Here is a 72,089-nt window from a genome sequence, read left to right as displayed (position 1 = left end):
AGAGACTGACACTCTAACTCTCTTTGATTAGAACCTCTCCTGTCGGTCCAGTTTTAGATTCCGATGCTTCTCGTCAGGTTTACTGTACTCCTTGGACCATCTTATTGACGATGAAACACAGAAATTGCATCCGAATTTAATACAAAAGCAAAATGCCGACTGAAGTACAAGAGGACTGACATTCTCACTATCTATGATTTGAACCTCTCCTGTGGGTCCGGGTTTAGATTACGATGCTTCACTTCAGGTTTACTGTACCTCTTGGACATTCTTATTGACGATGAAACACAGATATTGCATCCGAATGTAATACAAAAGCCACAATGCCGACATTAGGACAAGAGGACTGACACTCTAACTTTGTATGATTTGAACCTCTCCTGTGAGTCCAGTTTTAGATTCCGATGATTCACTTCAGGCTTACTGTATCCCTTGGACCTTCTATTTGACGATGAAACACAGAAACTGCATCTGAATTTAATACAAAAGGCACAATGGCGACTTAAGTACAAGAGACTGACACTCTAACTCTCTTTGATTTGAACCTCTACTGTGAGTCCAGTTTTAGATTCCAATGCATCACTTCAGGTTTACTGAATCCCTTGGACCTTCTTATTGGCGATGAAACACAGAAATTCCATCCAAATTTACTACAAAAGTCACAATGCCGACTTAAGTACAAGAGGACTGACACTTTAACTTTCTATGTTTTGAACCTCTCCTGTGAGTCCAGTTTTAGGTTCCGATGCTTCACATCAGGATTACTGTATAACTTGGACCTTCTTATTGGCGATGAAGCACAGAAATTGCATCCGAATTTAATACAAAAGGCACAATGCCGACTTAAGTACAAGAGGACTGACATTCTCACTACCTATGATTTGAACCTCTCCTGTGGGTCGGGTTTTAGATTCCGATGCTTCACTTCAGGTTTATTGTACCCCTTGGACCTTCTTATTGACGATGAAACACAGATATTGCATCCGAAAGTAATACAAAAGCCACAATGCCGACTTAAGTACAAGAGGACTGACACTCTAAGTTTGTATGATTTGAACCTCTTCTGTGAGTCCAGTTTTAGATTCCGATGCTTCACTTCAGGCTTACTGTATCCCTTGGACCTTCTTATTGACGATGAAACACAGAAATTGCATCCGAATTTAATACAAAAAGCACAATGCCGACTTAAGTACAAGAGGACTGACACTCTAACTTTCGATGATTTGAACCTCTCCTGTGAGTCCGGCTTTAGATTCCGATGCTTCACTTCAGGTTTACTGTATCCCTTGGACCTTCTTATTGACGAAGAAACACAGAAATTGCATCTGAATTTAATACAAAAGGCACAATGGCGACTTAAGTACAAGAGACTGACACTCTAACTCTCTTTGATTAGAACCTATCCTGTGGGTCCAGTTTTAGATTCCGATGCTTCTCGTCAGGTTTACTGTACTCCTTGGACCATCTTATTGACGATGAAACACAGAAATTGCATCCGAATTTAATACAAACGTCACAATGCCGACTTACGTACAAGAGGACTGACACTCTAACTTTCTATGATTTGAACCTCTCCTGTGAGTCCAGTTTTAGATTCCGATGCTTTACTTCAGGATTACTGTATAACTTGGACCTTCTTATTGGCGATGAAGCACAGAAATTGCATCCGAATTTAATACAAAAGGCACAATGCCGACTTAAGTACAAGAGGACTGACACTCTAACTTTCTATGATTTGAACCTCTCCTGTGAGTCCAGTTTTAGATTCCAATGCTTCACTTCAGGTTTACCGTGTCCCTTGGACCTCCTTGTTGACAATGAAACACAGAAATTGCATCCGAATTGAATACAAAGGCACAATGCCGACATAAGTACAAGAGGACTGACACCCTAACTTTCTATGATCTGAACCTCTCCTGTGAGTCCAGTTTTAGATTCCGATGCTTCACTTCAGGTTTACTGTATACCTTGGACCTTCCTATTGACGATGAAACACAGAAATTGCATCCGAATTTAATACAAAAGCCACAATGCCGACTTAAGTACAAGAGGACTGACACCCTAACTTTCTATGATTTAAGCCTCTCCTGTGAGTCCAGTTTTATAATCCGATGCTTCACTTCAGTTTTACTTTATACCTTGAACCTTCGTATTGGCGATGAAGCACAGAAATTGCATCCGAGTTTAATACAAAATGCACAATGCCGACTTAAGTACAAGAGGACTGACACTCTAACTTTCTATGGTTTGAACCTCTCCTGAGAGTCCAGTTTTTGATTCCGATGCTTCACTTTAGGTTTACTGTATCCCTTGGACATTCTTATTGACGATGAAACGCAGAAATCGCATCGGAATAAAATTAAAGGCACATTGCCGACTTAAGTACAAGAGGACTGACACTCTAACTTTCTATGATTTGAACCTCTCCTGTGAGTCCAGTTTTAGATTCCGATGCTTCACTTCAGGTTTACTGTATCCCTTGGACCTTCTTATTGACGATGAAACACAGAAATTGCATCCGAATTTAATACCAAAGGCACAACGCCGACGTAAGTACAAGAGGACTGACACTCTAACTTTCATGATTTGAACCTCTCCTGTGAGTCATGTTTTAGATTCCGATGCTTCACTTCAGGTTTACTGTATACCTTGGACCTTCTTATTGATGATGAAATACAGAAGTTGCATCGGAATTTAATACAAAAGGCACAATGCCGACTTAAGTACAAGAGGACTGACACTCTAAATTTCTATGATTTGAACATCTCCTGTGAGTCCAGTTTTACATTCCGATGATTCACTACAGGTTTACTGTATCCCTTGGTCCTTGTTATTGACGATAAAACACAGAAATTGCATCCGAATTAAATACAAAAGTCATAATGCCGACTTAAGTACAAAGGACTGACACTCAAACTTTCTATGTTTTGAACCTCTCCTGTGAGACCAGTTTTAGATTCCGATGCTTCACTTCAGGATTACTGTATGACTTGGACCTTCTTATCGACGATGAAGCGCAGAAATTGCATCCGAATTTAATACAAAAGGCACAATGCCGACTTAAGTACAAGAGGACTGACTCTTCAACTTTCTATGATTTGAACCGCTCCTGTGTGTCCAGTTTTAGATTCCAATGCTTCACTTCAGGTTTACTGTATCCCTTGGACCTCCATATTGACAATGAAACACAGAAATTGCATCCGAATTAAATACAAGAGGCACAATGCCGACATTAGTACAAGAGGACTGACACTCTAACATTCTATGATTTGAACCTCTCCTGTGATTCCAGTCTTAGATTCCGATGCTTCACTTCAGGTTTACTGTATTCTTTGGACCTTCCTATTGACGATGAAACATAGATATTGCATCCGAATGTAATACAAAAGCCACAATGCCGACATTAGGACAAGAGGACTGACACTCTAACTTTGTATGATTTGAACCTCTCCTGTGAGTCCAGTTTTAGATTCCGATGATTCACTTCAGGCTTACTGTATCCCTTGGACCTTCTATTTGACGATGAAACACAGAAATTGCATCTGAATTTAATACAAAAGGCACAATGGCGACTTAAGTACAAGAGACTGACACTCTAACTCTCTTTGATTTGAACCTCTACTGTGAGTCCAGTTTTAGATTCCAATGCATCACTTCAGGTTTACTGAATCCCTTGGACCTTCTTATTGACGATGAAACACCGAAATTCCATTCGAATTTAATACAAAAGTCACAATGCCGACTTAAGTACAAGAGGACTGACACCTTCACTTTCTATGTTTTGAACCTCTCCTGTGAGTCCAGTTTTAGGTTCCGATGCTTCACATCAGGATTACTGTATAACTGGGACCTTCTTATTGGCGATGAAGCACAGAAATTGCATCCGAACTTAATACAAAAGGCACAATGCCGACTTTAGTACAAGAGGACTGACACTCTAACTTTCTATGAATTGAACCTCTTCTGTGACTCCAGTTTTAGATTCCAATGCTTCACTTCAGGTTTACCGTATCCCTTGGACCTCCTTATTGACAATGAAACAGAGAAATTGCATCCGAATTGAATACAAAAGGCACAATGCCGACATAAGTACCAGAGGACTGAAACTCTAACTTTCTATGATTTGAACCTCTCCTTTGAGTCCAGTTTTAGATTCCGATGCTTCACTTCAGGTTTACTGTATACCTTGGACCTTCCTGTTGACGATGAAACACAGAAATAGCATCCGAATTTAATACAAAAGGCAAAATGCCGACTTAAGTACAAGAGACTGACACTCTAACTCTATTTGCTTTGAACCTCTACTGTGAGTCCAGTTTTAGATTCCGATTCTTCACTTCAGGATTACTGTATAACTTGGACCTTCTTATTGGCGATGAAGCACAGAAATTGCATCCGAATTTAATACAAAAGGCACAATGCCGACTTAAGTACAAGAGGACTGACATTCTCACTATCTATGACTTGAACCTCTCCTGTGGGTCCGGTTTTAGATTCCGATGCTTCACTTCAGGTTTACTGTACCCCTTGGACCTTCTTATTGACGATGAAACACAGATATTGCATCCGAATGTAATACAAAAGCCACAATGCCGACTTAAGTACAAGAGGACTGACACTCTAAGTTTGTATGATTTGACCTCTTCTGTGAGTCCAGTTTTAGATTCCGATGCTTCACTTCAGGCTTACTGTATCCCTTGGACCTTCATATTGACGATGAAACACAGATTTATTGCATCCGAGTTCAATTCAAAAGGCACAATGCCGCCTTAAGTACAAGAGGAATGACACTCTAACTTTCTATGTTTTGAACCTCTCCAGTGAGTCCAGTTATAGATTCCGATGCTTCACTTCAGGTTTACTGTATACCGTGGACCTTCTTATTGACGATTAAACACAGAAATTGCATCTGAATTTAATACAAAATGCACAATGCCGACTTAAGTACAAGAGGACTGACACACTAACTTTCTATGATTTGAACCTCTCCTGTGAGTCCAGTTTTAGATTCCGATGCTTCACTTCAGGATTACTGTATAACTTGGACCTTCTTATTGGCGATGAAGCACAGAAATTGCATCCGAATTTAATACAAAAGGCACAATGCCGACTTAAGTACAAGAGGACTGACATTCTCACTATCTATGATTTGAACCTCTCCTGTGGGTCCGGTTTTAGATTCCGATGCTTCACTTCAGGTTTATTGTACCCCTTGGACCTTCTTATTGACGATGAAACACAGATATTGCATCCGAAAGTAATACAAAAGCCACAATGCCGACTTAAGTACAAGAGGACTGACACTCTAAGTTTGTATGATTTGAACCTCTTCTGTGAGTCCAGTTTTAGATTCCGATGCTTCACTTCAGGCTTACTGTATCCCTTGGACCTTCTTATTGACGATGAAACACAGAAATTGCATCCGAATTTAATACAAAAAGCACAATGCCGACTTAAGTACAAGAGGACTGACACTCTAACTTTCTATGATTTGAACCACTCCTGTGAGTCCGGCTTTAGATTCCGATGCTTCACTTCAGGTTTACTGTATCCCATGGACCTTCTTATTGACGAAGAAACACAGAAATTGCATCTGAATTTAATACAAAAGGCACAATGGCGACTTAAGTACAAGAGACTGACACTCTAACTCTCTTTCATTAGAACCTCTAGTGTGGGTCCAGTTTTAGATTCCGATGCTTCTCGTCAGGTTTACTGTACTCCTTGGACCATCTTATTGACGATGAAACACAGAAATTGCATCCGAATTTAATACAAACGTCACAATGCCGACTTACGTACAAGAGGACTGACACTCTAACTTTCTATGATTTGAACCTCTCCTGTGAGTCCAGTTTTAGATTCCAATGCATCACTTCAGGTTTACTGAATCCCTTAGACCTTCTTATTGAAGATGAAACTCAGAAATTCCATCCGAATTTCATACAAAAGTCACAATGCCGACTGAAATACAAGAGGACTGACGCTCTAACTTTCTATCTTTTGAACATCTCCTGTGAGTCCAGTTTTAGATTCCGATGCTTCACTTCAGGATTACTGTATAACTTGGACCTTCTTATTGGCGATGAAGCACAGAAATTGCATCCGAATTTAATACAAAAGGCACAATGCCGACTTAAGTACAAGAGGACTGACACTCTAACTTTCTATGATTTGAACCTCTCCTGTGAGTCCAGTTTTAGATTCCAATGCTTCACTTCAGGTTTACCGTGTCCCTTGGACCTCCTTGTTGACAATGAAACACAGAAATTGCATCCGAATTGAATACAAAGGCACAATGCCGACATAAGTACAAGAGGACTGACACCCTAACTTTCTATGATCTGAACCTCTCCTGTGAGTCCAGTTTTAGATTCCGATGCTTCACTTCAGGTTTACTGTATACCTTGGACCTTCCTATTGACGATGAAACACAGAAATTGCATCCGAATTTAATACAAAAGCCACAATGCCGACTTAAGTACAAGAGGACTGACACCCTAACTTTCTATGATTTAAGCCTCTCCTGTGAGTCCTGTTTTATAATCCGATGCTTCACTTCAGTTTTACTTTATACCTTGAACCTTCGTATTGGCGATGAAGCACAGAAATTGCATCCGAGTTTAATACAAAATGCACAATGCCGACTTAAGTACAAGAGGACTGACACTCTACATTTCTATGGTTTGAACCTCTCCTGAGAGTCCAGTTTTTGATTCCGATGCTTCACTTTAGGTTTACTGTATCCCTTGGACATTCTTATTGACGATGAAACGCAGAAATTGCATCGGAATAAAATTCAAAAGGCACATTGCCGACTTAAGTACAAGAGGACTGACACTCTAACTTTCTATGATTTGAACCTCTCCTGTGAGTCCAGTTTTAGATTCCGATGCTTCACTTCAGGTTTACTGTATCCCTTGGACCTTCTTATTGACGATGAAACACAGAAATTGCATCCGAATTTAATACAAAAGGCACAACGCCGACGTAAGTACAAGAGGACTGACACTCTAACTTTCATGATTTGAACCTCTCCTGTGAGTCATGTTTTAGATTCCGATGCTTCACTTCAGGTTTACTGTATACCTTGGACCTTCTTATTGATGATGAAATACAGAAGTTGCATCGGAATTTAATACAAAAGGCACAATGCCGACTTAAGTACAAGAGGACGGACACTCTAAATTTCTATGATTTGAACATCTCCTGTGAGTCCAGTTTTACATTCCGATGCTTCACTACAGGTTTACTGTATCCCTTGGTCCTTGTTATTGACGATAAAACACAGAAATTGCATCCGAATTAAATACAAAAGTCATAATGCCGACTTAAGTACAAAGGACTGACACTCAAACTTCCTTTGTTTTGAACCTCTCCTGTGAGACCAGTTTTAGATTCCGATGCTTCACTTCAGGATTACTGTATAACTTGGACCTTCTTATCGACGATGAAGCGCAGAAATTGCATCCGAATTTAATACAAAAGGCACAATGCCGACTTAAGTACAAGAGGACTGACTCTCCAACTTTCTATGATTTGAACCGCTCCTGTGTGTCCAGTTTTAGATTCCAATGCTTCACTTCAGGTTTACTGTATCCCTTGGACCTCCTTATTGACAATGAAACACAGAAATTGCATCCGAATTAAATACAAGAGGCACAATGCCGACATTAGTACAAGAGGACTGACACTCTAACATTCTATGATTTGAACCTCTCCTGTGAGTCCAGTCTTAGATTCCGATGCTTCACTTCAGGTTTACTGTATTCTTTGGACCTTCCTATTGACGATGAAACACAGAAATTGCATCCGAATTTAATACAAATTGCACAATGCCGACTGAAGTACAAGATTACTGACGTTCTAACTTTCTATGATTTGAACCTCTCCTGTGAGTCCGGTTTTAGATCCCTATGCTTCACTTCAGGTTTACTGAATCCCTTGGACCTTCTTATTGACGATGAAACACAGAAATTCCATCCGAATTTAATACAAAAGTCACAATGCCGACTTAAGTACAAGAGGACTGACACTTTAACTTTCTATGTTTTCAACCTCTCCTGTGAGTCCAGTTTTAGATTCCGATGCTTCACTTCAGGATTACTGTATAACTTGGACCTTCTTAATGGCGATGAAGCACAGAGACTGCATCCGAATTTAATACAAAAGGCACAATGCCGACTTAAGTACAAGAGGACTGACACTCTAACTTTCTATGATTTGAACCTCTCCTGTGACTCCAGTTTTAGATTCCAATGCTTCACTTCAGGTTTACCGTATCCCTTGGACCTCCTTATTGACAATGAAACAGAGAAATTGCATCCGAATTGAATACAAAAGGCACAATGCCGACATAAGTACAAGAGGACTGACACTCTAACTTTCTATGATTTGAACCCCTCCTGTGAGTCCAGATTTAGATTCCAATGCTTCACTTCAGGTTTACTGTATACCTTGGACCTTCCTATTGACGATGAAACACAGAAATAGCATCCGAATTTAATACAAAAGGCAAAATGCCGACTGAAGTACAAGAGGACTGACATTCTCACTATCTATGATTTGAACCTCTCCTGTGGGTCCGGTTTTAGATTACGATGCTTCACTTCAGGTTTACTGTACCCCTTGGACCTTCTTATTGACGATGAAACATAGATATTGCATCAGAATGTAATACAAAAGCCACAATGCCGACATTAGGACAAGAGGACTGACACTCTAACTTTGTATGATTTGATCCTCTCCTGTAAGTCCAGTTTTAGATTCCGATGATTCACTTCAGGCTTACTGTATCCCTAGGACCTTCTATTTGACGATGAAACACAGAAATTGCATCTGAATTTAATACAAAAGGCACAGTGGCGACTTAAGTACAAGAGACTGACACTCTAACTCTCTTTGATTTGAACCTCTACTGTGAGTCCAGTTTTAGATTCCAATGCATCACTTCAGGTTTACTGAATCCCTTGGACCTTCTTATTGACGATGAAACACCGAAATTCCATTCGAATTTAATACAAAAGTCACAATGCCGACTTAAGTACAAGAGGACTGACACCTTAACTTTCTATGTTTTGAACCTCTCCTGTGAGTCCAGTTTTAGGTTCCGATGCTTCACATCAGGATTACTGTATAACTTGGACCTTCTTATTGGCGATGAAGCACAGAAATTGCATCCGAATTTAATACAAAAGGCACAATGCCGACTTAAGTACAAGAGGACTGACACTCTAACTTTCTATGATTTGAACCTCTTCTGTGACTCCAGTTTTAGATTCCAATGCTTCACTTCAGGTTTACCGTATCCCTTGGACCTCCTTATTGACAATGAAACAGAGAAATTGCATCCGAATTGAATACAAAAGGCACAATGCCGACATAAGTACAAGAGGACTGAAACTCTAACTTTCTATGATTTGAACCTCTCCTTTGAGTCCAGTTTTAGATTCCGATGCTTCACTTCAGGTTTACTGTATACCTTGGACCTTCCTGTTGACGATGAAACACAGAAATAGCATCCGAATTTAATACAAAAGGCAAAATGCCGACTTAAGTACAAGAGACTGACACTCTAACTCTCTTTGATTTGAACCTCTACTGTGAGTCCAGTTTTAGATTCCGATTCTTCACTTCAGGATTACTGTATAACTTGGACCTTCTTATTGGCGATGAAGCACAGAAATTGCATCCGAATTTAATACAAAAGGCACAATGCTGACTTAAGTACAAGAGGACTGACATTCTCACTATCTATGACTTGAACCTCTCCTGTGGGTCCGGTTTTAGATTCCGATGCTTCACTTCAGGTTTACTGTACCCCTTGGACCTTCTTATTGACGATGAAACACAGATATTGCATCCGAATGTAATACAAAAGCCACAATGCCGACTTAAGTACAAGAGGACTGACACTCTAAGTTTGTATGATTTGACCTCTTCTGTGAGTCCAGTTTTAGATTCCGATGCTTCACTTCAGGCTTACTGTATCCCTTGGACCTTCTTATTGACGATGAATCACAGATCTATTGCATCCGAGTTTAATTCAAAAGGCACAATGCCGCCTTAAGTACAAGAGGAATGACACTCTAACTTTCTATGATTTGAACCTCTCCAGTGAGTCCAGTTTTAGATTCCGATGCTTCACTTCAGGTTTACTGTATACCGTGGACCTTCTTATTGACGATTAAACACAGAAATTGCATCTGAATTTAATACAAAATGCACAATGCCGACTTAAGTACAAGAGGACTGACACACTAACTCTCTATGATTTGAACCTCTCCTGTGAGTCCAGTTTTAGATTCCGATGCTTCACTTCAGGTTTAGTGTATCCCTTGGACCTTCTTATTGACGATGAAACACAGATATTGCATCCGAATTTAATACAAAAGGCGCACTGCCGACTTAAGTACAAGAGACTGAGACTCTAACTTTCTTTGATTTCAACCTCTCCTGTGGGTCCAGTTTTAGATTCCGATGCTTCTCGTCAGGTTTACTGTACCCCTTGGACCATCTTATTGACGATGAAACACAGAAATTGCATTCGAATTTAATACAAATGGCACAATGCCGACTTAAGTACAAGAGGACTGACATTCTAACTTTCTAAGATTTGAACCTCTCCTGTGATTCCAATTTTAGATTCCGATGCTTCACTTGAGGGTAACTGTATCCCTTGGACCTTCTTACTGACGATGAAACACAGAAATAGCATCCGAATTTAATACAAAAGGCACAACGCCGACATAAGAGCAAGAGGATTGAGACGCTAACTTTCTATGATTTGAACCTCACCTGTGAGTCCAGTTTTAGATTCCGATACTTCACTACAGGTTTACTGTATGCCTTGGACCTTCTCATTGACGATGAAACACAGAAATTGCATCCGAATTTAATACAAAAGGCACAATACCGACTTAAGTACAAGAGGACTGACACTCTAACTTTCTATGATTTGAACCTCTCCTGTGAGTCCAGTTTTAGATTCCGATGTTTCACTTCAGGTTTACTGCATCCCTTGGACCTTCTTATTGACGATGAAACACAGAAATTGGATCCCAATTTAATACAAAAGGCACAATGCCGACTTAAGTACAAGAGGAATGACACTCTAACTTTCCATGATTTGAACCTCTCCTGTGATTCCAGTTTTAGATTCCGATGCTTCACTTCAGGCTTACTGTATCCCTTGGACCTTCTTATTGACGATGAAACACCGATTTATTGCATCCGAATTTAATACAAAAGGCACAATGCCGACTTAAGTACAAGATAATTGACACTCTAACTATCTATGATTTGAACCTCTCCTGTCAGTCCAGTTTTAGATTCCGATGCTTCACTTCAGGTTTACTGTATCCCTTGGACCTACTTATTGACGATGAAACACAGAAATTCCATCTGAATTTTATACAAAAGGCACAATGCCGACTTAAGTACAAGAGGACTGACACACTAACTTTCTATGATTTGAACCTCTCCTGTGGGTCCAGTTTTAGATTCCGATGCTTCACTTCAGGTTTACTGTACCCCTTGGACCATCTAATTGACGATGAAACACAGAAATTGCATCCAAATTTAATACAAAACGCACAATGCCGACTTAAGTACAAGAGGACTGACATTCTAACTTTCTAAGATTTGAACCTCTCCTGTGACTCCAGTTTTAGATTCCGATGCTTCACTTCAGGTTTACTGTATCCCTTGGACCTTCTTATTGACGATGAAACACAGAAATTGCATCTGAATTTAATAGAAAAGGCACAATGCCGACTTAAGTACAAGAGGACTGACATTCTAACTTTCTAAGATTTGAACCTCTCCTGTGAGTCCAGTTTTAGATTCCGATACTTCACTTCAGGTTTACTGTATGCCTTGGACCTTCCTATTGACGATGAAACACGGAAATTGCACCCGAATTTAATACAAAAGGCACAATGCCGACTTAAGTACAAGAGGACTGACACTCTAACTTTCTCTGATTTGAACCTCTCCTTTGAGTCCAGTTTTAGATTGCGATGTTTCACAACAGGTTTACTGTTTCCCTGGGACCTTCTTATTGACGATGAAACACAGAAATTTCATCCGAATGCAATACAAAAGGCACAATGCCGACTTAAGTACAAGAGGACTGACACTTTAACTTTGTATGTTTTGAACCTTTCCTGTGAGTCCAGTTTTAGATTCCGACGCTTCACTTCAGGTTTACTGTATCCCTTGGACATTCTTATTGACGATGAAATACAGAAATTGCATCCGAATTTACTACAAAAGGCACAATGCCGACCTAAGTACAAGTGGACTAACACTGTAACTTTCTATGATTTAAACCTCTCCTGTGAGTCCAGTTATAGATTCCGATGCTTCACTTCCGGTTTACTGTACCCCTTGAACCTTCTTATTGACGGTGAAACACAGAAATTGCATACGAATTTAATACGAAAGGCAGAATGCCGACTTAAGTACATGAGAACTGATACTCTAACTTTCGATGATTTGAACCTCTCCTGTGAGTCCTGATTCAGATTCCGATGCTTCACTTCAGGTTTACTGTATCCCTTGGACCTTCTCATTGGTGATGAAGCACAGAAATTGAATCCGAATTTAATACAAAAGGCACAATGCCGATTTAAGTACAAGAGGAATGACACTCTCACTTTCTAGTATTTGAACCTCTCCAGTGAGTCTAGTTTTAGATCAGATGCTTCACTTCAGGTTTAATGTATACCTTGGACCTTCTTATTGACGATGAAACACAGAATTTGCATCGGAACTAAATCCAAAACGCACAAAGCCGACTTAAGTACAAGAGGACTGACACTCTAACTTTCCATGATTAGAACCTCTCCTGTGAGTCCCGTTTTAGATTCCGATGCTTCACTTCAGGTTTACTGTATCCCTTGGACATTCTTATTGACGATGAAACACAGAAATTGCATCCGAATTTGATACTAAAGGCACAATGCCAACTTACGTACAAGAGGACTGACAATCTAACTTTCTATGATTTGAACCTCTCCTGTGGGTCCAGTTTTAGATTCCGATGCTTCACTTCAGGTTTACTGTATCTTTTGGACCTTCTTATAGATGATGAAACACAGAAATTGCATCCGGATTTAATACAAAAGGCACAATGCCGACTTAAGTACAAGAGGACTTACACTCTAACTTTCAATGATTTGAACCTCTCCTGTGTGTCCAGTTTTAGATTCCGATGCTTCACGTCAGGTTTACTGTATCCCTTGGGCCTTCTTATTGACGATGAAACACAGAAACTCCATCCGAATTTAATACAAAAGGTACAATGCCGCCTTAAATACAAGAGGCCTGACACTCTAACTTTCTATGCTTCGAACCTGTCCTGTGAGTCCAGTTTTAGATTCCGATACCTCACTTCAGGTTTACTGTATACCTTGGACCTTCCTATTGACGATGAAGCACAGAAATTGCATCCGAATTTAATACAAAAGGCTCAATGCCGACTTAAGTACAAGAATACTTACACTCTAACTTTCTATGATTTGAACCTCTCCTGTGAGTCCAGTTTTTGATTCCGATGCTTCACTTCAGGTTTACTGTATCCCTTGGACCTTCTTATTGACGATGAAACACAGAAATTGCATCCGAATGTAATACAAAAGGCACAATGCCGACTTAAGTACAAGAGGACTGACACACTAACGTTCTATGATTTGAACCTCTCCTGTGAGTCCAGTATTAGATTTCGATTCTTCACTTAAGGTTTACTGTATCCGTTGGACCTTCCTATTGACGATGAAACACAGAAACTGCATCCGCATTTAATACAAAAGGCACAATACCGACTTAAGTACAAGAGGACTGACACTTTAACTTTCTATGTTTTGAACCTTTCCTGTGAGTCCAATTTTAGATTCCGATGCTTCACTTCAGGTTTACTGTATCCCTTGGACCTACTTATTGACGATGAAACACAGAAATTCCATCTGAAATTAATACAAAAGGCACAATGCCGACTTAAGTACAAGAGGACTGACACACTAACGTTCTATGATTTGAACCTCTCCTCTGAGTCCAGTATTAGATTTCGATGCTTCACTTAAGGTTTACTGTATCTGTTGGACCTTCTTATTGACGATGAAACACAGAAATTGCATCCGCATTTAATACAAAAGGCACAATACCGACTTAAGTACAAGAGGACTGACACTCTAACTTTCTTTGATTTGAACCTCTCCTGTGGGTCCAGTTTTATACTCCGATGCTTCACTTCAGGTTTACTGTATCCCTTGGACCTTCATATTGACGATAAAACAAAGAAATTGCGTCCGAATTTAATACAAAAAGCACAACGCCGACTTAAGTACAAGAGGACTGACACTCTAAATTTCTATGATTTGTTCCTCTCCTGTGAGTCCAGTTTTTCATTTAGATGCTTCACTTCAGGTTTACTGTACCCCTTGGACCATCTAATTGACGATGAAACACAGAAATTGCATCCGAATTTAATACAAAACGCACAATGCCGACTTAAGTACAAGAGGACTGACATTCTAACTTTCTAAGGTTTGAACCTCTCCTGTGAGTCCAATTTTAGATTCCGATGCTTCACTTGAGGGTTACTGTATCATTTGGACCTTCTTACTGACGATGAAACACAGAAATTGCATCCCAATTTAATACAAAAGGCACAACGTCGACATAAGAGCAAGAGGATTGACACGCTAACTTTCTATGATTTGAACCTCTCCTGTGAGTCCAGTTTTAGATTCCGATGCTTCACTTCAGGTTTACTGTATCCCTTGGACCTTCTTATTGACGATGAAACAAAGAAATTACGTCCGAATTTAATACAAAAAGCACAATGCCGACTTAAGTACAACAGGACTGACACACTAAATTTCTATGATTTGAACCTCTCCTGTGAGTCCAGTTTTAGATTTAGATGCTTCACTTCAGGTTTACTGTACCCCTTGGACCATCTAATTGACGATGAAACACAGAAATTGCATCCGAATTTAATACAAAAGGCACAATGCCGACTTAAGTACAAGAGGACTGACACTCTAACTTTCTTTGATTTGAACTTCTCCTGTGGGTCCAGTTTTAGATTCCGATGCTTCAGTTCAGGTTTACTGTATACCTTGGACCTTCTTATTGACGATGAAGCACTGAAATTGCATCCGAATTTTTTACAAAAGGCACAATGCCGACTTAATAACAAGTGGACTGACACTCTAACTTCTTATGATTTAAACCTCTCCTGTGAGTCCAAATTTAGATTCCGATAGGTCACTTCCGGTTTACTGTATCCCTTGGACCTTCTTATTGATGATGAAACACAGAAATTCCATCCGAATTTAATACATTAGGCACAATGCCGACTTATATACAAGAGGACTGACACTGTAACTTTCTATGTTTTAAACCTCTCCTGTGAGTCCAGTTTTAGATTCCGTTACTTCACTTCAGGTTTACTGTATCCCTTGCACCTTCTTATTGACGATGAAACACAGAAATTGCATCCGAATTTAATACAAAAGGCACAATGCCGACTTATGTACAAGAGGACTGACACTTTAACTTTCTACGTTTTGAACCTTTCCTGTGAGTCCAGTTTTAGATTCCGATGCTTCACTTCAGGTTTACTGTATCACTTGGACCTTCTCATTGGTGATGAAGCACAGAAATTGCATCCCAATTTAATACATAAGGCACAATGCCGATTTAAGTACAAGAGGACTGACACTCTAACTTTCTATGATTTGAACCTCTCCTGTGAGTCCAATTTTAGATTACGATGCTTCACTACAGGTTTACTGTATCCCTTGGACCTTCTTATTGACTATGAAACACAGAAATTGCATCGGAATTAAATTCAAAACGTACAAAGCCGACATAAGTACAAGATGACTGACACTCTAACATTCTATGATTTAAACCTCTCCTGTGAGTCCAGTTTTAGATTCCGATGCTTCACTTCAGGTTTACTGTATCCCTTGGACATTCTTATTGACGATGAAATACAGAAATTGCATCCGAATTTAATACAAATGGCACAATGCCGACTTAAGTACAAGAGGACTGACACTATAACATTCTATGATTTGAACCTCTCCTGTGAGTCCAGTTTTGGAATCTGATGCTTCACTTCAGGTTTACTGTATCCCTTGTACCTTCTTATTGACGATGAAACACAGATATTGCATCCGAATTTAATACAAAAGGCGCACTGCCGACTTAAGTACAAGAGACTGAGACTCTAACTTTCTTTGATTTCAACCTCTCCTGTGGGTCCAGTTTTAGATTCCGATGCTTCTCGTCAGGTTTACTGTATCCCTTGGACCTACTTATTGACGATGAAACACAGAAATTCCATCTGAAATTAATACAAAAGGCACAATGCCGACTTAAGTACAAGAGGACTGACACACTAACGTTCTATGATTTGAACCTCTCCTCTGAGTCCAGTATTAGATTTCGATGCTTCACTTAAGGTTTACTGTATCTGTTGGACCTTCTTATTGACGATGAAACACAGAAATTGCATCCGCATTTAATACAAAAGGCACAATACCGACTTAAGTACAAGAGGACTGACACTCTAACTTTCTTTGATTTGAACCTCTCCTGTGGGTCCAGTTTTATACTCCGATGCTTCACTTCAGGTTTACTGTATCCCTTGGACCTTCATATTGACGATAAAACAAAGAAATTGCGTCCGAATTTAATACAAAAAGCACAACGCCGACTTAAGTACAAGAGGACTGACACTCTAAATTTCTATGATTTGTTCCTCTCCTGTGAGTCCAGTTTTTCATTTAGATGCTTCACTTCAGGTTTACTGTACCCCTTGGACCATCTAATTGACGATGAAACACAGAAATTGCATCCGAATTTAATACAAAACGCACAATGCCGACTTAAGTACAAGAGGACTGACATTCTAACTTTCTAAGGTTTGAACCTCTCCTGTGAGTCCAATTTTAGATTCCGATGCTTCACTTGAGGGTTACTGTATCATTTGGACCTTCTTACTGACGATGAAACACAGAAATTGCATCCCAATTTAATACAAAAGGCACAACGTCGACATAAGAGCAAGAGGATTGACACGCTAACTATCTATGATTTGAACCTCTCCTGTAAGTCCAGTTTTAGATTCCGATGCTTCACTTCAGGTTTACTGTATCCCTTGGACCTACTTATTGACGATGAAACACAGAAATTCCATCTGAATTTTATACAAAAGGCACAATGCCGACTTAAGTACAAGAGGACTGACACACTAACTTTCTATGATTTGAACCTCTCCTGTGGGTCCAGTTTTAGATTCCGATGCTTCACTTCAGGTTTACTGTACCCCTTGGACCATCTAATTGACGATGAAACACAGAAATTGCATCCAAATTTAATACAAAACGCACAATGCCGACTTAAGTACAAGAGGACTGACATTCTAACTTTCTAAGATTTGAACCTCTCCTGTGAGTCCAGTTTTAGATTCCGATGCTTCACTTCAGGTTTACTGTATCCCTTGGACCTTCTTATTGACGATGAAACACAGAAATTGCATCTGAATTTAATAGAAAAGGCACAATGCCGACTTAAGTACAAGAGGACTGACATTCTAACTTTCTAAGATTTGAACCTCTCCTGTGAGTCCAGTTTTAGATTCCGATACTTCACTTCAGGTTTACTGTATGCCTTGGACCTTCCTATTGACGATGAAACACGGAAATTGCACCCGAATTTAATACAAAAGGCACAATGCCGACTTAAGTACAAGAGGACTGACACTCTAACTTTCTATGATTTGAACCTCTCCTTTGAGTCCAGTTTTAGATTGCGATGTATCACAACAGGTTTACTGTTTCCCTTGGATCTTCTTATTCACGATGAAACACAGAAATTGCATCCGAATATAATACAAAAGGCACAATGCCGACTTAAGTACATGAGAAATGACACTCTAACTTTCCATGATTTGAACCTCTCCTGTGAGTCCTGTTTTAGATTCTGATGCTTCACTTCAGGCATACTGTATCCTTTGGACCTTCTTATTGACGATGAAACACAGATTTATTGCATCCAAACTTAATACAAAAGGCACAATGCCGACTTAAGTACAAGAGGATTGACACTCTAACTTTCTATGATTTGAAACACTCCTGTGAGTACAGTTTTAGATTACGATGCTTCACTACAGGTTTACTGTATCCCTTGGACCTTCTTATTGACTATGAAACACAGAAATTGCGTCGGAATTAAACTCAAAACGCACAAAGCCGACTTAAGTACAAGATGACTGACACTCTAACATTCTATGATTTGAACCTCTCCTGTGAGTCCAGTTTTAGATTCCGATGCTTCACTTCAGGTTTACTGTATCCCTTGGACATTCTTATTGACGATGAAATACAGAAATTGCATCCGAATTTAATACAAATGGCACAATGCCGACTTAAGTACAAGAGGACTGACACTATAACTTTCAATGATATGAACCTCTCCTGTGAGTCCAGTTTCGGATTCCGATGCTTCACTTCAGGTTTACTGTATCCCTTGGACCTTCTTATGGACGATGAAACACAGAAATTTCATCCGAATGCAATACAAAAGGCACAATGCCGACTTAAGTACAAGAGGACTGACACTTTAACTTTCTATGTTTTGAACCTTTCCTGTGAGTCCAGTTTTAGATTCCGACGCTTCACTTCAGGTTTACTGTATCCCTTGGACATTCTTATTGACGATGAAATACAGAAATTGCATCCGAATTTACTACAAAAGGCACAATGCCGACCTAAGTACAAGTGGACTAACACTGTAACTTTCTATGATTTAAACCTCTCCTGTGAGTCCAGTTATAGATTCCGATGCTTCACTTCCGGTTTACTGTACCCCTTGAACCTTCTTATTGACGGTGAAACACAGAAATTGCATACGAATTTAATACGAAAGGCAGAATGCCGACTTAAGTACATGAGAACTGATACTCTAACTTTCGATGATTTGAACCTCTCCTGTGAGTCCTGATTCAGATTCCGATGCATCACTTCAGGTTTACTGTATCCCTTGGACCTTCTCATTGGTGATGAAGCACAGAAATTGAATCCGAATTTAATACAAAAGGCACAATGCCGATTTAAGTACAAGAGGACTGACACTCTAACTATCTATGATTTGAACCTCTTCTGTGAGTCCAGTTATAGATTCCGATGCTTCATTTCAGGTTTATTGTATACCTTGGACCTTCTTATTGACGATGAAACACAGAATTTGCATCGGAACTAAATCCAAAACGCACAAAGCCGACTTAAGTACAAGAGGACTGACACTCTAACTTTCCATGATTAGAACCTCTCCTGTGAGTCCCGTTTTAGATTCCGATGCTTCACTTCAGGTTTACTGTATCCCTTGGACATTCTTATTGACGATGAAACACAGAAATTGCATCCGAATTTGATACTAAAGGCACAATGCCAACTTACGTACAAGAGGACTGACAATCTAACTTTCTATGATTTGAACCTCTCCTGTGGGTCCAGTTTTAGATTCCGATGCTTCACTTCAGGTTTACTGTATCTTTTGGACCTTCTTATAGATGATGAAACACAGAAATTGCATCCGGATTTAATACAAAAGGCACAATGCCGACTTAAGTACAAGAGGACTTACACTCTAACTTTCAATGATTTGAACCTCTCCTGTGTGTCCAGTTTTAGATTCCGATGCTTCACGTCAGGTTTACTGTATCCCTTGGGCGTTCTTATTGACGATGAAACACAGAAACTCCATCCGAATTTAATACAAAAGGTACAATGCCGCCTTAAATACAAGAGGCCTGACACTCTAACTTTCTATGCTTCGAACCTGTCCTGTGAGTCCAGTTTTAGATTCCGATACCTCACTTCAGGTTTACTGTATACCTTGGACCTTCCTATTGACGATGAAGCACAGAAATTGCATCCGAATTTAATACAAAAGGCTCAATGCCGACTTAAGTACAAGAATACTTACACTCTAACTTTCTATGATTTGAACCTCTCCTGTGAGTCCAGTTTTTGATTCCGATGCTTCACTTCAGGTTTACTGTATCCCTTGGACCTTCTTATTGACGATGAAACACAGAAATTGCATCCGAATGTAATACAAAAGGCACAATGCCGACTTAAGTACAAGAGGACTGACACACTAACGTTCTATGATTTGAACCTCTCCTGTGAGTCCAGTATTAGATTTCGATTCTTCACTTAAGGTTTACTGTATCCGTTGGACCTTCTTATTGACGATGAAACACAGAAACTGCATCCGCATTTAATACAAAAGGCACAATACCGACTTAAGTACAAGAGGACTGACACTTTAACTTTCTATGTTTTGAACCTTTCCTGTGAGTCCAATTTTAGATTCCGATGCTTCACTTCAGGTTTACTGTATCCCTTGGACCTACGTATTCACGATGAAACACAGAAATTCCATCTGAAATTAATACAAAAGGCACAATGCCGACTTAAGTACAAGAGGACTGACACACTAACGTTCTATGATTTGAACCTCTCCTGTGAGTCCAGTATTAGATTTCGATGCTTCACTTAAGGTTTACTGTATCTGTTGGACCTTCTTATTGACGATGAAACACAGAAATTGCATCCGCATTTAATACAAAAGGCACAATACCGACTTAAGTACAAGAGGACTGACACTCTAACTTTCTTTGATTTGAACCTCTCCTGTGGGTCCAGTTTTATACTCCGATGCTTCACTTCAGGTTTACTGTATCCCTTGGACCTTCATATTGACGATAAAACAAAGAAATTGCGTCCGAATTTAATACAAAAAGCACAACGCCGACTTAAGTACAAGAGGACTGACACTCTAAATTTCTATGATTTGTTCCTCTCCTGTGAGTCCAGTTTTTCATTTAGATGCTTCACTTCAGGTTTACTGTACCCCTTGGACCATCTAATTGACGATGAAACACAGAAATTGCATCCGAATTTAATACAAAACGCACAATGCCGACTTAAGTACAAGAGGACTGACATTCTAACTTTCTAAGGTTTGAACCTCTCCTGTGAGTCCAATTTTAGATTCCGATGCTTCACTTGAGGGTTACTGTATCATTTGGACCTTCTTACTGACGATGAAACACAGAAATAGCATCCGAATTTAATACAAAAGGCACAACGCCGACATAAGAGCAAGAGGATTGACACGCTAACTTTCTAAGATTTGAACCTCTCCTGTGAGTCCAGTTTTAGATTCCGATGCTTCACTTCAGGTTTACTGTATCCCTTGGACCTTCTTATTGACGATGAAACAAAGAAATTGCGTCCGAATTTAATACAAAAAGCACAATGCCGACTTAAGTACAACAGGACTGACACACTAAATTTCTATGATTTGAACCTCTCCTGTGAGTCCAGTTTTAGATTTAGATGCTTCACTTCAGGTTTACTGTACCCCTTGGACCATCTAATTGACGATGAAACACAGAAATTGCATCCGAATTTAATACAAAAGGCACAATGCCGACTTAAGTACAAGAGGACTGACACTCTAACTTTCTTTGATTTGAACTTCTCCTGTGGGTCCAGTTTTAGATTCCGATGCTTCAGTTCAGGTTTACTGTATACCTTGGTCCTTCTTATTGACGATGAAGCACTGAAATTGCATCCGAATTTTTTACAAAAGGCACAATGCCGACTTAATAACAAGTGGACTGACACTCTAACTTCTTATGATTTAAACCTCTCCTGTGAGTCCAAATTTAGATTCCGATAGGTCACTTCCGGTTTACTGTATCCCTTGGACCTTCTTATTGATGATGAAACACAGAAATTCCATCCGAATTTAATACATTAGGCACAATGCCGACTTATATACAAGAGGACTGACACTGTAACTTTCTATGTTTTAAACCTCTCCTGTGAGTCCAGTTTTAGATTCCGTTACTTCACATCAGGTTTACTGTATCCCTTGCACCTTCTTATTGACGATGAAACACAGAAATTGCATCCGAATTTAATACAAAAGGCACAATGCCGACTTATGTACAAGAGGACTGACACTTTAACTTTCTACGTTTTGAACCTTTCCTGTGAGTCCAGTTTTAGATTCCGATGCTTCACTTCAGGTTTACTGTATCCCTTGGACCTTCTCATTGGTGATGAAGCACAGAAATTGCATCCCAATTTAATACATAAGGCACAATGCCGATTTAAGTACAAGAGGACTGACACTCTAACTTTCTATGATTTGAACCTCTCCTGTGAGTCCAATTTTAGATTACGATGCTTCACTACAGGTTTACTGTATCCCTTGGACCTTCTTATTGACTATGAAACACAGAAATTGCATCGGAATTAAATTCAAAACGCACAAAGCCGACATAAGTACAAGATGACTGACACTCTAACATTCTATGATTTAAACCTCTCCTGTGAGTCCAGTTTTAGATTCCGATGCTTCACTTCAGGTTTACTGTATCCCTTGGACATTCTTATTGACGATGAAATACAGAAATTGCATCCGAATTTAATACAAATGGCACAATGCCGACTTAAGTACAAGAGGACTGACACTATAACATTCTATGATTTGAACCTCTCCTGTGAGTCCAGTTTTGGAATCTGATGCTTCACTTCAGGTTTACTGTATCCCTTGTACCTTCTTATTGACGATGAAACACAGAAATTTCATCCGAATGCAATACTAAAGGCACAATGCCGACTTAAGTACAAGAGGACTGACACTTTAACTTTCTATGTTTTGAACCTTTCCTGTGAGTCCAGTTTTAGATTCCGACGCTTCACTTCACGTTACTGTATACCTTGGACCTACTTATTGGCGATGAAGCACTGAAATGCATCCGAATTTACTACAAAAAGCACAATGCCGACTTAAGTACAAGTGGACTAACACTCTAACTTTCTATGATTTAAACCTCTCCTGTGAGTCCAGTTTTAGATTCCGATGCTTCACTTCCGGTTTACTGTACCCCTTGAACCTTCTTATTGACGATGAAACACAGAAATTGCACACGAATTTAATACGAGAGGCACAATGCCGACTTAAGTACATGAGAACTGACAATCAAACTTTCGATGATTTGAACCACTCCTGTGAGTCCTGATTCAGATTCCGATGCTTCACTTCAGGTTTACTGTATCCCTTGGACCTTCTCATTGGTGATGAAGCACAGAAATTGAATCCGAATTTATTACAAAAGGCACAATGCCGATTTAAGTACAAGAGGACTGACACTCTAACTATCTATGATTTGAACCTCTTCTGTGAGTCCAGTTTTAAATTCCGATGCTTCACTTCAGGATTACTGTATCCCTTGGACCTTCTTATTGACGATGAAACACAGAAATTGCATCGGAATTAAATTCAAAACGCACAAAGCCGGCTTAAGTACAAGATGACTGACACTCTAACTTTCTATTATTTGAACCTCTCTGGTGAGTCCAGTTTTAGATTCCGATGCTTCACTTCAGGTTTACTGTATCCCTTGGACATTCTTACTGACGATGAAACACAGAAATTGCATCCGAATTTAATACAAAAGGCACAATGCCGACTTAAGTACAAGAGGACTGACACTATAACTTTCTATGATTTGAACCTCTCCTCTGAGTCCAGTTTTGTATTCCGATTCTTCACTTCAGGTTTACTGTATCCCTTGGACCTTATTATTGACGATGAAACACAGAAATTGCATCCGAATTTAATACAAAAGGCACAATGCCGACTTAAGTCCAAGAGGACTGACACTTTAACTTTCTATGTTTTCAACCTCTGCTGTGAGTCCAATTTTAGATCCCAATGCTTCACTTCAGATTTACTGTATACCTTGGACCTTCTTATTGGCGATGAAACACAGAAATTACATCCGAATTTAATACAAAAGGCACAATGCCGACTTAAGTACAAGAGGACTGACACTCTAACTTTCTATGATTTAAACCTCTCCTGTGAGTCCAGTTTTAGATTCCGATGCTTCACTACAGGTTTACTGTATCAGTTGGTCCCTCTTATTGACGATGAAACACAGAAATTGCATCGGAATTAAATTCAAAAGGACAATGCCGACTTAAGTACAAGAGGACTGAAACTCTAACTTTCTATGATTTGAACCCCTCCTGTGAGTTCAGTTTCAGATTCCGATGCTTCACTTCAGGTTTACTGTATCCCTTGGACCTTCTTATTGACGATGAAACACAGAAATTGCATCCGAATTTAATACAAAAGGCACAACGCCGACTTAAGTACAAGAGGACTGACACTCTAACTTTCTATGATTCGAACCTCTCCTGTGAGTCCAGTTTTTGATTCCGATGCTTCACTTCATGTTTACTGTATCCCTTGGACCTTCTTATTGATGATGAAACACAGAAATTGCATCCGAATTTAATACAAAAGGCACAATGCAGACTGAAGTACAAGAGGACTGACACTCTGGTTTACTATGATTTGAACCTCTCCTATGAGTCCAGTTTTAGATTCCAATGCTTCACTTCAGGTTTACTGAATCCCATGGACTTTCTTATTGACGATGAAACACAAAAATTCCATCCGAATTTTAATACAAAAGGCACAATGCCGACTTAAGTACTAGAGGACTGACACTCTAACTTTCTATGAGTTGAACCTCTCCTCTGAGTCCAGTTTTAGATTCCGATGCTTCATTTCAGGTTTACTGTATACCTTGGACCCTCTAATTGGCGATGAAACACAGACATTGCATCGGAATTAAATTCAAAACGCACAAAGCCGACTTAAGTACAAGAGAGCTGACACTCTAACTTTCTATGATTTGAACCTCTCCCGTGAGTCCCGTTTTAGGTTCCGATGCTTCACTTCATGTTTGTTGTATCCCTTGGACATTCTTATTGACGATGAAACACAGAAATTGCATCAGAATTTAATACAAAAGGCGCAATGCCGACTTACGTACAAGAGGACTGACACTCTAACTTTCTATGATTTAAGCCTTTCCTGTGAGTCCAGTTTTAGATTCCGATTCTTCACTTCAGGTTTACTGTATCCCTTGGACCTTCTTATAGATGATGAAACACAGAAATTGCATCCGAATTTAATACAAAAGGCACAATGCCGACTTAAGTACAAGAGGACTGACACTCTAACTATCTATGATTTGGACATCTCCTGTGAGTCCAGTTTTAGATTCCAATGCTTCACTTCAGGTTTACTGTATCCCTTGCACCTTCTTATTGGCGATGAAACACAGAAATTGCATCCGAATTTAATACAAAAGGCACAATGCCGACTTAAGTACAAGAGGACTGACACTTTAACATTCTATGTTTTGAACCTTTCCTGTGAGTCCAGTTTTAGATTCCGATGCTTCACTTCAGGTTTACTGTATCCCTTGGACTTTCTCATTGGTGAGGATGCACAGAAATTGCATCCGAATTTAATACAAAAGGCACAATGCCGACTTAAGTACAAGAGGACTGACACTCTAACTTTCTATGACTTGGACCTCTCCTGTGAGTCCAGTTTTAGATTCCGATGCTTCACTTCAGGTTTACTGTATCCCTTGGACCATCTTATTGACGATGAAACACAGAAATTGCATCCGAACTTAATACAAAAAGATCAATGCCGACTTAAGTACAAGACGACCGACACTCTAATTTACAATGATTTGAACCTCTCCTGTGTGTCCAGTTTTAGATTCCGATGCTTCACTTCAGGTTTACTGTATTGCTTGGACCTTCTTATTGACGATGAAACACAGAAATTCCATCCGAATTTAATACAAAAGGCACAATGCCGACTTAAGTACAAGAAGACCGACACTCTAACTTTCTATGATTTGAACCTCTCCTGTGAGTCCAGTTTTGGATTCCGATGCTTCACTTCAGGTTTACTGTATCCCTTGCACCTTCTTATTGACGATGAAACAGAGAAATTGCATCCGAATTTAATACAAAAGGCACAATGCCGACTTAAGTACAAGAGGACTGACACTTTAAGTTTCTATGTTTTGAACCTTTCCTGTGAGTCCAGTATTAGAATCCGATGCTTTACTTCAGGTTTACTGTATCCCATGGACCTTCTCATTGGTGATGAAGCACAGAAATTGCATCCGAATTTAATACAAAAGGCACAATGCCGATTTAAGTACAAGAGGACAGACACTCTAACTTTCTATGATTTGAACCTCTCCTGTGAGTCCAGTTTTAGATTCCGATGCTTCACTTCAGGATTACTGTATCCCTTGGACATTCTTATTGACGATGAAACAGAAATTCCATCCGAATTTAATACAAAAGGCACAATGCCGACTTAAGTACAAGAGGACTGACACCTTAGCTTTCTATGATTTGAACCTCTCCTGTGAGTCCAGTTTTGGATTCCGATGCTGCACTTCGGTTTTACTGTATCCCTTGGACCTTCTTATTGACGATGAAACACAGAAATTACATCCGAATTTAATACAAAAGGCACAATGCCGACTTAAGTACAAGTGGACTGACACTTTAACTTTCTATGTTTTGAAATTCTCCTGTGTGTCCAATTTTAGATCCCGATGCTTCACTTCAGATTTACTGTATACCTTGGACCTTCTTATTAGCGATGAAACACAGAAATTACATCCGAATTTAATACAAAAGGCACAATGCCGACTTAAGTACAAGAGGACTGACACTTGAACTTTCTATGTTTTGAACCTCTCCTGTGAGTCCAATTTTAGATCCCGATGCTTCACTTCAGATTTACTGTATACGTTGGACCTTCTTATTGACGATGAAACACAGAAATTACATCCGAATTTAATACAAAAGGCACAACGCCGACTTAAGTATAAGAGGACTGACACTCTAACTTACTATGATTCGAACCTCTCCTGTGAGTATAGTTTTAGATTCCGATGCTTCACTTCAGGTTTACTGTATCCCTTGGACCTTCTCATTGACGATGAAACACAGAAATTGCATCCGAATTAAATACAAAAGGCACAACGCCGACTTAAGTACAAGAGGACTGACACTCTAACTTACTATGATTCGAACCTCTCCTGTGAGTATAGTTTTAGATTCCGATGCTTCACTTCAGGTTTACTGTATCCCTTGGACCTTCTTATTGATGATGAAACACAGAAATTGCATCCGAATTTAATACAAAAGGCACAGTGCCGACTTAAGTACAAGAGGACTGACACTCTAACTTTCTGTGATTTGAACATCTCCTGTGAGTCCAGTTTTAGATTCCGATGGTACATTTCAGGTTTACTGTATACCTTGGACCCTCTTATTGACGATGAAACACAGAAATTGCATCGGAATTAAATTCAAAACGCACAAAGCCGACTTAAGTACAAGAGGACTGACACTCTAACTTTCTATGATTTGAACCTCTCCTGTGAGTCCAGTTTTAGATTCCGATGCTTCACTTCAGGTTTACTGTATCCCTTGGACCGTCTTATTGACGATGAAACACATAAATTGCATCCGAATTTAATACAAAAGGCACAATGCCGACTTACGTACAAGAGGACTGACACTTTAACTTTCTATGATTTGAATCATTCCTGTGAGTCCAGTTTTAGATTCCGATGCTTCACTTCAGGTTTACTGTATCCCTTGGACCTTCTTATAGATGATGAAACACAGAACTTGCATCCGAATTTAATACAAGAGGCACAATGCCGACTTAAGTACAAGAGGACTGACACTCTAACTTTCTGTGATTTGAACCTCTCCTGTGAGTCCAGTTTTAGATTCCGATACTTCACTTCAGGTTTACTGTATACCTTGGACCTTTTTATTGAAGATGAAGCACAGAAATTGCATCCGAATTTAATACAAAAGGCACAATGCCGACGTAAGTACAAGAGGACTGACACTCTAACTTTCTATGATTTGAACCTCTCCTGTGAGTCCAGTTTTGGATTCCGATGCTACACTTCAGGTTTACTGTATCCCTTGCACCTTCTTATTGACGATGAAACAGAGAAATTGCATCCGAATTTGATACAAAAGCCACAATGCCGACTTAAGTACAAGAGTACTGACACTTTAATTTTCTATGTTTTGAACCTTTCCTGTGAGTCCAGTTTTAGATTCCGATGCTTTACTTCAGGTTTACTGTATCCCGTGGACCTTCTCATTGGTTATGAAGCACAGAAATTGCATCCGAATTTAGTACAAAAGGCACAATTCCGATTTAAGTACAAGTGGACTGACACTTTAACTTTCTATGATTTGAACCTCTCCTGTGAGTCCAGTTTTGGATTCCGATGCTGCACTTCAGTTTTACTGTATCCCTTGGACCTTCTTATTGACGATGAAACACAGAAATTGCATCCGAATTTAATACAAAAGGCACAATGCCGACTTAAGTACAAGTGGACTGAGACATTAACTTTCTATGTTTTGAACTTCTCCTGTGTGTCCAATTTTAGATCCCGATGCTTCACTTCAGATTTACTGTATACCTTGGACCTTCTTATTGGCGATGAAACACAGAGATTACATCCGAATTTAATACAAAAGGCACAATGCCGACTTAAGTACAAGAGGACTGACACATTAACTTTCTATGTTTTGAACCTCTCCTGTGAGTCCAATTTAAGATCCCGATGCTTCACTTCAGATTTACTGTATCCCTTGGACCGTCTTATTGACGATGAAACACAGAAATTGCATCCGAATTCAATACAAAAGGCACAATGCCGACTTAAGTACAAGAGGTCTGACACTCTGACTTTCTATGATTTGAACCTCTCCTATGAGTCCAGTTTTAGATTCCAATGCTTCACTACAGGTTTACTGAATCCCTTGGACTTTCTTATTGACGATAAAACACAAAAATTCCATTCGAATTTAATACAAAAGGCACAATGCCGACTTAAGTACAAGAGGACTGTCACTCTAACTTTCTATGTTTTGAACCTCTCCTGTGAGTCCAGTTTTGGATTCCAATGCTTCACTTCAGGTTTACTGTATCCCTTGGACCTCCTTATTGACGATGAAACACAGAAATTGCATCCGAATTTAATACAAAAGGCACAATGCCGACTTAAGTACAAGAGGACTGACACTCTAACACTCTACGGTTTGAACCTCTCCTGTGAGTCCAGTTTTGGATTCCGATGCTTCACTTCAGGTTTACTGTATCCCTTGGACCTTCTTATTGTCGATGAAATACAGAAATTGCATCCGAATTTAATACAAAGGGCTCAAAGCCAACTTAGGTACAAGAGGACTGACACTCTATTTTTTTTTTATTTGAACCTCTCCTGTGGGTCCAGTTTCAGATTTCGATGCTTTTCGTCAGGTTTACTGTACCCCTTGGGCCATCTTATTGACGATGAAACACAGAAATTGCATCGGAATTGAATTCAAAAGGAACAATGCCGACTTAAGTACAAGAGGACTTACACTCTAACTTTCTATGATTTGAGGCTCTCCTGTGAGTCCAGTTTTAGATTCCGATGCTTCACTTCAGGTTTACTGTATCCCTTGGAAATTGTTATTCACGATGAAACACAGAAACTGCATCGGAATAAAATTCAAAAGATACATTGCCACTTAAGTACAAGAGGACTGGCACTCTAACTTTCTATGATTTGAACCTCTCCTGTGAGTCCAGTTTTGGATTCCGATGCTTCACTTCAGGTTTACTGTATCCCTTGGACCTTCTTATTGGCGATGAAGCACAGAAATTGCATCCGAATTCAATACAAAAGGCACAATGCCGACTTAAGTACAAGAGGACTGACACTCTAACTTACTATGATTTAAACCTCTCCTGTGAGTCCAGTTTTAGATTCCGATGCTTCACTTCATGTTTACTGTATCCCTTGGACCTTCTTATTGACGATGAAACACAGAAATTGCATCGGAAATAAATTCAAAAGGCACAATGCCGACATAAGTACAAGAGGACTGACTCTCTAACATTCTATGATTTGAACTTCTCCTGTGAGTCCAGTTTTAGATTCCGACGCTGCACTTCAGGTTACTGTATACCTTGGACCTACTTATTGGCGATTAAGCACTGAAATTGCATCCGAATTTAATACAAAAGGCACAGTGCCGACTTAAGTACAAGAGGACTCACACTCTAACTTTCTATGATTTGATCCACTCCTGTGAGTCCAGTTTTAGATTCCGATGCTTCACTTCAGGTTTACTGTATCCCTTGGACCTTCTTATTGACGATGAAACACAGAAATTGCATACGAATTTAATACGAAAGGGACAATGCCAACATAAGTACATGAAAACTGACACTCTAACTTTCGATTATTTGAACCTCTCCTGTGAGTCCAGTTTTAGAATCCGGTGCTTCACTTCAGGTTTACTGTATCCCTTGGACCTTCTCATTGGTGATGAAGCACAGAAATTGCATCCGAATTTAATACAAAAGGCACAATGCCGACTTAAGTACAAGAGGACTGACACTCTAACTTTCTATGGTTTGAACCTCTCCTGTGACTCCAGTTTTAGATTCCGATGCTTCACTTCAGGTTTACTGAATCCCTTGGACCATCTTATTGACTAAGAAACACAGAAATTCCATCCGAATTTAATACAAAAGGCTCAATGCCGACTTAAATACAAGAGGACTGTCACTCTAACTCTCTACGTTTTGAACCTCTCCTGTGAGCCCAGTTTTAGACTCCGATACTTCATATCAGGTTTACTGTATACCTTGGACCTTCTTATTGACGATGAAGCACAGAAATTGCATCCGAATTTAATACAAATGGCACAATGCCGACTTAAGTATAAGGGGACTGACACTCTAACTTTCTGTGATCTGAACCTCTCCTGTGAGTCCAGTTTTAAATTCCGATGCTTCACTTCAGGTTTACTGTATTCCTTGGACCTTCTTATTGACGATGAAACACAGAAATTGCATCCGAATTTAATACAAAAGGCACAACTCCGACTTAAGTACAAGAGGACTGACACTCTAACTTTCTATGATTCGAACCTCTCCTGTGAGTCCAGTTTTAGATTCCGATGCTTCACATCAGGTTTACTGTATCCCTTGGACCATCTTATTGATGATGAAACACAGAAATTGCATCCGAATTTAATACGAAAGGCACAATTCCGACTTAAGTACAAGAGGACTGACACTCTAACTTTCTGTGATCTGTACCTCTCCTGTGAGTCCAGTTTTAGATTCCGATGCTTCACTTCAGGTTTACTGTATTCCTTGGACCTTCTTATTGACGATGTAACACAGAAATTGCATCCGAATTTAATACAAAAGGCACAATGCCGACTTAAGTACAAGAGGACTGAGACTCTGACCTTCTATGATTTGAACCTCTCCTATGAGTCCAGTTTTAAATTCCAATGCTTCACTTCAGGTTTACTGAATCCCTTGGACTTTCTTATTGACGATGGAACACAAAAATTCCATCCAAATTTAATACAAAAGGCACAATGCCGACTTAAGTACAAGAGGATTGACACTCTAACTTTCTATGTTTTGAACCGCTCCTTTGAGTCCAGTTATAGATACCGATGCTTCACTTCAGGATTACTGTATCCCTTGGACCATCTAATTGTCGATGAAATACAGAAATTGCATCCGAATTTAGTACAAAAGGCTCAATGCCGGCTTAAGTACAAGAGGACTGACATTCTAACTTCCTAAGATTTGAACCTCCCCTGTGAGTCCAGTTTTACATTCCGATGCTTCACTTCAGGGTTACTATATCCCTTGGACCTTCTTATTGACGATGAAACACAGAAATTGCAACCGAATTTAATACAAAAGGCAAATGCCGACTTAAGTACAAGAGGTATGACACTTTAACATTCCATGATTTGAACCTCTCCAGTGAGTCCAGTTTTAGATACCGATGCTTCACTTCGAGCTTACTGTATCCCTTGGACCTTCTTATTGAAGATGAAACACAGAAATTGCATCCGAATTTAATACATAAGGCACAATGCCGACTTAAGTACAAGAGGACTGACACTCTAACTTTCTATGATTTGAACCTCTGATGTGAGTCCAGTTTTAGTTTCCGATCCTTCACTTAAGGTTTAATGTATCTCTTGGACCTTCGTATTGACGATGAAACACAGAATTTGCATCGCAATTAAATTCAAAAGGCACAATGCCGACTTAAGTACAAGAGGACTTACACTCTAACTTTCTATGATTTGAGCCTCTCCTGTGAGTCCAGTTTTAGATTCCGATGCTTCACTTCAGGTTTACTGTATCCCATGGACCTTCTTATTCACGATGAAACACAGAAACTGCATCGGAATTAAATTCAAAAGATACATAGCCACTAAAGTACAAGAGGACTGACACTCTAACTTTCTATGATTTGATCCTCTCCTGTGGGTCCAGTTTTAGAATCCGATGCTTCACTTCAGGTTTACTGTATCCCTTGGACCTTCTTATTGACGATGAAGCACAGAAATTGCATCCGAATTTAATACAAAAGGCACAATGCCGATATAAGTACATGAAAACTGACACTCTAACTTTCGATGATTTGAACCTCTCCTGTGAGTCCAGTTTTAGAATCCGATGCTTCACTTCAGGTTTACTGTATCCCTTGGACCTTCTCATTGGTGATGAAGCACAGAAATTGCATCCGAATTTAATACAAAAGGCACAATGCCGATTTAAGTACAAGAGGACTGACACCCTAACTTTCTATGATTTGAACCTCTCCTGTGAGTCCAGTTTTAGATTCCCATGCTTCACTTAGGGTTTACTGTATACCTTGGACCTTCTTATTGACGATGAAGCACAGAAATTGCATCCGAATTTAATACAAAAGGCACAATGCCGACTTTAGTACAAGAGGACTGACACTCTAACTTTCAATGATTTGAACCTCTCCAGTGAGTCCAGTTTTGGATTCCGATGCTACACTTCAGGTTTACTGTATCCCTTGGACCTTATTATTGACGATGAAACACAGAAATTGCATCCGAATTTAATACAAAAGGCACAATGCCGACTTAAGTACAAGAGGACTGACACTTTAACCTTCTATGTTATGAACCTCTCCTGTGAGTCATGTTTTTGATTCCGATGCTTCACTTCAGGTTTACGCAATCCCTTGGACCTTCTTATTGGCGATGAAACACAGAAATTACATCCGAATTTAATACAAAAGGCACAATGCCGACTTAAGTACAAGAGGACTGACACTCTAATTTTCTATGATTTAAACCTCTCCTGTGAGTCCAGTTTTATATTCCGATGCTTCACTTCAGGTTTACTGTATCCCTTGGACCCTCTTATTGACGATGAAACACAGAAATTGCATCTTAATTAAGTTCAAAAGGCACAATGCCAACTTAAGTACAAGAGGACTGACACTCTAACTTTCTATGATTTGAACCTCTCTTGTGAAACCAGTTTTAGATTCCGATGATTCACTTTAGGTTTACTGTATCCCTTGGAACTTCTTATTGACGATGAAACACAGAGATTGCATCCGAATTTAATACAAAAGGCACAATGCCGACTAAAGTACAAGTGGACTGACATTCTAACTTTCTAAGATTTGAACCTCCCCTGTGAGTCCAGTTTTAGATTCCGATGCTTCACTTTAGGTTTACTGAATCCTTTGGACAATCTTATTGACGATGAAACACAGAAATTCCATCCGAATTTAATACAAAAGGCACAATGCCGACTTAAATACAAGAGGACCGACACTCTAACTCTCTATGTTTTGAACCTCACCTGTGAGCCCAGTTTTAGATTCCGATACTTCACTTCAGGTTTACTGTATACCATGGACCTTCTTATTGACGATGAAGCACAGAAATTGCATCCGAATTTAATACAAAAGGCACAATGCCGACTTAAGTACAAGAGGACTGACACTCTAACTTTTAATGATTTGAACCTCTCCTGTGAGTCCAGTTTTGGATTCCGATGCTACACTTCAGGTTTTCTGTATCCCTTGGACCTTCTTATTGACGATGAAACACAGAAATTGCATCCGAATTTTATACAAAAGGCACAATGCCGACTTAAGTACAAGAGGACTGACACTCTAACTTTTAATGATTTGAACCTCTCCTGTGAGTCCAGTTTTGATTCCGATGCTACACTTCAGGTTTTCTGTATCCCTTGGACCTTCTTATTGACGATGAAACACAGAAATTACATCCGAATTTAATACAAAAGGCACAATGCCGACTCAAGTAGAAGAGGACTGACACTCTAATTTTCTATGATTTAAACCTCTCCTGTGAGTCCTGTTTTAGATTCCGATGCTTCACTTCAGGTTTACTGTATCCCTTGGACCCTCTTATTGAAGATGAAACACAGGAATTACATCGAAATTAAGTTCAAAAGGCACAATGCCGACATAAGTACAAGAGGACTGACACTAACTTTCTATGATTTGAACCTCTCCTGTGAGACCAGTTTTAGATTCCGATGATTCACTTCAGGTTTACTGTATCTCTTGGACCTTCTTATTGACGAAGAGACACAGAAATTGCATCCGAATTTAATACAAAAGACACAAGGCCGACTTAAGTACATGAGGACTGACACTTTAACTTTCTGTGTTTTGAAACCCTCCTGTGAGTCCAGTTTTAGATTCCGATGCTTCACTTCAGGTTTATTGTATCCCTTGGTCCTTCTTATTGACGATGAAACACAGATATTGCATCCGAATTTAATACAAAAGGCACAATGCCGACTTAAGTACAAGAGGACTGACACTCTAATTTTCTATGATTTAAACCTCTCCTGTGAGTCCAGTTTTATATTCCGATGCTTCACTTCAGGTTTACTGTATCCCTTGGACCCTCTTATTGACGATGAAACACAGAAATTGCATCTTAATTAAGTTCAAAAGGCACAATGCCAACTTAAGTACAAGAGGACTGACACTCTAACTTTCTATGATTTGAACCTCTCTTGTGAAACCAGTTTTAGATTCCGATGATTCACTTTAGGTTTACTGTATCCCTTGGAACTTCTTATTGACGATGAAACACAGAGATTGCATCCGAATTTAATACAAAAGGCACAATGCCGACTAAAGTACAAGTGGACTGACATTCTAACTTTCTAAGATTTGAACCTCCCCTGTGAGTCCAGTTTTAGATTCCGATGCTTCACTTTAGGTTTACTGAATCCTTTGGACAATCTTATTGACGATGAAACACAGAAATTCCATCCGAATTTAATACAAAAGGCACAATGCCGACTTAAATACAAGAGGACCGACACTCTAACTCTCTATGTTTTGAACCTCACCTGTGAGCCCAGTTTTAGATTCCGATACTTCACTTCAGGTTTACTGTATACCATGGACCTTCTTATTGACGATGAAGCACAGAAATTGCATCCGAATTTAATACAAAAGGCACAATGCCGACTTAAGTACAAGAGGACTGACACTCTAACTTTTAATGATTTGAACCTCTCCTGTGAGTCCAGTTTTGGATTCCGATGCTACACTTCAGGTTTTCTGTATCCCTTGGACCTTCTTATTGACGATGAAACACAGAAATTGCATCCGAATTTTATACAAAAGGCACAATGCCGACTTAAGTACAAGAGGACTGACACTCTAACTTTTAATGATTTGAACCTCTCCTGTGAGTCCAGTTTTGATTCCGATGCTACACTTCAGGTTTTCTGTATCCCTTGGACCTTCTTATTGACGATGAAACACAGAAATTACATCCGAATTTAATACAAAAGGCACAATGCCGACTCAAGTAGAAGAGGACTGACACTCTAATTTTCTATGATTTAAACCTCTCCTGTGAGTCCTGTTTTAGATTCCGATGCTTCACTTCAGGTTTACTGTATCCCTTGGACCCTCTAATTGAAGATGAAACACAGGAATTACATCGAAATTAAGTTCAAAAGGCACAATGCCGACATAAGTACAAGAGGACTGACACTAACTTTCTATGATTTGAACCTCTCCTGTGAGACCAGTTTTAGATTCCGATGATTCACTTCAGGTTTACTGTATCTCTTGGACCTTCTTATTGACGAAGAGACACAGAAATTGCATCCGAATTTAATACAAAAGACACAACGCCGACTTAAGTACATGAGGACTGACACTTTAACTTTCTGTGTTTTGAAACCCTCCTGTGAGTCCAGTTTTAGATTCCGATGCTTCACTTCAGGTTTATTGTATCCCTTGGTCCTTCTTATTGACGATGAAACACAGATATTGCATCCGAATTTAATACAAAAGGCACAATGCCGACTTAAGTACAAGAGGACTGACACTCTAATTTTCTATGATTTAAACCTCTCCTGTGAGTCCAGTTTTATATTCCGATGCTTCACTTCAGGTTTACTGTATCCCTTGGACCCTCTTATTGACGATGAAACACAGAAATTGCATCTTAATTAAGTTCAAAAGGCACAATGCCAACTTAAGTACAAGAGGACTGACACTCTAACTTTCTATGATTTGAACCTCTCTTGTGAAACCAGTTTTAGATTCCGATGATTCACTTTAGGTTTACTGTATCCCTTGGAACTTCTTATTGACGATGAAACACAGAGATTGCATCCGAATTTAATACAAAAGGCACAATGCCGACTAAAGTACAAGTGGACTGACATTCTAACTTTCTAAGATTTGAACCTCCCCTGTGAGTCCAGTTTTAGATTCCGATGCTTCACTTTAGGTTTACTGAATCCTTTGGACAATCTTATTGACGATGAAACACAGAAATTCCATCCGAATTTAATACAAAAGGCACAATGCCGACTTAAATACAAGAGGACCGACACTCTAACTCTCTATGTTTTGAACCTCACCTGTGAGCCCAGTTTTAGATTCCGATACTTCACTTCAGGTTTACTGTATACCATGGACCTTCTTATTGACGATGAAGCACAGAAATTGCATCCGAATTTAATACAAAAGGCACAATGCCGACTTAAGTACAAGAGGACTGACACTCTAACTTTTAATGATTTGAACCTCTCCTGTGAGTCCAGTTTTGGATTCCGATGCTACACTTCAGGTTTTCTGTATCCCTTGGACCTTCTTATTGACGATGAAACACAGAAATTGCATCCGAATTTTATACAAAAGGCACAATGCCGACTTAAGTACAAGAGGACTGACACTCTAACTTTTAATGATTTGAACCTCTCCTGTGAGTCCAGTTTTGATTCCGATGCTACACTTCAGGTTTTCTGTATCCCTTGGACCTTCTTATTGACGATGAAACACAGAAATTACATCCGAATTTAATACAAAAGGCACAATGCCGACTCAAGTAGAAGAGGACTGACACTCTAATTTTCTATGATTTAAACCTCTCCTGTGAGTCCTGTTTTAGATTCCGATGCTTCACTTCAGGTTTACTGTATCCCTTGGACCCTCTAATTGAAGATGAAACACAGGAATTACATCGAAATTAAGTTCAAAAGGCACAATGCCGACATAAGTACAAGAGGACTGACACTAACTTTCTATGATTTGAACCTCTCCTGTGAGACCAGTTTTAGATTCCGATGATTCACTTCAGGTTTACTGTATCTCTTGGACCTTCTTATTGACGAAGAGACACAGAAATTGCATCCGAATTTAATACAAAAGACACAACGCCGACTTAAGTACATGAGGACTGACACTTTAACTTTCTGTGTTTTGAAACCCTCCTGTGAGTCCAGTTTTAGATTCCGATGCTTCACTTCAGGTTTATTGTATCCCTTGGTCCTTCTTATTGACGATGAAACACAGATATTGCATCCGAATTTAATACAAAAGGCACAATGCCGACTTAAGTACAAGAGGACTGACACTCCAACTTTCTATGCATTGAACCTCTCCTGTGAGTCCGGTTTTAGATTCCAATGCTTCACTTCAGGATCACTGAATCCCTTGGACCATCTTATTGACGATGAAACACAGAAATTCCATCCGAATTTAATACAAAACGCTCAATGTCGACTTAAGTACAAGAGGACTGACACTCTATCTTTCTATGTTTTGAACCTCTCCTGTGAGTGCAGTTTTAGACTCCGATGCTTCACTTCAGGATTACAGTATACCTTGGACCATCTTATTGACGATGAAGCACAGAAATTGCATCTGAATGTAATACAAAAGGCACAATGCCGACTTAAGTACAAGAGCACTGACATACGCACATTCTATGATTTGAACCACTCCTGTGAGTCCAGTTTCAGATTCCGATGCCTCACTTCAGGTTTACTGTATCCCTTGGACCTTCGTATTGACGATGAAACACAGAAATTGCATCCGAATTTAATACAAAAGGCACAATGCCGATTTAAGTACAAGAGGACTGACACTCTAACTTTCTACGATTTGAACCTCTCCTGTGAGTCCAGCTATAGATTTCGATGCTTGACTTCAGGTTTACTGTATCCCTTGGACCTTCTTATTGACGATGAAACACAGAAATCGCTTCCGAATTTAATATAAAAGGCACAATGCCGACTTGAGTACAAGAGGAATGACACTCTAACTATCCATGATATGAACCAGTCCTGTGAGTCCAGTTTTAGATTCCGATGCTTCAGTTCAGGTTTACTGTATCCCTTGGTCCTTCTTATGGACGATGAAACACAGAAATTGCATCCGAATTTAATACAAAAGGCACAATGCCGACTTAAGTACAAGAGGACTTACACTCTTTCTATGATTTGAACCACTCCTGTGAGTCCAGTTTTAGATTCCGATGCTTCACTTCAGTTTTACTGTATCTCTTGGACCTTCATGTTGACGATGAAACACAGAAATTTCATCCGAAATTGATACAAAAGGCACAACGGCGACATAAGAGCAAGAGGATTGACACGCTAACTTTCTATGATTTGAACCTCTCCTGTGAGTCCAGTTTTAGATTCCGGTGCTTCACTTCAGGTTTACTGTATCCCTTGGAACTTCTTATCGACGATGAAACACAGAAATTGCATCCGAATTTAATACTGAAGGCACAATGCCGACTTAAGTACAATAGGATTGACACTCTAACTTTCTATGATTAGAACCTCTCTTGTGAGTCCAGTTTTAGATTCCGATGTTTCACTTCAGGTTTACTGTATCCCTTGGACCTTCTTATTGACGATGATACACAGAAATTGCAACCGAATTTTATACAAATGGCACAATGCTGACTTAAGTACAAGAGAAATGACACTCTAACTTTCTAGTATTTGAACCTCTCCTGTGAGTCTAGTTTTAGATCCGATGCTTCACTTCAGGTTTACTGTATAAGTTGGACCTTCTTATTGACGATGAAACACAGAAATTGCATCCGAATTTAATACAAAAGTCACAATGCCGACTTAAGTACAAGAGGACTGACACTCTAACTTTCACTGATTTGAACTTCCCCTGTGGGTCCAGTTTTACATTCCGATGCTTCTCGTCAGGTTTACTGTACCCCTTGGACCATCTTATTGACGATGAAACACAGAAATTGCACTCGCATTTAATACAAAAGGCACAATTCCGAATTAAGTACAAGATTACTGACACTCTAACTATCTATGATTTGAACCATTCCTGTGAGTCCAGTTTTAGATTCCGATGCTTCACTTCAGGTTCTTCTTTATCCCTTGGACCTTCTTTTGACGATGAAACACAGAAATTGCATCCGAATGTTATACAAAAGGCACAATGACGCCTTAAGTACAAGAGGACTGACACTCTAACTTTCTATGATTTGATCCACTCCTGTGAGTCCAGTTTTAGATTCCGATGCTTCACTTCACGTTTACTGTATCCCTTGGACATTCTTATTGACGATGAAACACTGAAATTGCTTCCGAATTTAATACAAAAGGCAGAATGCCGACTTAAGTACGAGTGGAATGACACTCTAACTATCCGTGATATGAACCCCTCCTGTGAGTCCAGTTTTAGATTCCGATGCTTCACTTCAGGTTTACTGTATCCCTTGAACCTTCTTAGTGACGATGAGACACAGAAATTGCATCCGAATGTAATACAAAAGGCACAATAATGACTTAAGTACTAGAGGACTGACACTCTGACTTTCTATGAACTCAACCTCTCCTGTGAGTCCAGTTTCAGATTCCGATGCTTCAGTTCTGGTTTACTGTATCCCTTGGACTTTCTTATTGACGATGAGACACAGAAATTCATCCGAATTTAATACAAAAGACACAATGCAGACATAAGTACAAGAGGAGTAACACTCTAATTTTCTATGTTTTGAACCTCTCCCATGAGTCCAGTTTTAGATTCCGATGCTTCACTTCAGGGTTACTGTATCCCTTGGACCCTCTTATTGATGATGAAACACAGAAATTGCATCCGAAATTAAAACAAAAGGCACAATGCCGACTTAAGTACAAGAGGACTGACACTCTAACTTTGTATGATTTGAACATCTCCTGTGAGTCCAGTTTTAGATTCCGATGCTTCACTTCAGGTTTACTGTATCTCTTGGACCTTCTTATTAACGATGAAACACAGGAATTGCATCGGAATTAAATTCAAAAGGCACAATGCCGACTTAAGTACAAGAGGACTTACACTCTAACTTTCTATGATTTGAGCCTCTCCTGTAAGTCCAGTTTTAGATTCCGATGCTTCACTTCAGGTTTACTGTATCCCTTGGACCTTCATATTCACGATGAAACACAGAAACTGCATCGGAATTAAATTCAAAAGATACATTGCCACTAAAGTACAAGAGGACTGACACTCTAACTCTCTATGATTTGAACCTCTCCTGTGAGTCCAGTTTTGGATTCCGATGCTTCATTTCAGGTTAACTGTATCCCTTGGACCTTCTTATTGGCGATGAAGCACAGAAATTGCATCCGAATTCAATACAAAAGGCACAATGACGACTTAAGTACAAGAGGACTGACACTCTAACTTTCTATGATTTAAACCTCTCCTGTGAGTCCAGTTTTAGATTCCGATGCTTCACTTCATGTTTACTGTATGCCTTGGACCTTCTTATTGACGATGAAACACAGAAATTGCATCGGAAATAAATTCAAAAGGCACAATGCCGACTTAAGTACAAGAGGACAGACTCTCTAACATTCTATGATTTGAACCTCTCCTGTGAGTCCAGTTTTAGATTCCGACGCTGCACTTCAGGTTACTGTATACCTTGGACCTACTTATTGGCGATGAAGCACTGAAATTACATATGAATTTAATACGAAACGCACAGTGCCGACTTAAGTACAAGAGGACTGACACTCTAACTTTCTATGATTTGATCCTCTCCTGTGGGTCCAGTTTTAGATTCCGATGCTTCACTTCAGGTTTACTGTATCCCTTGGACCTTCTTATTGACGATGAAACACAGAAATTGCATACGAATGTAATACGAAAGGGACAATGCCGACATAAGTACATGAAAACTGACACTCTAACTTTCGATGATTTTAACCTCTCCTGTGAGTCCAGTTTTAGAATCCGATGCTTCACTTCAGGTTTACTGCATCCCTTGGACCTTCTCATTGGTGATGAAGCACAGAAATTGCATCCGAATTTAATACAAAAGGCACAATGCCGATTTAAGTACAAGAGGACTGACACCCTAATTTTTTTGATTTGAACCTCTCCTGTGAGTCCAGTTTTAGATTCCCATGCTTCACTTCAGGTTTACTGTATACCTTGGACCTTCTTATTGACGATGCAACACAGAAATTGCATCCGAAGTTAATACAAAAGGCACAATGCCGACTTAAGTACAAGAGGACTGACACTCTAACTTTCAATGAATTGAATTTCTCCTGTGAGTCCAGTTTTGGATTCCGATGCTACACTTCAGGTTTACTGTATCCCTTGGACCTTCTTATTGACGATGAAACACAGAAATTGCATCCGAATTTAATACAAAAGGCACAATGCCGACTTAAGTACAAGAGGACTGACACTTTAACCTTCTATCTTATAAACCTCTCCTGTGAGTCATGTTTTAGATTCCGATGCTTCACTTCAGGTTTACGCAATCCCTTGGACCTTCTTATTGACGATGAAACACAGAAATTACATCCGAATTTAATACAAAAGGCACAATGCCGACTTAAGTACAAGAGGACTGACACTCTAATTTTCTATGATTTAAACCTCTCCTGTGAGTCCAGTTTTATTTTCCGAAGCTTCACTTCAGGTTTACTGTATCCCTTGGCCCCTCGTATTGACGATGAAACACAGAAATTGCATCGGAATTAAGTTCAAAAGGCACAATGCCGACTTAAGTACAAGAGGACTGACACTCTAACTTTCTATGATTTGAACCTCTCCTGTGAGACCAGTTTTAGATTCCGATGATTCACTTCATATTTACTGTATCCCTTGGACCTTCTTATTGACGATGAAACACTGAGATTGCATCCGAATTTAATACAAAAGGCACAATGCCGACTTGAGTACAAGTGGACTGACATTCTAACTTTCTAAGATTTGAACCTCCCCTGTGAGTCCAGTTTTAGATTTCGATGCTTCACTTCAGGGTTACTGTATCCCTTGGACCTTCTTAATGACGATGAAACACAGAAATTGCATCCGAATTTAATACAAAAGGCAAATGCCGACTTAAGTAGAAGAGGAGTGAGACTCCAACTTTCTATGATTTGAACCTCTCCTGTGAGTCCAGTTTTAGATTCTGATGCTTCACTTCAGGTTCACTGTATCCCTTAGACATTCTTATTGACGATGAAACACATAAATTGCATCCGAATTTAATACTAAAGGCACAATGCGGACTTAAGTACAAGGGGACTGACACTCTAACTTTCAATGATTTGAACCTTTCTTGTGAGTCCAGTTTAAGATTCCGATCCTTCACTTCGGGTTTACTGTATCCCTTGCACCTTCTAATTGATGATGAAACACAGAAATTGCATCCGAATTTAATACAAAAAGCACCATGCCGACATAAGTACAAGAGGACTGACACTATAACTTTCTATGGTTTGAACCTCTCCTGTGAGTCCAGTTTTAGATTCCGATGCTTCACTTCAGGTTTACTGAATCCCTTGGACCATCGTATTGACGATGAAACACAGAAATTCCATCCGAATTTAATACAAAAGGCTCAATGCCGACTTAAATACAAGAGGACTGACACTCTAACTCTCTATGCTTTGAACCTCTCCTGTGAGCCGAGTTTTAAATTCCGATACTTCACTTCAGGTTTACTGTATACCATGGACCTTCTTATTGACGATGAAGCACAGAAATTGCATCCGAATTTCATACAAAAGGCACAATGCCGACTTAAGTACAAGAGGACTGACACTCTAACTTATAATGATTTCAACCTCTCCTGTGAGTCCAGTTTTGGATTCCGATGCTACACTTTAGGTTTTCTGTATCCCTTGGACCTTCTTATTGACGATGAAACACAGAAATTGCATCCGAATTTAATACAAAAGGCACAATGCCGACTTAAGTACAAGAGGACTGACACTTTAACCTTCTATGCTATGAACCTCTTCTGTGAGTCCGTTTGGATTCCGTTGCTTCACTTCAGGTCTACGCTATCCCTTGGTCCTTCTTATTGACGATGAAACACAGAAATTACATCCGAATTTAATACAAAAGGCACAATGCCGACTTAAGTACAAGAGGACTGACACTCTAATTTTCTATGGTTTAAACCTCTCCTGTGAGTCCTGTTTTAGATTCCGATGCTTCATTTCAGGTTTACTGTATCCCATGGACGCTCTTATTAACGATGAAACACAGAAATTACATCGGAATTAAGTTCAAAAAGCACAATGCTGACTAAAGTACAAGAGTACTGAAACTAACTTTCTATGATTTGAACCTCACCTGTGAGACCAGTTTCAGATTCCGATGATTCACTTCAGGTTTACTGTATCCCTTGGACCTTCTTATTGACGATGAGACACAGAAATTGCATCCGAACTTAATACAAAAGCCACAACGCCGACTTAAGTACATGGGGACTGACACTCTAACTTTCTGTGATTCGAAACCCTCCTGTGATTCCAGTTTTAGATTCCGATGCTTCACTTCAGGTTTACTGTATCCCTTGGACCTCCTTATTGATATTGAAACACAGAAATTGCATCCGAATTTAATACAAGGGGCACAATGCTGACTTAAGTACAAGACGACTGACACACTAACTTTCTATGATTTGAACCTCAGCTGTGAGTCCAGTTTTAGATTCCGATGCTTCACTTCAGGTTCACTGTATCCCTTGGTCCTTCTTATTGACGATGAAACACAGAAATTGCATCCGAATTTAATACAAAAGGCACAATGCCGACTTGAGTACTAGAGGAATGACACTCTAACTATCCATGATATGAACCAGTCCTGTGAGTCCAGTTTTAGATTCCGATGCTTCACTTTAGGTTTACGCAATCCCTTGGACCTTCTTATTGACGATGAAACACAGAAATTACATCCGAATTTAATACAAAAGGCACAATGCCGACTTAAGTACAAGAGGACTGACACTCTAATTTTCTATGATTTAAACCTCTCCTGTGAGTCCAGTTGATTTTCCGAAGCTTCACTTCAGGTTTACTGTATCCCTTGGCCCCTCGTATTGACGATGAAACACAGAAATTGCATCGGAATTAAGTTCAAAAGGCACAATGCCGACTCAAGTACAAGAGGACTGACACTCTAACTTTCTATGATTTGAACCTCTCCTGTGAGACTAGTTTTAGATTCCGATGATTCACTTCAGATTTACTGTATCCCTTGGACCTTCTTATTGACGATGAAACACTGAGATTGCATCCGAATTTAATACAAAAGGCACAATGCCGACTTGAGTACAAGTGGACTGACATTCTAACTTTCTAAGATTTGAACCTCCCCTGTGAGTCCAGTTTTAGATTCCGATGCTTCACTTCAGGGTTACTGTATCCCTTGGACCTTCTTATTGACGATGAAACACAGAAATTGCATCCGAATTTAATACAAAAGGCAAATGCCGACTTAAGTAGAAGAGGACTGAGACTCCAACTTTCTATGTCTTGAACCTCTCCTGTGAGTCCAGTTTTAGATTCTGATGCTTCACTTCAGGTTCACTGTATCCCTTAGACATTCTTATTGACGATGAAACACAGAAATAGCATCCGAATTTAATACTAAAGGCACAATGCGGATTTAAGTACAGGAGGACTGACACTCTAACTTTCGATGATTTGAACCTTTCTTGTGAGTCCAGTTTAAGAATCCGATCCTTCACTTCAGGTTTACTGTATCCCTTGCACCTTCTTATTGATGATGAAACACAGAAATTGCATCCGAATTTAATACAAAAAGCACAATGCCGACTTAAGTACAAGAGGACTGACACTATAACTTTCTATGGTTTGAACCTCTCCTGTGAGTCCAGTTTTAGATTCCGATGCTTCACTTCAGGTTTACTGTATACCATGGACCTTCTTATTAGCGATGAAGCACAGAAATTGCATCCGAATTTCATACAAAAGGCACAATGCCGACTTAAGTACAAGAGGACTGACACGCTAACTCTCTATGATTTGAACCTCTCCTGTGAGCCCAGTTTTAGATTCCGATACTTCACTTCAGGTTTACTGTATACCATGGACCTTCTTATTAGCGATGAAGCACAGAAATTGCATCCGAATTTCATACAAAAGGCACAATGCCGACTTAAGTACAAGAGGACTGACACTCTAACTTTCTATGTTTCGAACCTCTCCTGTGAGTCCAGTTTTAGACTCCGATGCTTCACTTCAGGATTACTGTATACCCTGGACCTTCTTATTGACGATGAGACACAGAAATTGCATCCGAATTTAATACAAAAGGCACAACGCCGACTTAAGTACATGAGGACTGACACTCTAACTTTCTGTGATTCGAAACCCTCCTGTGAGTCCAGTTTTAGATTCCGATGCTTCACTTCAGGTTTACTGTATCCCTTGGACCTCCTTATTGATGATGAAACACAGAAATTGCATCCGAATTTAATACAATGGGCACAATGCTGACTTAAGTACAAGACGACTGACACACTAACTTTCTTTGATTTGAACCTCTCCTGTGAGTCCAGTTTTAGATTCCGATGCTGATTTCTGATTTACTGTATCCCTTGGTCCTTCTTATTGACGATGAAACACAGAAATTACATCGGAATTAAGTTCAAAAGGCACAATGCCGGCTTAAGTACAAGAGGACTGACACTAACTTTCTACGATTTGAACCTCTCCTGTGAGACCAGTTTTATATTCCGATGATTCACTTCATGGTTACTGTATCCCTTGGACCTTCTTATTGACGATGAGTTACAGAAATTGCACCCGAATTTAATACAAAAGGCACAATGCAGACTTAAGTACAAGAGGACTGACACTCCAACTTTCTATGTATTGGACCTCTCCTGTGAGTCCAGTTTTATATTCCAATGGTTCACTTCAGGGTCCCTGAATCCCTTGGACCATCTTATTGACGATGAAACACAGAAATTCCATCCGAATTTAATACAAAACGCTCACTGTCGACTTAAGTACAAGAGGACTCACACTCTAACTTTCTATGTTTTGAACCTCTCCTGTGAGTCCAGTTTTAGACTCCGATGCTTCACTTCAGGATTACTGTATACCTTGGACCTTCTTATTGACGATGAAGCACAGAAATTGCATCTGATTGTAATACAAAAGGCACAATGCCGACTTAAGTACAAGAGCACTGACACACGCACATTCTATGATTTGAACCACTCCTGTGAGTCCAGTTTTAGATTCCGATGCCTCACTTCAGGTTCGCTGTATCCCTTGGACCTTCTTATTGACGATGAAACACAGAAATTGCATCTGAATTTAATACAAAAGGCACAATGCCGATTTAAGTACAAGGGGACTGACACTCTAACTTTCTACGATTTGAACCTCTCCTGTGAGTCCAGCTATAGATTTCGATGCTTGACTTCAGGTTTACTGTATCCCTTGGACCTTCGTATTGACGATGAAACACAGAAATCGCTTCCGAATTTAATACAAAAGGCACAATGCCGACTTGAGTACAAGAGGAATGACACTCTAACTATCCATGATATGAACCAGTCCTGTGAGTCCAGTTTTAGATTCCGATGCTTCACTTCAGGTTTACTGTATCCCTTGGACCTTCTTATTGACGATGAAACACAGAAATTGCATCCGAATTTAATACAAAAGCCACAATGCCGACTTAAGTACAAGAGGACTTACACTCTTTCTATGATTTGAACCACTCCTGTGAGTCCAGTTTTAGATTCCGATGCTTCACTTCAGTTTTACTGTATCTCTTGGACCTTCATACTGACGATGAAACACAGAAATTTCATCCGAAATTGATACAAAAGGCACAACGCCGACATAAGAGCAAGAGGATTGCACCCTAACTTTCTATGATTTGAACCTCTCCTGTGAGTCCAGTTTTAGATTCCGATGCTTCACTTCAGGTTTACTGTATCCCTTGGTCCTTCTTATTGACGATGAAACACAGAAATTGCATCCGAATTTAATACAAAAGGCACAACTCCGACTTAAGTACAAGAGGACTGACACTCTAATTTTCTATGATTTAAACCTCTCCTGTGAGTCCTGTTTTAGATTCCGATGCTTCACTTCAGGTTTAGTGTATCCCTTGGACCCTCTTATTGACGATGAAACACAGAAAATACATCGGAATTAAGTTCAAAAGGCACAATGCCGACTTAAGTACAAGAGGACTGACACTAACTTTCTATGATTTGAACCTCTCCTGTTAGACCAGTTTTAGATTCCGATGATTCACTTCAGGTTTACTGTATCCCTTGGACCTTCTTATTGACGATGAGACACAGAAATTGCATCCGAATTTAATACAAAAGGCACAACGCCGACTTAAGTACATGACGACTGACACTATAACTTTCTGTGATTCGAAACCCTCCTGTGAGTCCAGTTTCAGATTCCGATGCTTCACTTCAGGTTTACTGTATCCCTTGGACCTCCTTATTGATGAGGAAACACAGAAATTGCATCCGAATTTAATACAAGGGGCACAATGCTGACTTAAGTACAAGACGACTGACACACTAACTTTCTTTGATTTGAAAGTCTCCTGTGAGTCCAGTTTTAGATTCTGATGCTTCACTTCAAGTTTACTGTATCCCTTGGTCCTTCTTATTGACGATGAAACACAGAAATTGCATCCGAATTTAATACAAAAGGCACAATGCCGACTTAAGTACAAGAGGTCTGACACTCCAACTCTCTATGCATTGAACCTCTCCTGTGAGTCCAGTTTTAGATTCCAATGCTTCACTTCAGGGTCACTGAATCCCTTGGACCATCTTATTGACGATGAAACACAGAAATTCCATCCGAATTTAATACAAAACGCTCAATGTCGACTTAAGTACAAGAGGACTGGCACTCTAACTTTCTATGTTTTGAACCTCTCCTGTGAGTCCAGTTTTAGACTCCGATGCTTCACTTCAGGATTACTGTATACCGTGGACCTTCTTATTGACGATGAAACTCAGAAATTGCATCCGAATTTAATACAAAATGCACAACGCCGACATAAGAGCAAGAGGATTGACACGCTAACTTTCTATGATTTGAACCTCTCCTGTGAGTCCAGTTTTAGATTCCGATGCTTCACTTCAGTTTTACTGTATCTCTTGGACCTTCATACTGACGATGAAACACAGAAATTTCATCCGAAATTGATACAAAAGGCACAACGCCGACATAAGAGCAAGAGGATTGACACGCTAACTTTCTAAGATTTGAACCTCTCCTGTGAGTCCAGTTTTAGATTCCGATGCTTCACTTCAGGTTTACTGTATCCCTTGGAACTTCTTATCGACGATGAAACACAGAAATTGCATCCGAATTTAATACTAAAGGCACAATGCCGACTTAAGTACTATAGGACTGACACTCTAACTTTCTATGATTAGAACCTCTCCTGTGAGTCCAGTTTTAGATTCCGATGTTTCACTTCAGGTTTACTGAATCCCTTGGACCTTCTTATTGACGAGGAAACACCGAAATTGCATCCAAATTTAATACAAAAGGAACAATGCCGACTTAAGTACAAGAGGAATGACACTCTAACTTTCTATTATTTGAACCTCTCCTGTGAGTCTAGTTTTAGATCCGATGCTTCACTTCAGGTTTACTGTACACCTTGGACCGTCTTATTGACGATCAAAGACAGAAATTGCATCCGAATTTAATACAAAAGGCACAATACCGACTTAAATACTAGAGGACTGACACTCTGACTTTCTATGAACTCAACCTCTCCTGTGAGCCCAGTTTCAGATTCCGATGCTTCACTTCTGGTTTACTGTATCCCTTGGACTTTCTTATTGTCGATGAGACACAGAAATTGCATCCGAATTTAATACAAAAGGCACAATGCAGACATAAGTACAAGAGGACTGACACTCTAATTTTCTATGATTTGAACCTCTCCCATGAGTCCAGTTTTAGATTCCGATGCTTCACTTCAGGTTTACTGTATCCCTTGGACCTTCTTATTGATGATGAAACACAGAAATTGCATCCGAAATAAAAACAAAAGACACAATGCCTACTTAAGTACAAGAGGACTGACACTCTAACATTGTATGATTTGAACATCTCCAGTGAGTCCAGTTTTAGATTCCGATGCTTCACTTCAGGTTCACTGTATCCCTTGGACCTTCTTATTGACGATGAAACACAGAAATTCCATCCGAAATTAATACAAAACGATCAATGTCGACTTAAGTACAAGAGGACTGACACTCTAACTATCTATGTTTTGAACCTCTCCTGTGAGTCCAGTTTTAGACTCCGATGCTTCACTTCAGGATTACTGTATACCTTGGACCTTCTTATTGACGATGAAGCACAGAAATTGCATCTGAATGTAATACAAAAGGCACAATGCCGACTTAAGTACAAGAGCACTGACACTTGCAAATTCTATGATTTGAACCACTCCTGTGAGTCCAGTTTTAGATTCCGATGCCTCACTTCAGGTTTACTGTATCCCTTGGACCTTCTTATTGACGATGAAACACAGAAATTGCATCTGAATTTAATACAAAAGGCACAATGCCGATTTAAGTACAAGAGGACTGACACTCTAACTTTCTACGATTTGAACCTCTACTGTGAGTCCAGCTATAGATTTCGATGCTTGACTTCAGGTTTACTGTATCCCTTGGACCTTCTTATTGACGATGAAACACAGAAATCGCTTCCGAATTAAATACAAAAGGCACAATGCCGACTTGAGTACAAGAGGAATGACACTCTAACTATCCATGATATGAGCCAGTCCTGTGCGTCCAGTTTTAGATTCCGATGCTTCACTTCACGTTTACTGTATCCCTTGGACCTCCTTTTTGATGATGAAACACAGAAATTGCATCCGAATTTAATACAAGGGGCACAATGCTGACTTAAGTACAAGACGACTGACACACTAACTTTCTTTGATTTGAAAGTCTCCTGTGAGTCCAGTTTTAGATTCTGATGCTTCACTTCAAGTTTACAGTATCCCTTGGTCCTTCTTATTGACGATGAAACACAGAAATTGCATCCGAATTTAATACAAAAGGCACAATGCCGACTTAAGTACAAGAGGTCTGACACTCCAACTCTCTATGCATTGAACCTCTCCTGTGAGTCCAGTTTTAGATTCCAATGCTTCACTTCAGGGTCACTGAATCCCTTGGACCATCTTATTGACGATGAAACACAGAAATTCCATCCGAATTTAATACAAAACGCTCAATGTCGACTTAAGTACAAGAGGACTGGCACTCTAACTTTCTATGTTTTGAACCTCTCCTGTGAGTCCAGTTTTAGACTCCGATGCTTCACTTCAGGATTACTGTATACCGTGGACCTTCTTATTGACGATGAAGCACAGAAATTGCATCTGAATGTAATACAAAAGGCACAATAACGACTTAAGTACAAGAGCACTGACACACGCACATTCTATGATTTGAACCACTCCTGTGAGTCCAGCTTTAGATTCCGATGCCTCACTTCAGGTTCACTGTATCCCTTGGACCTTCTTATTGACGATGAAACACAGAAATTGCATCTGAATTTAATACAAAGGGCACAATGCCGATTTAAGTACAAGAGGACTGACACTCTAACTTTCTACGATTTGAACCGCTCCTGTGAGTCCAGCTATAGATTTCGATGCTTGACTTCAGGTTTACTGTATCCCTTGGACCTTCTTATTGACGATGAAACACAGAAATCGCTTCCGAATTTAATACAAAAGGCACAATGCCGACTTGAGTACAAGAATAATGACACTCTAACTATCCATGATATGAACCAGTCCTGTGAGTCCAGTTTTAGATTCCGATGCTTCACCTCAGGTTTACTGTATCCCTTGGACCTTCATACTGACGATGAAACACAGAAATTTCATCCGAAATTGATACAAAAGGCACAACGCCGACATAAGAGCAAGAGGATTGACACGCTAACTTTCTATGATTTGAACCTCTCCTGTGAGTCCAGTTTTAGATTCCGATGCTTCACTTCAGGTTTACTGTATCCCTTGGAACTTCTTATCGACGATGAAACACAGAAATTGCATCCGAATTTAATACTAAAGGCACAATGCCGACTTAAGTACTATAGGACTGACACTCTAACTTTCTATGATTAGAACCTCTCCTGTGAGTCCAGTTTTAGATTCCGATGTTTCACTTCAGGTTTACTGAATCCCTTGGACCTTCTTATTGACGAGGAAACACCGAAATTGCATCCAAATTTAATACAAAAGGAACAATGCCGACTTAAGTACAAGAGGAATGACACTCTAACTTTCTAGTATTTGAACCTCTCCTGTGAGTCTAGTTTTAGATCCGATGCTTCACTTCAGGTTTACTGTATACCTTGGACCGTCTTATTGACGATCAAAGACAGAAATTGCATCCGAATTTAATACAAAAGGCACAATACCGACTTAAATACTAGAGGACTGACACTCTGACTTTCTATGAACTCAACCTCTCCTGTGAGTCCAGTTTCAGATTCCGATGCTTCACTTCTGGTTTACTGTATCCCTTGGACTTTCTTATTGTCGATGAGACACAGAAATTGCATCCGAATTTAATACAAAAGGCACAATGCAGACATAAGTACAAGAGGACTGACACTCTAATTTTCTATGATTTGAACCTCTCCCATGAGTCCAGTTTTAGATTCCGATGCTTCACTTCAGGTTTACTGTATCCCTTGGACCTTCTTATTGATGATGAAACACAGAAATTGCATCCGAAATAAAAACAAAAGACACAATGCCGACTTAAGTACAAGAGGACTGACACTCTAACATTGTATGATTTGAACATCTCCAGTGAGTCCAGTTTTAGATTCCGATGATCCACTTCAGGTTCACTGTATCCCTTGGACCTTCTTATTGACGATGATACACAGAAATTGCATCCGAATTTTATACAAATGGCACAATGCCGACTTAAGTACAAGAGGAATGACACTCTCACTTTCTAGAATTTGAACCTCTCCTGTGAGTCTAGTTTTAGATCCGATGCTTCACTTCAGTTTTACTGTATACCTTGGACCTTCTTATTGACGATGAAACACAGAAATTGCATCCGAATTTAATACGAAAGGCACAATGCGGCCTAAGTACTAGAGGACTGACACTCTAACTTTCTTTGATTTGAACCTCCCCTGTGGGTCCAGTTTTACATTCCGCTGCTTCTCGTCATGTTTACTGTACCCATTGGACCATCTTATTGACGATGAAACACAGAAATTGCACCCGCATTTAATACAAAAGGCACAATTCCGACTTAAGTACAAAATTACTGACACTCTAACTTTCTATGATTTGATCCACTCCTGTGTGTCCAGTTTTAGATTCCGATGCTTCACTTCAGGTTTACTTTATCCCTTGGACCTTCTTATTGACGATGAAACACAGAAATTGCATCCGAATGTAATACAAAAGGCACAATGCCGTCTTAAGTACAAGAGGACTGACACTCTAACTTTCTATGATTTGATCAATTCCTGTGAGTCCAGTTTTAGATTCCGATGCTTCACTTCACGTTTACTGTATCCCTTGGACCTTCTTATTGACGATGAAACACAGAAATTGCATCCGAATTTAATACAAAAGGCACAATGCCGACTTAAGTACAAGAGGACTGAAACTCTAACTATCTACGATTTGAACCTCTCCTGTGAGTCCAGTTTTAGATTCGGGATGGTTCACTTCTGGTTTACTGTATCCCTTGGACCTTCTTATTGACGGTGAAACACAGAAATTGCATCCGAATTTAATACAAAAGGGCGCAATCCCGACTTAAGTACAAGAGGACTGAAACTCTAACTTTCTAAGAACTCAACCTTTCCTGTGAGTCCAGTTTCAGATTCCGTCGCTTCACTTCAGGTTTACTGTATCCCTTGGCCTTTCTTATTGATGATGAGACACAGAAATTGCATCCGAATTAAATACAAAAGGCATAATGCCGACATAAGTACGAGAGGACAGACACTCTAATTTTCTAAGATTTGAACCTCTCCCACGAGTCCAGTGTTATATTCCGATGCTCCACTTGAGGTTTACTGTATCCCTTGGACCTTCTTATTGATGATGAAACACAAAAATTGCATCCGAATTTAATACAAAAAGCACAATGCCGACATAAGTACAAGAGGACTGACACACTAACTTTCTATGATTTGAACCTCTCCTGTGAGTCCAGTTATAGATTCCGATGCTTCACTTCAGGTTTACTGTATCCCTTGGACCTTCTTATTGACGATGAAACACAAAAGTTGCATCCGAATATAATACAAAAGGCACAATACCGACTTAAGTACAAGAGGACTGACACTCTAACTTTCTATGAACTCAACCTCTCCTGTGAGTCCGGTTTTAGATTCCGATGCTTCACATCAGGTTTACTATATCCCTTGGACCTTCTTATTGACGATGAAACACAGAAAAAGCATCCGAATGTAATACAAAAGCACAATGCCGACATAAGTACAAGAGGACTGACACTCTAATTTTGTATGATTTGAACATCTCCTATGTTTCCAGTTTTAGATTAGGATGCTTCACTTCAGGTTTACTGTATCCCTTCGACCTTCTTCTTGACGATGAAACACAGAAATTGCATCCGAATTTAATACAAAAGGCACAATGCCGACTTAAGTACAAGAGGACTAACACTCTTTCTATGATTTGAACCTCTCCTGTGAGTCCAGTTTTAGATTCCGATGCTTCACTTCAGGTTTACTGTATCACTTGTACCTTCTTATTGGCGATGCATAACAGAAATTGCATCCGAATTGAATACAAATGGCTCAATGCCGACTTAAGTACAAGAGGACTGATACTCTAATTTTGTACGATTTGAACATCTCCTGTGAGTCCAGTTTTAGATTCCGATGCTCCACTTCAGCTTTATTGTATCCCTTGGACATTCTTATTACCGATGAAACACAGAAGTTCCATCGGAATTAAATACTAAAGGCACAACGCCGACTTCAGTACAAGAGGACTGTCACTCTAACTTTCTATGAGTTCAACTTCTCCTGTGAGTCCTGTTTTAGATTCCGATGCTTCACTTCAGGTTTACTGTATCCCTTGGACCTTCTTATTGACGATGAAACACAGAAATTGCATCTGAATTTAATGCAAAAGGCACAATGCCGACTTAAGTACAAGAGGACTGACACTCTAACTTTTCATGATTGGAACCTCTCCTGTGAGTCCAGTTTTAGCTTCCGATGGTTCACTTCAGGTTTACTGTATCCCTTGGTCCATCTTATTGACGATGAAACACAGAAATTGCATCCGAATATAATACAAAAGGCACAATGCCGACTTAAGTACAAGAGGACTGACACTCCAACTTTCTATGCAATGAACCTCTCCTATGAGTCCAGTTTTAGATTCCAATGCTTCACTTCAGGTTTACTGAATCCCTTGGACCATCTTATTGACGATAAAACACAGAAATTCCATCCGAATTTAATACAAAACGCTCAATGTCGACTTAAGTACAAGAGGACTGACACTCTAACTTTCTATGTTTTGAACCTCTCCTGTGAGTCCAGTTTTAGACTCCGATGCTTCACTTCAGGATTACTGTATACCTTGAACCTTCTTATTGACGATGAAGCACAGAAATTGCATCTGAATGTAATACAAAAGGCACAATGCCGAGTTAAGTACAAGAGCACTGACACACGCACTTTCTATGATTTGAACCACTCCTGTGAGTCCAGTCTTAGATTCCGATGCTTCACTTCAGTTTTACTGTATCTCTTGGACCTTCATACTGACGATGAAACACAGAAATTTCATCCGAATTTGATACAAAAGGCACAACGCCGACATAACAGCAAGAGGATTGACACGCTAATTTTCTATGATTTGAACCTCTCTTGTGAGTCCAGTTTTAGATTCCGATGCTTCACTTCAGGTTTACTGTATCCCTTGGACCTTCTTATTGACGATGAAACACAGAAATTGCATCCGAATTTAATACAAAAGGCACAATGCCGAATTAAGTACAAGAGGACTGACACTCTATCATTCTACGATTTGAAGCTCTCCTGTAAGTCCAGTTTTAGATTTCGATGCTTCGCTTCAGATTTACTGTATCCCTTGGAACTTCTTATTGACGATGAAACACAGAAATTGCATCCGAATTTAATACAAAAGGCACAATGCCGACTTAAGTACAATAGGACTGACACTCAAACATTCTGTGATTAGAACCTCTCCTGTGAGTCCAGTCTTAGATTCCGATGCTTCACTTCAGGTTTACTGTATCCCTTGGACCTTCTTATTGACGATGATACACAGATATTGCAACCGAATTTTATACAAACGGCACAATGCCGACTTAAGTACAAGAGGAATGACACTCTAACTTTCTAGTATTTGAACCTCTTCAGTGAGTCTAGTTTTAGATTCCGATGCTTCACTTCACGTTTACTGTATCCCTTGGACATTCTTATTGACGATGAAACACAGAAATTGCATCCGAATGTAATACAAAAGGCACAATGACGACTTAAGTACAAGAGGGCTGACACTCTAACGTCCTATGATTGGATCCACTCCTGCGAGTCCAGTTTTAGATTCCGATGCTTCACTTCACGTTTACTGTATCCCTTGGACATTCTTATTGACGATGAAACGCAGAAATTGCTTCCGAATTAGATACAAAAGGCAGAATGCCGACTTAAGTACAAGAGGAATGACACTCTAACTATCCATGATATGAACCCCTCCTGTGAGTCCAGTTTTAGATTCCGATGCTTCACTTCAGGTTTACAGTATCCCTTGAAACTTCTTATTGACGATGAAACACAGAAATTGCATCCGAATGTAATACAAAAGGCAAAATACCGACTTAAGTACTAGAGGACTGACACTCTGACTTTCTATGAACTCAACCTCTCCTGAGAGTCCAGTTTCAGATTCCGATGCTTCACTTCTGGTTTACTGTATCCCTTGGACCTTCTTATTAACGATGAAACACAGAAAATCCATCGGAATTCAATACTAAAGGCACAATGCCGACTTAAGTACAATAGGACTGACACTCTAACTTTGTATGATTTGAACATCTCCTGTGAGTCCAGTTTTAGATTCCGATGCTTCACTTCAGGTTTACTGTATCCCTTGGACCTTCTTATTAACGATGAAACACAGAAAATCCATCGGAATTCAATACTAAAGGCACAATGCCGACTTCAACACAAGAGGACTGACACTCTAACCTTCTAAGATTTGAACCTCTCCTATGGGTCCTGTTTTAGATTCCGATGCTTCACTTCAGGTTTACTGTATCCCTTGGACCTTCTTATTCACGATGAAACACAGAAATTCCATCCGAATTTAATACAAAAGGCACAATGCCGACTTAAGTACAATAGGACTGACACTCTAACTTTCTATGATTAGAACCTCTCCTGTGAGTCCATTTTTAAATTCCGATGCTTCACTTCAGGTTTACTGTATCCCTTGGACCTTCTTATTGACGATGATGCACAGAAATTGCATCCGAATTTTATACAAATGGCACAATGCCGATTTAAGTACAAGAGGAATGACACTCTCACTTTCTAGTATTTGAACCTCTCCTGTGAGTCTAGTTTTAAATCATATGCTTCACTTCAGGTTTAATGTATACCTTGGACCTTCTTATTGACGATGAGACACAGAAATTGCAACCGCATTTAATACAAAAGGCACAATTCCGACTTAAGTACAAGATTACTGACACTCTAACTTTCTATGATTAGATCCACTCCTGTGAGTCCAGTTTTAGATTCCGATGTTTCACTTCAGGTTTTCTTTATCCCTTGGACCTTCTTATTGACGATGAAACACAGAAATTGCATCCGAATGTAATACAAAAGGCACAATGCCGACTTAAGTACAAGAGGACTGACACTCTAACTTTCTATGATTTGATCCACTCCTGTGAGTCCAGTTTTAGATTTCGATGCTTCACTTCACGTTTACTGTATCCCTTGGATCTTCTTATTGACGATGAAACACAGAAATTGCATCCGAATTTAATACAAAAGGCACAATGCCGACTTAAGTACAAGAGGACTGACACTCTAACTATCTATGATTTGAACCTCTCCTATGAGTCCAGTCTTAGATTCCGATGCTTCACTTGAGGTTTACTGTATCCCTTGGACCTTCTTATTGATGATGAAACACAGAAATTGCATCCGAATTTAATACAAAAGGGCGCAATACCGACTTAAGTACAAGAGGACTGAAACTCTAACTTTCTAAGAACTCTACCTTTCCTGTGAGTCCAGTTTCAGATTCCGATGCTTCACTTCAGGTTTACTGTATCCCTCGGCCTTTCTTATTGACGATGAGACACAGAAATTGCATCCGAATTTAATACAAAAGGCTCAGTGCCGACATAAGTACGAGAGGACCGACACTCTAATTTTCTAAGATTTGAACCTCTCCTATGAGTCCAGTCTTAGATTCCGATGCTTCACTTGAGGTTTACTGTATCCCTTGGACCTTCTTATTGATGATGAAACACAGAAATTGCATCCGAATTTAATACAAAAAGCACAATGCCGACATAAGTACAAGAGGACTGACACACTAAATTTCTATGATTTGAACCTCTCCTGTGAGCCCAGTTTTAGATTCCGATGCTTCACTTCACGCTTACTGTATCCCTTGGACCTTATTATTGACGATGAAACACAGAAATTGCATCCGAATTTAATACAAAAGCCACAATGCCGACTTAAGTACAAGAGGACTGACACTCTAACTATCTATGATTTGAACCTCTCCTGTGAGTCCAGTTTTAGATTCGGGATGGTTCACTTCTGGTTTACTGTATCCCTTGGACCTTCTTATTGACGATGAAACACAGAAATTGCATCCGAATTTAATACAAAAGGGCGCAATACCGACTTAAGTACAAGAGGACTGAAGCTCTAACTTTCTAAGAACTCAACCTTTCCTGTGAGTCCAGTTTCAGATTCCGATGCTTCACTTCAGGTTTACTGTATCCCTCGGCCTTTCTTATTGACGATGAGACACAGAAATTGCATCCGAATTTAATACAAAAGGCTCAATGCCGACATAAGTACGAGAGGACCGACACTCTAATTTTCTAAGATTTGAACCCCTCCTAGGAGTCCAGTCTTAGATTCCGATGCTTCGCTTGAGGTTTACTGTATTCCTTGGACCTTCTTATTGATGATGAAACACAGAAATTGCATCCGAATTTAATACAAAAAGCACAATGCCGACATAAGTACAAGAGGACAGACACACTAAATTTCAATGATTTGAACCTCTCCTGCGAGTCCAGTTTTAGATTCCGATGCTTCACTTCAGGCTTACTTTATCCCTTGGACCTTCTTATTGACGATAAAACACAGAAATAGCATCCGAATGTAATACAAAAGGCACAATGCCGACTTAAGTACAAGAGGACTGACACTCTAACTTTCCTTGATTTGATCCACTCCTGTGAGTCCAGTTTTAGATTCCGATGCTTCACTTCACGTCTACTGTATCCCTTGGACCTTCTTATTGACGATGAAACACAGAAATTGCATCCGAATTTAATACAAAAGGCACAATGCCGACTTAAGTACAAGAGGACTGACACTCTAACTATCTATGATTTGAACCTCTCCTGTGAGTCCAGTTTTAGATTCGGGATGGTTCACTTCTGGTTTACTGTATCCCTTGGACCTTCTTATTGACGATGAAACACAGAAATTGCATCCGAATTTAATACAAAAGGGCGCAATACCGACTTAAGTACAAGAGGGCTGAAACTCTAACTTTCTAAGAACTCAACCTTTCCTGTGAGTCCAGTTTCAGATTCCGATGCTTCACTTCAGGTTTACTGTATCCCTCGGCCTTTCTTATTGACGATGAGACACAGAAATTGCATCCGAATTTAATACAAAAGGCTCAATGCCGACATAAGTACGAGAGGACCGACACTCTAATTTTCTAAGACTTGAACCTCTCCTATGAGTCCAGTCCTAGATTCCGATGCTTCACTTGAGGTATACTGTATTCCTTGGACCTTCTTATTGATGATGAAACACAGAAATTGCATCCGAATTTAATACAAAAAGCACAATGCCGACATAAGTACAAGAGGACTGACACACTAAATTTCTATGATTTGAACCACTCCTGTGAGTCCAGTTTTAGATTCCGATGCTTCACTTCAGGCTTACTTTATCCCTTGGACCTTCTTATTGACGATAAAACACAGATTTATTTCATCCGAATTTAATACAAATGGCACAATGATGACTTATGTACAAGAGGACTGACACTCTAAGTTTCTATGATTTGTACCTCTCCTGTGAGTCCAGTTTTAGATTCCGATGCTTCACTTCAGATTTACTGTATCCCTTGGACCTTCTTACTGACGATGAACCACAGAAATTGCATCCGAATTTAATACAAAAGGCACAATGACGACTTAAGTACAAGAGGACTGACACTCTAACGTCCTATGATTTGATCCACTCCTGTGAGTCCAGTTTTAGATTCCGATGCTTCACTTCACGTTTACTGTTTCCCTTGGACATTCTTATTGACGATGAAACACAGAAATTGTTTCCGAATTAAATACAAAAGGCAGAATGCCGACTTAAGTACAAGAGGAATGACACTCTAACTTCCATGATATGAACCCCTCCTGTGAGTCCAGTTTTAGATTCCGATGCTTCACTTCAGGTTTACTGTATCCCTTGAAACTTCTTATTGACGATGAAACACAGAAATTGCATCCGAATGTAATACAAAAGGGAAAATACCGACTTAAGTACTAGAGGACTGACACTCTGACTTTCTATGAACTCAACCTCTCCTGGAAGTCCAGTTTCAGATTCCGATGCTTCACTTCTGGTTTACTGTATCCCTTGGACCTTCTTATTGATGATGAAACACAGAAATTGCATCCGAAATTAAAACAAAAGGCACAATGCCGACTTAAGTACAAGAGGACTGACACTCTAACTTTGTACGATTTGAACATCTCCTGTGAGTCCAGTTTTAGATTCCGATTGTTCACTTCAGGTTTACTGTATCCCTTGGACCTTCTTATTAACGATGAAACACAGAAAATCCATCGGAATTCAATACTAAAGGCACAATGCCGACTTCAACACAAGAGGACTGACACTCTAACTTTCTATGATTTGAACCTCACCTATGGGTCCTGTTTTAGATTCCGATGCTTCACTTCAAGTTTACTGTATCCCTTGCACCTTCTTATTCACGATGAAACATAGAAATTGCAACCGAATGTAATACAAAAGGCACAATGCCGACTTAAGTACAAGAAGACTTACACTCTTTCAATGATTTGAACCTCTCCTGTGAGTCCAGTTTTAGATTCCGATGCTTCACTTAGGGTTTACTGTATCTCTTGGACCTTCATACTGACGATGAAACACAGAAATTCCATCCGAATTTGATACAAAAGGCACAACGCCGACATAAGAGCAAGAGGATTGACACGCTAACTTTCTATGATTGAACGTCTCCTGTGAGTCCAGTTTTAGATTCCGATGTTTCACTTCAGGTTTGATGTATCCCTTGGACTATCTTATTGACGATGAAACACAGAAATTGCATCCGAATTTAATACAAAAGGCACAATGCCGACTTAAGTACAATAGGACTGACACTCTAACTTTCTATTATTAGAACCTCTCCTGTGAGTCCATTTTTAGATTCCGATGCTCACTTCAGGTTTACTGTATCCCTTGGACATTCTTATTGACGATGATGCACAGAAATTGCATCCGAATTTTATACAAATGGCATAATGCCGACTTAAGTACAAGAGGAATGACACTCTCACTTTCTAGTATTTGAACCTCTCCAGTGAGTCTAGTTTTAGATCAGATGCTTCACTTCAGGTTTAATGTATACCTTGGACCTTCTTATTGACGATGAGACACAGAAATTGCAACCGCATTTAATACAAAAGGCACAATTCCGACTTAAGTACAAGATTACTGACACTCTAACTTTCTATGATTAGATCCACTCCTGTGAGTCCAGTTTTAGATTCCGATGCTTCACTTCAGGTTTACTTTATCCCTTGGACCTTCTTATTGACGATGAAACACAGAAATTGCATCCGAATGTAATACAAAGGGCACAATGCCGACTTAAGTACAAGAGGACTGACACTCTAACTTTCTATGATTTGATCCACTCCTGTGAGTCCAGTTTTAGATTTCGATGCTTGACTTCACGTTTACTGTATCCCTCGGCCTTTCTTATTGACGATGAGACACAGAAATTGCATCCGAATTTAATACAAAAGGCTCAGTGCCGACATAAGTACGAGAGGACCGACACTCTAATTTTCTAAGATTTGAACCTCTCCTATGAGTCCAGTCTTAGATTCCGATGCTTCACTTGAGGTTTACTGTATCCCTTGGACCTTCTTATTGATGATGAAACACAGAAATTGCATCCGAATTTAATACAAAAAGCACAATGCCGACATAAGTACAAGAGGACTGACACACTAAATTTCTATGATTTGAACCTCTCCTGTGAGCCCAGTTTTAGATTCCGATGCTTCACTTCACGTTTACTGTATCCCTTGGACCTTCTTATTGACGATGAAACACAGAAATTGCATCCGAAATTAATACAAAAGGCACAATGCCGACTTAAGTACAAGAGGACTGACACTCTAACTCTCTATGATTTGAACCTCTCCTGTGAGTCCAGTTTTAGATTCGGGATGGTTCACTTCTGGTTTACTGTATCCCTTGGACCTTCTTATTGACGATGAAACACAGAAATTGCATCCGAATCTAATACAAAACGGCGCAATACCGACTTAAGTACAAGAGGACTGAAGCTCTAACTTTCTAAGAACTGAACCTTTCCTGTGAGTCCAGTTTCAGATTCCGATGCTTCACTTCAGGTTTACTGTATCCCTCGGCCTTTCTTATTGACGATGAGACACAGAAATTGCATCCGAATTTAATACAAAAGGCTCAATGCCGACATAAGTACGAGAGGACCGACACTCTAATTTTCTAAGATTTGAACCTCTCCTATGAGTCCAGTCTTAGATTCAGATGCTTCACTTGAGGTTTACTGTATTCCTTGGACCTTCTTATTGATGATGAAACACAGAAATTGCATCCGAATTTAATACAAAAAGCACAATGCCGACATAAGTACAAGAGGACTGACACACTAAATTTCTATGATTTGAACCTCTCCTGTGAGTCCAGTTTTAGATTCCGATGCTTCACTTCAGGCTTACTTTATCCCTTGGACCTTCTTATTGACGATAAAACACAGATTTATTGCATCCGAATTTAATACAAATGGCACAATGATGACTTATGTACAAGAGGACTGACACTCTAACTTTCTATGATTTGTACCTCTCCTGTGAGTCCAGTTTTAGATTCCGATGCTTCACTTCAGATTTACTGTATCCCTTGGACCTTCTTATTGAAGATGAAACACAGAAATTGCATCCGAATATAATTAAAAAGGCACAATACAGACTTAAGTACAAGAGGACTGACACTCTAACTTTCTATGAACTCAACCTCTCCTGTGAGTCCGGTTTTAGATTCCAATGCTTTACTTCAGGTTTACTGTATCCCTTGGACCTTCTTATTGACGATGAAACACAGAAAAGGCATCCGAATTTAATACAAAAGGCACAATGCCGACATAAGTACAAGAGGACTGACACTCTGATTTTCTATGAATTGAACAACTCCTATGGGTCCAGTTTTAGATTAGGATGCTTCACTTCAGGTTTACTGTATCCCTTCGACCTTCTTCTTGACGATGAAACACAGAAATTGCATTCGAATTCAATACAAAAGGCACAATGCCGACATAAGTATAAGAGGACTGACACTCTAACTGTGCATGATTTGAACATCTCCTGTGAGTCCAGTATTAGATTCCGATGCTTCACTTCAGGTTTACTCTATCCCTTTTACCTTCTTATTGGCGATGCATAACAGAAATTGCATCCGAATTGAATACAAATAGCACAATGCCGACTTAAGTACAAGTACAAATTTTGTATGATTTGAACATCTCCTGTGGGTCCAGTTTTAGTTTCCGATGCTTCACTTCAGGTTTACTGTATCCCTTGGACCTTCTTACTAACGATGAAACACAGAAGTTCCATCGGAATTAAATACTAAAGGCACAACGCCGACTTCAGTACAAGAGGACTGACACTCTAACTTTCTATGAGTTCAACTTATCCTGTGATTCCGGTTTTAGATTCCGATGCTTCACTTCAGGTTTACTGTATCCCTTGGACCTTCTTATTGACGATGAAACACAGAAATTGCATCCGAATTTAATACAAAAGGCACAATGCCGACTTAAGTACAAGAGGACTGACACTCTAACTTTTCATGATTGGAACCTCTCCTGTGAGTCCAGTTTTAGATTCCGATGCTTCACTTCAGGCTTACTGTATGCTTTGGACCTTCTTATTGACGATGAAACACAGATTTAATGCATCCGAATTTAATACGAATGGCACAATGCCGACATATGTAAAAGAGGACTGACACTCTAACTTTCTATGATTTGAACCTCTCCTGTGAGTCCAGTTGTAGATTTCGATGCTTTACTTCAGGTTTACTGTATCCCTTGGACCTTTTTATTGACGATGAAACACAGAAATTGCATCCAAATTTAATACAAAAGGCACAACGCCGACTTAAGTACAAGAGGAATGATACTCTAACTTTCCATGATTTGAATCTCTAATGTGAGTCCAGTTTTAGATTCCCATGCATCACTTCAGGCTTCCTTTACCCTTGGACCTTCATATTGACGATAAAACACAGATTTATTGCATCCGAATTTAATAAAAATGGCACAATGCTAACTTATGTACAAGAGGACTGACACTCTAACTTTCTATGATTTGAACCTCTCCTGTGAGTCCAGATTTAGATTCCGATGCTTCACTTCAGGTTTACTGTATCCCTTGGACCATCTTATTGACGATGAAACACGTAAATTGCATCTGAATTTAATACAAAAGGCACAATGCCAACTTAAGTACAAGAGGACTTACACTCTAACTTTCTATTATTTGAACCACTCCTGTGAGTCCAGTCTTACATTCCGATGCTTCACTTCAGGTTTACTGTATTTATTGGAAATTCTTATTGACGATGAAACACAGAAATTGCATCCGATTTTTTAACAAAAGGCACAATACCGACATAAGTACAAGAGGACTGACACTCTAACTTTCTATGAACTCAACCTCTCCTGTGAGTCCGGTCTTAGATTCCGATGCTTCACTTCAGGTTTACTGTAGCCATTGGACCTTCTTATTGACGATGAAACACAGAAATTGCATCCGAATTTCATACAAAAGGCACAATGCCGACATAAGTACTAGAGGACTGACACTCTAATTTTCTATGATTTGAACCTCTCCTATGAGTACAGTTTTAGATTAGGGTGCTTCACTTCAGGTTTACTGTATCTCTTGGACCTTCTTATTGACGATGAAACACAGAAATTACATTCGAATTTAATACAAAAGGCACAATGCCGACATAAGTATAAGAGGACTGACACTCTAACTGTGCATGATTTGAACATCTCCTGTGAGTCCAGTATTAGATTCCGATGCTTCACTTCAGGTTTACCGTATCCCTTGGACCTTCTTATTATCGATGAAACACAGAAATTCCATCGGAATTAAATACTAAAGCTCAATGCCGACTTTAGTACAAGAGGACTGACACTCTTACTTTCTATGATTTGAACCTCTCCTGTGAGTCATGTTTTAGATTCCGATGCTTCACTTCAGGGTTACTGTATCCCTTGGACCTTCTTATTGTCGATGAAACACAGAAATTGCATCCGCATTTAATACAAAAGGCACGATGCCGACTTAAGTACAAGAGGACTGACAATCTTTCTATGATTTGAACCTCCCCTGTGAGTCCAGTTTTAGATTCCGATGCTTCACTTCAGGTTTACTGTATCCCTTGGACCTTCTTATTGACGATGAAACACAGAAATTGCATCCAAATTTAATACAAAAGGCACAATGCCGACATAAGTACTAGAGGACTGACACTCTAATTTTCTATGATTTGAACCTCTCCTATGACTCCAGTCTTAGATTACGATGCTTCACTTGAAATTTACTGTATTCCTAGGACCTTCTTATTGATGATGAAACACAGAAATTGCATCCGAATATAATAAAAAAGGCATAATACCGACTTAAGTACAAGAGGACTGACACTCTTACTTTCTATGAACTCAACCTCTCCTGTGAGTCCGGTTTTAGATTCCGATGCTTCACTTCAGGTTTACTGTATCCCTTGGACCTTCTTATTGACGATGAAACACAGAAAAAGCATCCGAATTTAATACAAAAGGCACAATGCCGACATAAGTACAAGAGGACTGACACTCTGATTTTCTATGATTTGAACAACTCCTATGGGTCCAGTTTTAGATTAGGATGCTTCACTTCAGGTTTACTGTATCCCTTCGACCTTCTTCTTGACGATGAAACACAGAAATTGAATTCGAATTTAATACAAAAGGCACAATGCCGGTTTAAGTACAAGAGGACTGACACTCTAACTTTGTATGATTTGAACAACTCCTGTGAGTCCAGTTTTAGATTCCGATGCTTAACTTCAGGTTTACCGTAACCCTTGGACCTTCTTATTAACGATGAAACAGAGAAATTCCATCGGAATTAAATACTAAAGGCTCAATGCCGACTTCAGTACAAGAGGACTGACACTCTAACTTTCTATGATTTGAACCTCTCCTGTGAGTCCAGTTTTAGATTCCGATGCTTCACTTCAGGTTTACTCTATCCCTTTTACCTTCTTATTGGCGATGCATAACAGAAATTGCATCCGAATTGAATACAAATAGCACAATGCCGACTTAAGTACAAGTACAAATTTTGTATGATTTGAACATCTCCTGTGAGTCCAGTTTTAGATTCCGATGCTTCACTTCAGGTTTACTGTATCCCTTGGACCTTCTTATTAACGATGAAACACAGAAGTTCCATCGGAATTAAATACTAAAGGCACAACGCCGACATCAGTACAAGAGGACTGACACTCTAACTTTCTATGAGTTCAACTTCTCCTGTGAGTCCTGTTTTAGATTCCGATGCTTCACTTCAGGTTTACTGTATACCTTGGACCTTCTTATTGACGATGAAACACAGAAATTGCATCCGAATTTAATACAAAAGGCACAATGCCGACTTAAGTACAAGAGGACTGACACTCTAACTTTTCATGATTGGAACCTTTCCTGTGAGTCCAGTTTTAGATTCCGATGCTTCACTTCAGGCTTACTGAATGCTTTGGACCTTCTTATTGACGATGAAACACAGATTTAATGCATCCGAATTTAATACAAAAGGCACAATGCCGATAAATGTACAAGAGGACTGACACTCTAACTTTCTATGATTTGAACCTCTCCTGTGAGTCCAGTTGTAGATTTCGATGCTTCACTTCAGTTTTACTGTATCCCTTGGACCTTTTTATTGACGATGAAACACAGAAATTGCATCCAAAGTTAATACAAAAGGCACAACGCCGACTTAAGTACAAGAGGAATGACACTCTAACTTTCCATGATTTGAATCTCTAATGTGAGTCCAGTTTTAGATTCCCATGCATCACTTCAGGCTTACTTTATCCCTTGGACCTTCGTATTGACGATAAAACACATATTTATACTATCCGAATTTAATACAAAAGGCACAATGCCAACTTAAGTACAAGAGGACTTACACTCTAACTCTCAATGATTTGAACCTCTCCTGTGAGTCCAGTTTTAGATTCCGATGCTTCACTTCAGGTTTACTGTATCCCTTGGACCTTTTTATTGACAATGAAACACAGAAATTGCAACTAAATCTAATACACAAGGCACAATGCCGACTTAAGTACAAGAGGACTGACACTCTAACTTTCTACGATTTGAACCTCTCCTGTGAGTCCAGTCTTACATTCCGATGCTTCACTTAAGGTTTACTGTATTCATTGGAAATTCTTATTGACGATGAAACACAGAAATTGCATCCGATTTTTAAACAAAAGGCACAATACCGACTTAAGTACAAGAGGACTGACACTCTAACTTTCTATGAACTCAACCTCTCCTGTGAGTCCGGTCTTAGATTCCGAGGCTTCACTTCAGGTTTACTGTATCCCTTGGACCTTCTTATTGACGATGAAACACAGAAATTGCATCCGAATTTCATACAAAAGGCACAATGCCGACATAAGTACTAGAGGACTGACACTCTAATTTTCTATGATTTGAACCTCTCCTATGAGTACAGTTTTAGATTAGGGTGCTTCACTTCAGGTTTACAGTATCTCTTGGACCTTCTTATTGACGATGAAACACAGAAATTACATTCGAATTTAATACAAAAGGCACAATGCCGACATAAGTATAAGTGGACTGACACTCTAACTGTGTATGATTTGAACATCTCCTGTGAGTCCAGTATTAGAATCCGATGCTTCACTTCAGGTTTACCGTATCCCTTGGACCTTCTTATTAACGATGAAACACAGAAATTCCATCGGAATTAAATACTAAAGCTCAATGCCGACTTCAGTACAAGAGGACTGACACTCTTACTTTCTATGATTTGAACCTCTCCTGTGAGTCATGTTTTAGATTCCGATGCTTTACTTCAGGTTTACTGTATCCCTTGGACCTTCTTATTGTCGATGAAAGACAGACATTGCATCCGAATGTAATACAAAAGGCACAATGCCGACATAAGTACAAGAGGACTGACAATCTTTCTATGATTTGAACATCTCCTGTGAGTCCAGTTTTAGATTCCGATGCTACACTTCAGGTTTACTGTATCCCTTGGACCTTCTTATTGACGAGGAAACACAGAAATTGCATCCAAATTTAATACAAAAGGAACAATGCCGACTTAAGTACGAGAATAATGAGAATCTAATTTTTCATGATTTGAACCTCTCCTGTGAGTCCAGTTTTACATTCCGATGCTTCACTTCAGGCTTACTGTATACCTTGGACCTTCTTATTGACGATGAAACACAGATTTATTGCAACCGAATTTAATACAATAGGCACAATGCCGACTTATGTACAAGAGGACTGACACTCTAACTTTCGATGATTTGAACCTCTCCTGTAAGTTCAGTTTTAGATTCCGATGCTTCACTTCAGGTTTACTGTACCCCTTGGACCATCTTATTGACAATGAAACACAGAAATGGCTTCCTTATTTAATACAAAAGGCACAATGCCGACTTAAATACAAGAGGACAGACACTCTAACTTTCTATGATTTGAACCTCTCCTGTGGGTCCAGCTTTAGATTCCGATGCTTCACTTCAGTTTTACTGTATCCCTTGGACCTTCTTTTTGACGATGAAACACAGAAATTGCATCCGAATGTAATACGCAAGGCAGAAAGCCGACTTAAGTACAAGAGGACTGACTCTCCAACTTTCTATGAACTCAACCTCTCCAGTGAGTCCAGTTTTAGATTCCGATGCTTCACTTCAGCTTTACTGTATCCCTTTGACCTTCTTATTGACGATGAAACACAGAAATTGTATCCGAATTTAATTAACAAGGCACAATGCCGACTTAAGTACAAGAGGACTGACACTCTAACTTTCTACGATTTGAACCTCTCCTGTGAGTCCAGTCATACATTCCGATGCTTCACTTCAGCTTTACTGTATCCCTTGGACCTTCTTATTGACGATGAAACACAGATATTGCATTCGAATTTAATACAAAAGGCACAATGCCGACTTAAGTATAAGAGGACTGACACTCTAACTTTGTATGATTTGAACATCGCCTGTGTGTCCAGTTTTAGATTCCGATGCTTCACTTCAGGTTTACCGTATCCCTTGGACCTTCTTATTAACGATGAAACACAGAAATTCCATCGGAATTAAATACTAAAGGCTCAACGCCGACTTCAGTACAAGAGGACTGACACTCAAACTTTCTATGATTTGAACTTCGCCTGTGAGTCATGTTTTAGATTCCGATGCTTCACTTCAGGTTTACTGTATCCATTGGACCTTGTTATTGTCGATGAAACACAGAAATTGCATCCGAATTTAATACAAAAGGCACAATGCCGACTTAAGTACAAGAGGACTGACAATCTTCCTATGATTTGAACCTCTCCAGTGAGCCCAGTTTTAGATTCCAATGCTTCACTTCAGGTTTACTGTATCCCTTTTACCTTCTTATTGACGATGCAACACAGAAATAGCATCCGAATTGAATACAAAAGGCACAATGCCGATTTAAGTACAAGAGGACTGACACTCTAAATTTGTATGATTTGAACATCTCCTGTGAGTCCAATTTTAGATTCCGATGCTTCACTTCAGGTTTACTGTATACCTTGGACCTTCTTATTGACGATGAAACACAGAAATTGCATTCGAATTTAATACAAAAGTCACAATGCCGACTTCAGTACAAGAGGACTGACACTCTAACTTTGTATGATTTGAACATCTTCTGTGAGTCCAGTTTTAGATTCCGATGCTTCACTTCAGGTTTACCGTATCCCTTGGACCTTCTTATTGACGATGAAACACAGAAATTTCATTCGAATTTAATACAAAAGGCACAATGCCGACATAAGTATAAGAGGACTGACACTCTAACTTTGTATGATTTGAACATCTCCTGTGAGTCCAGTATTTGATTCCGATGCTTCACTTCAGGTTTACCGTATCCCTTGGACCTTCTTATTAGCGATGAAACACAGAAATTCCATCGGAATTAAATACTAAAGGCTCAATGCCGACTTCAGTACAAGAGGACTGACACACTAACTTTCTATGATTTGAACCTCTCCTGTGAGTCATGTTTTAGATTCCGATGCTTCACTTCAAGTTTACTGTATCCCTTGGACCTTCTTATTGTCGATGAAACACAGAAATTGCATCCGAATTTAATACAAAAGGCACAATGCAGACTTAAGTACAAGAGGACTGACAATCTTTCTATGATTTGAACCTCTCCTGTGAGTCCAGTTTTAGATTCCGATGCTTCACTTCAGGATTACTGTATTCCTTGGACCTTCTTATTGACGATGAAACACAGAAATTGCATCCGAATTTAACACAAAAGGCACAATACCGACTTAAGTACAAGAGGACTGACACTATAAATTTGTATGATTTGAACATCTCCTGTGAGTCCAATTTTAGAATTCGATGCTTCACTTCAGGTTTACTGTATCCCTTGGACCTTCTTATTAACGATGAAACAAAGTATTTCCGTCGGAATTGAATACTAAAGGCACAACGCCGACTTCAGTACAAGAGGACTGACACTCTAACTTTCAATGAGTTCAACCTCTCCTGTGAGTCCTGTTTTAGATTCCGATGCTTCACTTCAGGTTTACTGTATCCCTTGGACCTTCTTATTGACGATGAAACACAGAAATTGCATTCAAATTTAATACAAAAGGAACAATGCAGAATTAAGTACGAGAGGAATGACACTCTAACTTTTAATGATTTGAACCTCTGCTGTGAGTCCAGTTTTACATTCCGATACTTCACTTCAGGCTTACTGTATACCTTGGACCTTCTTATTGACGATGAAACACAGATTTATTGCATCCGAATTTAATACAAAAGGCACAATGCCGACTTATGTACAAGAGGACTGACACTCTAACTTTCGATGATTTGAACCGCTCCTGTGAGTCCAGTTTTAGATTCCGATGCTTCACTTCAGGTTTACTGTATCCCTTGGACCTTCTTATTGACGATGAAACACAGAAATTGCATCCGAAATTAATACAAAAGGTACAATGCTGACTTATGAACAAGAGGACCGACACTCTAACCTTCTTCGATTTGAACCTCCCCTGTGGGTTTAGTTTTAGATTCCGATGCATCTCGTCAGGTTTACTGTACCCCTTGGACCATCTTATTGACAATGAATCACAGAAATTGCTTCCGAATTTAATACAAAAGGCACAATGCCGACTTAAATACAAAAGGACAGACACTCTAACTTTCTATGATTTGAACCTCTCCTGTGAGTCCAGCTTTAGATTCCGATGCTTCACTTCAGGTTTACTGTATCCCTTGGACCTTCTTATTGACGATGAAACACAGAAATTGCATCCGAATGTAATGCACAAGGCAGAATGCCGACTTAAGTACAAGAGGACTGACGCTCCAACTTTCTATGAACTCAACCTCTCCAGTGAGTCCAGTTTTAGATTCCGATGCTTCAATTCAGCTTTACTGTATCCCTTGGACCTTCTTATTGACGATGAAACACAGAAATTGCATCCGAATTTAATTAACAAGGCACAATACCGACTTAAGTACAAGAGGACTGACACTTTAACTTTCTACGATTTTAACCTCTTCTGTGAGTCCAGTCATACATTCCGATGCTTCACTTCAGGTTTACTGTATCCATTGGAAATTCGTATTGACGATGAAACACAGAAATTGCATCCGAATTTTAAACAAAAGGCACAATACCGACTTAAGTACAAGAGGACTGACACTCT

The sequence above is a fragment of the Schistocerca americana genome, chromosome 2 (genome assembly GCF_021461395.2).
Source record: "Schistocerca americana isolate TAMUIC-IGC-003095 chromosome 2, iqSchAmer2.1, whole genome shotgun sequence".
Taxonomy (NCBI): domain Eukaryota; kingdom Metazoa; phylum Arthropoda; class Insecta; order Orthoptera; family Acrididae; genus Schistocerca; species Schistocerca americana.
This window is presented reverse-complemented; position numbering follows the sequence as displayed.